The sequence below is a fragment of the Carex rostrata genome, chromosome 21, assembly GCF_964058835.1.
Source record: "Carex rostrata chromosome 21, lpCarRost1.2, whole genome shotgun sequence".
Classification (NCBI taxonomy): Eukaryota; Viridiplantae; Streptophyta; class Magnoliopsida; order Poales; family Cyperaceae; genus Carex; species Carex rostrata.
Genome location: NC_135938.1, coordinates 2,682,711 through 2,754,799, shown reverse-complemented (window position 1 = coordinate 2,754,799; position 72,089 = coordinate 2,682,711). Strand labels below are relative to the sequence as shown.

Genomic DNA, 72,089 nt, shown 5'->3' with positions numbered 1-72,089 from the left:
AGTGGCTCATGGCTCGCTTGCTTTGGCAACGAGCGAGCCGAGCCAGCTCGTGAAAGCTCGTGGGCCAAAAGCCCAAATGTTTTAGATAATATATTATAAAGTCAACTGTCATAAATTAATTTTGTAACTAAATACATACATATTAAATTACTAAATCTTCAAATTTATACAAACACAGTTCACAAAATAAATTAACGCATACTAAATTCACACAAATTTATACCAATGCACAAATTCATACTTGGACCGAGCTGGTTCGCCAGCTCGCGAGCCAGCTAGGCCCCAGCTCAAACTTGTTAATTTTGAGTCGAGTTAGTGATGAGTTGGCTCGTTAATTTTGAACGTATCAGTATTACCGACATAAGCATCTGCGAAAATACAGTCGGCAAAAAACACTTTTATTCTTGCATACAGTGACAATTTTGTAGTGAGTTACTATACTATTATGGTATCTAATTATGCGGTCTCACTGATTGAAGATAAGGGATGACTATCCAACTTCGTCAGTGACCTACCGCAACTGCTTCTATTCAAGAGTTCAGATCCAGTAAAGTAACTTAATCTTTGGGTTTTAAATTAGAACCGTCCAATTCAAATCCGTGATAATCTATCCAAAGTAGGCGCACACATTTTGAGATATGAATTCGAATCACGAAACAATCTTGAGCGACAGATTCAAATCAGACGGTCTCGATCCAAAACCCAACAATTGGGTTACTTTGGGGGATCCGGACCCCATTGAACAATGGATTGGGAGGTCCATCTGGCAATAGCATGCATCCGCAAGTTTTCTTGTGCTTTGATATCTATTAATTTCTACATGACAAAGGGGTCCGGTCAATTTATAACAAACTATTATATGGGGGATAAGGCTCCACCAAAAGTCAAAGCATATTTATAGTTAATGTTGCAAGATAGGATTCTCACTCCAAGAGGTTCTTGTCGGAAGAGGTGGTACGGTGACACAAGGATGCAAGCTGTGTAATATTGCTCCGTTAATGGAGTCATGGAATCACATTTTGTGAATCTGTTCATATACCCCACCTCATATGGGAAATACAATTGTAACGCTCTGGTGGGATGGGAATTAATTCACATCCTCTACATTAACTCAAAAGATAATCTTTTGAGTTAATGAATCCTGATCATCCAATCTGTTTTAAAATTTGTGCAGACTAGATCCACACTAATATTAAAGGGCCCCCTATATCTTAAGCACTGATCGGATTGGCTCCGTTTTAAATCAGACGGTTGAGATTCATTAACTCAAAATATTCCTTTTTGAGTTAATACAGAGGATACGCATTTGGTGGGACGGTCGTTTCATGATGAGATAAGTGCTAAGAGATTAGTGGATTCAACCTAGACATCTAGTGTATGGGTACTGTGGAAAGAGAAAAATTGACGAGCTTTCTCCGACCAAATAAAGCCGTTAGCTATACTAATCAATGACGCGGCGGAGAACGTACATTTCTGAGCTGGGTTGAGGCATCAATAGACTAGGGTCTAAAAAGTATCAATAGACAATGTAGCGATGACATGACCACAATGAGAACAAATTGCAAATAAAGTTGGACCCATATGTGTACATAGGTCCAGAGGCAGAGGGAGTAAGAGTCAATGGGGTCAATTGACCTCTATTTTTTTGTTTTTTCAAAAATTTCATATTTATACACAGTTTTCTATATAATCTAGAGTAAAATGCTACGAATATGATAAATTGATCCTCATTCACAGCATAAAAAATTTATATGATTGACCGTCATAATCAGAAAGTCTGGCTCTACCCCTGCACAGGACTGGAGCGTCAGCCATCTAGGTTTCTTTGTAAAAACCTTTTTTTTTTATCTATACAAATTTTTAGATCATTACCTCCAACTTGAAAAAAAAAATTCTCTCAGGAGGAATTTTTTTTTTTTTTTCCAAAATTATTGAGGTGCAACAAAAACCACACTGCACAAAATGTCACAAAAGAAGTGCTACAAAAGCACCGGACGCTCTGTAGGTCCAGAAATGATCAAATTTGTGCATTTTCTAAGCATCTGACATCAGACATAATTAAATTAAGTGATAATTGTCAAATCAGACAAAAGGCCATTTGGTCTTGATTTTTTTTTACTGCAAATTCCCGTAAAAGTGCAAAACATAATCGCACTAAAGCTGAATTTTCCTATACAAACATTAGAAAAATAAATTAAATAAATGATTCAACTTTACTTGAGTTTTACATAAGACATGCCTTTAATTCAGTGTAAATTGATGTATGGAATTATAATAGAACTAGAAAAGAAAAATGTATGGAGACCTTCTTACAAAATTACATTTTACTTTTCAAACAATAAATGAAAAAATAATACATTATTGAAACTAAAGAGTCTTTAAGAGTTCTAGCGATCAAATTTTTCTAAAATCAAATTGAAAATGACAAAAAAAAAATTATATGTTCAAAAGAAGAAGAAAAAATTACCAGGTAACACCAACTGCATAAGCTTTGATTAGAGCCTATTCGGCTGCTAGGCAGGAACGGGAATGAGCTTGGGTTCAGGTTTAATTTGAATGGCCGAAACATTGTGAGCGTGGGAAAAAAAAAATTCACTATGAGTCAATTTTTTTTTTCCCACGGACACATTGTCAGCCGAACAGGCCTTATTAAATCTTATAAACATTGAGTAGAACTTGGGTGCTTTTATATCCATCAGATCCAAATTTGTTTCTTACAGAGGAAAATATTGATTTTTTTAACGTCTATTCTTAAAAATTTGACAATGTTTGTATATATACATTAAGAATGAATTGTAAATACAAGATATCTGATAGGCCTAAATTATATACACATTCGATCTAATTTTTATCACGAAATAACATCAAATATCTTGTATTTTGATATAAATGAATAGAATACACATAGGATCAAGTTACTGCGTTTGTTTGATTTTAATTTGCAGAAAATGAAGAAAAACGAAGAAAAATGCCCACTGCGGACGCACTAAGTATTTAGATGGATTTCTGAACGCGCGCTAATTTAAAAAAAATATAATAAGCTATTCATCAAAATTCGTGCCGACGCATGGATATTGATGCAAACGCACTCTGATCATACACGAAAAACCGAGGCAAGTCCGGACGCACTGTAGCACCAGTGCGGTTGACCTGGCCGCACTGTAGCAGAACGCATAACTGAAGCCTGAACTTAAAATAGTCATAACTTTTGACTCGTAACTCCGTTTTGGGCATATGATCACTTTTTGGAAAGCTAACGAGAAGATCTATAACCTGAGAATCTAAAAAAAAGGAAATTTGGAGTCGGAGCATCCGCCTGGATCCTCAGACAGCCAGAAATACGCGTTTTCAACACGGTTTCTCTTTTTAGCGCACCAAGGACATGTTTTGAAAGCCAAATGTGGACAAGGCAACCTGAAAAACAATCCAAATATAGCACCCACTAACTCCACTTCCTAGCCTCTTAATTGGGCATAGCCCTTGGCTATAAAAGAGGAGGTTAATTTCCATAAAAAAGGACACATTCATTCTCATCTCTCTCTCCCTTAGTGCAGGTCCATTTCTATAAAATATAGCGTAAAAATTATGCAGTCAATGAAAGCTTTTCAAGGAATGAGAAGAAGAAGATCCGAGCAAGAAGTCGGCAAGATTGAGGGTTTTGATTCGATAAAGGGTGTAATCATTCCTTTATTTCATTCCTTATTTTTGCCAATTTTTGTAATGGATCTCTCCATGAGGGAGTAGATTTCTCTCTATGGGTTTAGGTCAATGAATGAACTTGTTTAATTCTATTTTATTCGGTTATTTATTTTTATTATGATTGTTTTATGGGATTTGATTGTTAATTTCTGTGATTTATAATTTGTATTGATTACATAGTTTAGTACTTGAAATCACAGTAGTCCCGCTTTGGAATCGCTTTGTTATGCAAATGATCCAAAGAAGTTAGGATGAGAGGAGAGTACCAAATTATGAACACAAATATCTTAGATTTTGGGTTAGAAGCGACTGTACTTTGATATCCATAACCGGAACTATAGAAATTAAGGGTTAGGGTTTGGTGAAGAACGACCGTGAAGTCAAACCCCTACTTAGGACACCTAGATTGATTAAGTATTGATACGTATTTTGTGTAAACGTGATTGTTAAATATTCCTTTAGGATGGTGACAGCACCTAAAATTCAAGGAACATTAACTCAACCTGCCAAAATACTTGTGACAATAATTAGTCAATATAGGCTAACAAGAGCTCAATGAGTCTAGATAACTAGGGAGAAGAACGACCGTGAAGTCCGAAATTATCTAGGCATGTTATTAATTCACGATCGTGATCCTTTTTAACACTTTAGGTTAGAAACCTCATCAAATCATACATGAATTTGAACAAATACCGAATAGATAGAATTAGCAAGGGATTGTAGACCGAATACCCCTAGATCTCCTTTACTTGAAAGCAAACCAATCTTTCTTTCCTTTCTTTACTTTTATTGTTTAAAACTCTCTTTTCGGGTATTGAACCCAAATTTAGATTTAATTAGAACAAAACCCCCCATTTACTTTATCGTACTTTATTTTCTGAAATTAATTGACAAAGTACAAAACCTAGCTTATTATCATACTCTCTGTGGATCGATACCCGATAATATACTACGCGATAGAATTGTATACTTGCAATCTGAATCAAAAGTGTATTTAGAAATAAAAAATACATCTTGTTGTACTGAAACTTTGTACTAGACTTTTTTGGTGTAACAATATCATGCATTCATAAACTAGACATAATATTGTGAAAATTTTAAAATCAAAGATTATTACTGTTATTTTTTTTTAAAAAGAAATCAGAATAGATAAATGAAAAGTTTAAGAATATACACTTTGTTTAATGGCAGCATGAAGCAAGCTTTATTTTTTTTTTGTCTGGAATAATTCAAGATGGTTTAAAGTATGACATTTTTTTTTATAATATTTATAAGTGTAACTAAGTGTAGATAACATATATGCCCCTATAAATTGGAATAATTACAAATGCATCCTCCAGCATTTCCATTTCCATTTTTACACTCATTTACTATAATTGTCCCTCAAGTTTATTATAATTAAGCAATTTAACATTCTGGTCGACATTTTACTTTTCCCGGTAATACTAAATAATTCCTTGGTGTCAAAATAAAAATAAAAATAAAAATAAAAAATTAAATTAAATTAACCCAACAAAATCTGGTTTCGATCAACTATGGACCTAGTTCATTTGTATAATTCGTTCCGATGCAAATTGATCATATAAAATAAGATTGAAGTCTTAGGTTAAATCCGAATATGTTTGATTGGATTTTTTTTTAACTATTGAAATATTGCAATTGTGCCCCTCTTCTGTTCCCACTAATAAGCAATCTATTCTTTTCTTCTTTTTATTTAAAAAATGAAGTGCTTTGATGTGATCCGTAAAATAATAATTTAATAGTATGAGTCCAAAGTTTACAGATATGAGTGAAAAGGATATGATTTTATCTTTCTAGTTTGATTGAATTGACAATTAATTAATTTCATATTTTTTTTTCAATTTTTTTGTATTAATTTAAAAAAAATTAAAAAATTAAAAAATCGTAGGTGACTAAGGTGAATTGTTAACTTTATATTTATTATGTTTTAACCTAAATATTTCTAAAAATTGTTGGAATGAATTGCAAATAAATTATTTCGACCAGAGTTTCCACCATTATGAATATTTTTGTAATTTTAAAGTTATTTGTCGAGACATGATCATACATGTGGAAATAATAAAATTTAAAGCAATTTATATTTTATTTCTCGTCAAATGATTTATAATGTATCACTATTATGTACTATCTTGTATTCTAGAACTATTGTTTCTCTTTCGCTCGAATCTGCACTGTAAATCTATAAATTTAAGGATCTCGAAGTAAATGGACGAACAAGCATTACAAATAAATTTATAAGGATCTAGTGTTGTAAATAACGGTATACGGTCATCGGACGGACGGGGTACCGCCAAGCGATTAATCGGTATGCGGTCAATTAATCACAATTATGCAGACAATTGAACATTTTTATTAAATTTATGTATATATATCATAATTTATTTAACTCATTAAACTTATTAAATAAACTTAATTTAACTTAGTTCCATTATTATAATATGACACTACGTTTATTTTTTTCTTAACGCATACACTTTACATGTGTAAGTAAGACAATTATTTAATGAAAAAATAAATTCAAGAATTAAACTTTTTCAAATACTAAATAACATATTATTTGAAAGAAATAAAATATTCCAACATAAAATGACTAAATTTAGTTTATGATAACAACTTAGTTTCATAAATAAACATATCGTACTAATTGAAAAAATTACATCAGTAATTATTAAGAAAAATATATGGTATACAAACAACAGAAAAATTAATAAATTTCAAAGTAAGTAAGAAGAAAAAACATATATAAAAAATATTGGATGTATATCCAAGCACAAATAAAACTACAATACATGATTTATAAAACTTATAATCATACATTATCACAGAAAAAAAGTCAATGTGAAAAATAAATATATATTCACTGAAAAAATTGGAATAAACAGAAATAAATGGAAATAAACTGAAATAAACTGATGATTAAAGGGTAAAACGGCTGATTAATCGTTTTCATCCGCGAACAGGCATCCATTAAGTGTATTCGTAACGGTTTGACCACCGTTAACGATTAAACAGCCGTTAAGACCGTTTTTTTACAACATTGGGCGAAAGTAGATGTAGGGAAAGAGGTGCTAATTATAATAAGCACCCTCTGTAAATTAAAATTAAAATTTTCTCCTTTACAAATTTTCTATTTTGTAAAAGAAATGCTATTGGCTCACTTATTTATTGTTCATATATACTCTCTGCCTCTATATATCTAAACACATTTGTTACGTACATAGCTAATTACCATATATAGCACAAAAAATAGCACCACCAACAAATCTTTCAACATATATATATATATAGAGAGAGAGAGAGAGAGAGATGGGCTATGGTGCATTGCAATGCATAGGCCATGGTGTGCATTGAACCATAAATCACCGATTCAAAGTCCAAATGACCGATCCAAACCGTTCATCTTGTTCTCCATATTAATATGTACTTGGAGACCAAATTTTATATTTTTTGGAATTTTTTTACTATTTATTAAGCCACTTTGGAAATTGCTGATCCAACGGTGGCTTCTGATTTTACTGTTCCAAACAGTCACCGTTGGATCAGCGATTTTCAAAGTGGCTTAATAAATAGTAAAAAAATTTCAAAAAATATAAAATTTGGTCTCCAAGCACATATTAATATGGAGAACAAGATGAACGGTTTGGATTGGTCATTTGGACTTTGAATCGGTGATTTATGGTCCAATCCACACCATAGCCTATGCATTGCAATGCACCATAGCCCATCTCTCTCTCTCTCTCTCTCTATATATATATATATGGCACATAAATACCAGTTAAACTAGATTGTATATTATATTTAAGAAAGGTATACTGAACAGTGGTTAATTTGACGATGCTTTTTTTTTTGTGGACAATTTTTTTTCCGTAATTACCAAATGTAGAACGACTTATATTATAAATATTGAAAACACCTAACTTAGTAATAATGACTGATTCTATTCAATAATAAGAATTTTTGGTGTGTGTGATACATTCACTGTAGAATTATAATAGTAGATGGTAAGATTTAAACCGAAAGCTAAGTTCATAATTTAAAAACCATGATGGCATGTTGGTGTGCTAGCTATATACAACTTGTGTGTGTGTGTATATATATATATATATATATATATGATTGCGATGGGCATAATTAGAATATATATATATGAAGGAGGAACGTCACCGTTTGCTTTTATCATTGACCTAAAAAATTCATGATTTGATAACAAGGTGGCTTATGATGCGTGTATGCATGACGGTATCTCAATGACTCGATCGCAATAGATTTACCTCTGGCCCCCACTTCTTTTTTTAATATATTATATGAATTAGAGATTTTTTTTAAAACATAGAACAAAATTTAATATTTTAATGAAACAGGCACCATTAATTTGAATTTTATAAAAAAATGACTCCACTGATTCTGTGGATTGGTGGAGTATACAATTTGACCACAAAAATATGACAGTATTACAAAATATTAATTGGAAGTTTAGGAGGATGTTCAACTATTAAACAAGAATTTCCGGAGATATATATGACAGTATTACAAAATTACTTGTAGTTGTATGTGTTTCACTTGATGTGGAAATGAGACTTTTAATTTGTATGAAAAGTAAATTAAGAAGAAATATAAAAAATTATGTTATCTATATATGTAACACTTGATGTGAGAAATGAAGAAGATAGAAATATGGATTGTTTATTTATAGATAGGGACTGATTTTATTGTAGGTCATAAAATTGATATAATATATATTGTTCCTTGAAATGAAGAAGATAGAAATATGGATTGTTTATTTATGGATATGAACTGATTTTATTATTGTAGATCATGAAATTGATATAATATATTATGTTGCTTGACATGATTTTTGTTTCTGTTTGATGGGTTTAATAAGTTGGATGTAATTGTGTTCTGCCTATGGTCAATGATGAGATTGAATAAAGGCTGAATCCTTGATACTACCTTCAATGTCTAGTTGATGATGCTGGGTGTGCTGCTGTGACCTATCATGGCACTGGGTTTTCGTTGGGTAGTTTTTCTTTTATGTCTTACTTTTTCTTTTATTTTCTAGTGGAAGGGCTTCTGTTTATTTTTTTTTCAAAAATTGGTATAATATATGCTAACATCTTATTAATTTTGTATTTTTAGGATGCCTTTCAAAACAAAATTAATGTCTAAAAAAGGACATCATAAAAAGTTCACATCTATATTTTGATTCAGAGATTACAAAACTCAGTTGATTATTTACATATAATCATTATCTCCGTTCTCCTCTTCTCTTCTCTTCTCTTTTCTCCTTAAATTTTTGTTATTCCAAAGTAAGTAAACAGATCCGATCAAGTTCAATCGTTACTCCTCCCCTTTTCTTATCCTTTTCTAACTTAATAATTAGTTTTTGCGAATTAAAAATTTCAATATATACTGTACTTAGTCGTCTTTGAAATTAAGTTATTGGTTTAAAATAACGTCTACTTCATAAAAAAAAAATTATATTATATAAGAAATAACATAAGAAAATTATTCAAAAAATGTTATACTAAATAAAAAATAAAATGAGGAAATTACTTTGCATACTCATGTCAAAGAAGAACATAAAAATTAAATAATGTACAACACTAGCGCTTTTTTTATTCCAAAATCTTCTTTTAGGTTGTGCTTCAGAATTGAGGGATAAACCTCTTCATTAAAGGAAAGGGAAGGGACAGATCGAAGATAGTCCAGGGGCGGAACCAGAATTCAAGCATAAGGGGGCTAAATAATAATTCAAATGCTCTAAGATATCTCAAACTTTGAGTGTTTGTTTAGAATATCTTAACCGTTCAAATATGTTCTGCACAAATCTCAAAGCACAAATAATACTGACCCGTGCTATCCCCGAAAGGCACCGTAGACGTCTGTCATGCAAAAGTTGAGATATCTCAAAGATTAGCTATTATTAATTTTTTAGTATGACCTTTTCAATTTGAAAATAATTATTTACTTCTTTTCCACTGCGCGCACAGAACCCAATTACTCAAATAGAAATGAAGCCAGACAGCTGGTATGTGATTTTTGTTTTTACAGTTTACTTTAAAACCCTTTAAATTTTTTATATTATTATAGGGGGGTTATACATATAAAAGGAACAGATTAGTAAGATTTTTAAATACTTAGTAATTAAATTTTAAAAACTTGAGGTGGCTTAGCACTCCCCAATCACTATTATGATCCGCCCCTGATGAGGACGGAACTAGAAAATTTGAATAGTGGGAATTGAATCCATGACCTTGCATATATTAATTAGAGCTCAAAACACTAGAGTACCATCACATATTTGTTATTTTATGAGGGGGGCTGAACTATATTAAAGTTCAAAAAACTCAAAAATTCAACTAAATTTTAATATACATAATTACTAATTTTAAAATTATAGTTGGCTTAGCACTCTCTACAATATACTTAAATCCGTCACTGGATAGGCTCACCTCATAACAATGTTTTTACACTCCGATTTGGGGGTGACATAAATTTTTAAAATTCAACGCTTCGCGGCTTCGCTCTACCCTCTGAAGTCTGAACAATAAGTCTTCCCTCTACTTCCTCTTTTATTCACCTCTTCTAGAGCAGAAAAAATTACCATGTACAGCTGCGGTTTGGAATGAGAATCTTCTCCGCACCTAGTATTTCTTTTCTTTTTTCATCCTCCGCATATCTCTAATTGAAGCACAGCCTTGTGAGATGCCTTTTGTTAGTTCAACTATATAATTATCGTCTGTGAAAAATTCTCACTCTTTATATAAAATTTATCATTTTTTACTAAAAAGTTGTGTATGATTTATGCTTCAAATGTGCATGGTTTATCTTTTCATACGTCAAAATCGTATCTGAACAATTTGTTTCCGACGAAACAATATCATTATTCCTTTTCTTTTCTTTTTAAATCAAAGCATGTTACTCCGCATGCAGCAGGTGCAACCTAGAGGCTAGATCTAGGGATGCAGACGGATCGGATTTATCCGACTATATCCGCATCCGAAAATTAGATATGGATATCCGATATCCGAATATCCGTGTGGATACAGATACAAAAATGATTTTGAATTTTAATTATCCGTATTCGAATAATATATACATACTGTATAGTTTATCATAAATTATAAAAATATTTATGTATATATCTATGGATATTTGATACCTGATCTGTATCTATATCTGAAAATTAAAAACGGATACAGATATGATTTTACCACTATCTGATCCGTTTGCACCCCTAGCTAGATCTGATCGTACTTTAATTAATTATGCCTGATGGCAAAGTGATGTGCCTTAAATTTGAAGCACGCTTAATTTTCTTCTTTGCATGTAATTATTACATTTTATCAGTACAAGGGTAAAGATGCATTGGGCCAAAAAGATTTGGATTCTCTTGTTTGTCATTATATTGTGCAAGAAACACAATAATTATAACTTCTTAATTAGCCTCATAACTTTAGTTGTAACCAACAAAAATAATTTAATTATTGTGCAAGAGACACAATAATTATAACTTCTTAATTAGCCTCATAACTTTAGTTGTAACCAGCAAAAATAATTTAATTAATGTGCAAGAGACACAATAATTATAACTTCTTAATTAGCCTCATAACTTTAGTTGTAACCAGCAAAAATAATTTAATTACTTTTTACCGTGCCCATTTTTGCATTTACTTTATTATTATTATTTTTTCTTTTTGGTGTGTGTGTGTGTGTGTGTGTGGGGGGGGGGGGGGGGGGGGGGGGGGGGCTTTATAATTATAAATTTGTATCCTCAGCATTAACTCAAAAAGGAATCTTTTGAGTTAATGTATCTGAACCGTCTGATCAATTTTAAAATTTGTACAAAATAGATGGGGGTCAGATGAGCTCCGTTTACAATCAGACAGCCGAAATACATTAACTCAAAAGATACTCTTTTGAGTTAGTACAGACGATGCAGACTCGCGCTTTAGGTACTGCCATTGTGAAGTCAATAGCAGTATTTTGTTGCCAATTTGGGAAGCCTTACGATCAGAGGAATTCGTATTCTCTGCATTAACTCAAAACATAATCTTTTGAGTTAATGCATCTCAACCATTAGATATGTTTTAAGATTCGTACGGACTAGATTTGCACTAATATTAAAGAGCCCCTATGTTATAAATAGGAGTCAGATTAATTATGTTTAATATCAGACGGTTGAAATTCATTAACTCAAAAGATTTCCTTTTGAGTTAATGCAGAGGATACACATTCACCATCAGAGTGCCTTCATAATAACCGAAATAACCAAGTACAAATCAAGGGCATTTAAATATTTTATTTCTCATAGATTAATTTTATATTAAATTAGTATATTGCCAGAGCATTTAAAATATTTTATTCATAATTTGTGAGGGTAATATTTTAGCTCGCTTCCGAGATGGTAGGTTCGTTAGACAATATCAAAAATGGAGAGTAAAAAAATAAAATAAGCATCAACCCTTGTAAGACGGTTCAAGTACAGTTCAGATCTATAAACATAATTTTAGGTAGTTACAACTTAGAAATTTATACAATAAATGCTAATCAGACTTGTGAAGTATCAATCGTATACTAACAAGTGTCGAGAAAATTGCCATAAAGTGCAAACTATATATAAAAAATAAGAAAGAAATATTTAAATATTAATCACGAAGAAATGTCTTTAGGTGAGCCTAGTCATGAACAGCAATTAACAAATTTAATTTATCATGAAGTATTTTTCATAGGATGAGCATTCAGATAAAAGTTGTATAAATGGTTTATGGGCTTTTAATATTGTTGGAATTGGGCTCGTCTTCAATTCAGATGGGCCGAATTGGATTTTGGACCATGTAATAGAAAACTCAAAAGCACGTCAAGTCAGGCTTCTGAAATCAGAGACTAAGAGCATTGTTTTTTGAGTGAGTCTATGGTACTATGCATATTACGATTTGGCACCGTGCTACGGTTCTATATTCGAGTTTTCGAATCCTAACGGTCGATCCGAACCGTTCATCTTGTTCTCCATATTAATATGAGTTTGGAGACCAAATTTTACATTTTTTGAAATTTTTTTTACTATTTTTTTAGATTTATTGAAAATCACTGTTTTTGGATGGTCCAGAATTTTCAGATCAAGTGATTTTCTAAATATCTAAAAAAATAGTAAAAAAATTTCAAAAAATGTAAAATTTGGTCTCCAAACACATATTAATATGGAGAACAAGATGAACGGTTTAGATTGACCGTTAGGATTTGAAAACTCGAATATAGAGTCATAGCACGGTAACAACCCGTGATATGCATAGTACCATAGACTCACTCTTGTTTTTTTTATCTAATATCTGATTAGCTAATGGATTTGAATCAGATTAACTATTTAAATCCAATTTCTTATTTTATTTGCTCCTCTCTGACAAAAATTATGGATCCGCTCCTGTCATACTTAACACAACAAATAGCATATCAAAGAAATAGTATAGAAAACTGTCTCTTATCTTACCCTGAGCAATCTTATTCATAGTTGCTAACCACTGTTTGAAACCTTCTTATATGCTGCCAGAATTTTCTCCATCTGTTAAAAGAAAAAATAAATAAATAAACACACACACAGGGCTTCTTTTTTCAAAATTTTGCGCATAGGTCAAGGAAACAGAGCAAAAGAGAATGAGGTGCATTACCAGCTTGCCAAAATGTGGTTTTGGGAGTGCATTACATTTTATTCTTTCTTTTGTATACCTTAGAATGAAACCTTTTGGTACATTTTATTCTAATAACATCATCAGTTCCACAATTGATAAACAATTCACTATTGGCCGTTGATTCCGCCTTCCTCAAGCTTAAATTTCAGGGTACAAAATTATTTCATGGGAAATGAGAAAAAGGAGAAGGAAGAGAAAATGAAAAAGAGAAGCAACCAAAATAAGAAAAATAGAAACGGAAAGAAAATTAATAATATACCGTGTCCCCACAGGAAGAATGCATAGAAAGAAAGAAGAGCCTCTCCTACATACTACATAGAGATCCACTGCTTTATCCTTTGGTAGAGTGAATATAAAGCTCAGTCCAAAATCAATCAACACCTGCACCATCACTCAATTGGAATAATTATTAGATAGTACTAAGAAGACTAATTCTAACTCCCCCTGTGTAATTTGTACACAGCCTGTCCGAAGTCAGGAAAAAAAAGGAGGGTTGGTGGTAGGCTTGGCGAGCCAGCGGTAAAAAACAATCTCTTTATGGAAATGAAACCCTACGAATTGGGGCAGTAGTAGTACAATGATGGGTGATCTCCTGAGAAGTCCTTGTGTTGCTGATTCTGATTGGGTTTCATTTCTAACATGCCGCAACTTGTTTGGGAATAAAGGATTTGGAGAAAAAGACTAAGAAGCTTAATTCTCATATTGCCCTGCAAATAATGCAATGTTTGCTAACACCATCGAATATTCCCATGTGAGCAACTGACACTAATTTGCAAATAACACAAGAAATTATAACAATTTAATAAGTCATTTTGTCTAAATCCAATTCAACACAAAGCAACAAAACAAGATCTCTCTTCAGACTTGATCCTGTATAGTATCATGGAACCACCATGAGCTATCTCTATAACAATAGCAATAGTAATATATACTCCTCATTAGGTGTCTTTTGCAAATTACACCCATTATTTTACTGTGGTCACAAATTAGGATCTGGTAATGTGCAAGATATATGAAAATAACACCCGAAATTAAACACTAACAACTTAATCCATGCTCTGGTTGAAAGGTTTTGGATAGATTATCGTGCAACAATTCGGTTTAGTTCATCAGTTTGTTCACTATTCAAAAACCAGAATTCATGTAGAAAACTAATTTCAAGATTAATATAGAGTTTACCAATAGACGCGCACGGATATCTTCGTCTAGTCGTTCCAGCTGTTGCCCTCTTTTGCTTCTTCTCCGTGTCAGATATACGCACCAGCAACAGCAGTTGCATCTCTATTAGTATCCACACAAACAAGTTGATAAACTACTGTAATTCGGTATGCTAGTACCGAACTGACAACTGATTTTTTTCTCTTTTTCTCTCTCTTGTTTATAAAATGAAGTGAACAGAATGGCTAGCGGAAAATGGACAGATCACTATATATTTATAGAACATATGCACACCTGTTCAATCGCACCACTTCAGATAGACTTATTCAGAGATTATAACATATCACTAGTCCAAGAATATATCTAGCCCAATATCTTAATATATTAATTCGGCCCAAATCATTTGGCCCGTACAACATTTCTTACACTGATATGCACCCAAATTAAGTTAAGCGCATCAACTTGTGGAAATGAGCACATGTGGGGCTATGTTTCTGACACTTGAGTGCCATTTTCAAGCAGTCGAGAAAATGTTCATGTGCTACTCCCAAATAGAATTAATGTTTAGCATGAATTGCAATATTAGAAAATAATTAAACGAAATTTGCAAAAAATCTCATTTCCATTTGTTATGGAAAAAAGATGGGAAATATTGTGCCTTTTAGCATCAGCTTATTAGTACAATTACAGATTGCAAATAATTGCTTCCACTAATAGGAGAAATTTAAATTGAATTGATAAATGTCCTACTGAAATTTAAAACAAAATTTTACATATAATTCTAATTAAACAAAAAATCAATCAATACATTCCGCATTTAGGCGCTTGAGATTGAGCTTTGTATCCAAAATCGGACCCCTGTACTTGTTAGCATAGTGACAAGATTCGTGTATATACTCGAATAATTTGTTTTTTTGGTGATGCCAAACCGAACGCCGAATTATTTGGTTGACCGAATTAAACCCGAATAATTCGCGAATTTTACGAACTTTTCCCGAATTTTTCACAGAATATATCTTTTTTTGTTTTTTTTCTCTCTTGCAGGACTGAGATCTCTGGTCCGAATAATTTCCGAATTATATCCGAATTATTTCTTAATCACGAATTTTTGACCTTGCCGAACCTAACCCCCGAATAATTCATTTGTTACTATGCTTGTTAGAGAATCTTTACAATTTGTTTTTTTTTTTTGTTGATGGTATTGCCATCAACAGATATACTGATTAAAAATAAAAATCATAAAAGGAACCATTTTTACATAACATAGTACACAGAGCTATCCTATGCCAACCATCACTTATGAATACATTCAATTCTAACTATTGTCTAATCATCTGATAATCTCTAGAGTAGTGTCATTGATTAAGATAGACACCATTTTGCGCTTATTAGAGAGCAACCTTCTGTTCCTCTCTCTTCACAGTGCCCATGCACCCGCTACCCAAATCACGTTCCACCGTATCTTTACAATTTGTTGTATCGCATCAACAGAAGCTGGGTTTAATTGTTTTTGCCATATCAACTTGAATTTAACAATTATTTCATCGCAATATACTGAAAAGGCAACCAAATACAATGCTATATGTTAAAATGTTTATTTTTCTCTATTATTCCCCCCCGCAACAGTCACCCTCAATAAAAGAAATTTCTTATTGCAGAAGCAGAAACTATGTCAAAAGCTTATATTGGTCTTGTGATGTTTTTTTCTTTGGATCAAAGCCAATTCTATGTGGTTCAAAATCTCTATTAGTTCTCTATTAAATGTTTTATTTGGATCAAAGCGAAATATGCACGCGGTGGGAGCCGTATCAATTGATTAGGTGGCAGTCTGAATTTGGATTAAATATAAACAAAATGACTCTTTTAGTTTGTGGTAAATTTGTACAAATATTCATACGTGTAAAGGGAAGGGGAGAAAAAAAGTATACAACGTATGAATTGAATTTGAAATAATAATATTGTTTGAACGAAACCCGGTTGAATTTGCCCGCCATTTATATATTGCTATCTAATTGAAGCATCACCGTTGATTATTTAATAGAGAGAAACCATCTTACAAATATATAACTAAGATTTAAAATTAGACTGATTCTTCGTCAAATGGAACACTTGGTAAACCATACTAACGCTAATATTCTCCACTATCCAACTATTCATATTTAACAAATTCAATGATTAATACATGGGAAAAAACCAAGGTTCTAAATATAACACTTCAAAATTAATTTAAGGGGAACCAGAGTTCTCGATATGATGAAATACATACTAGTAGCTGAAGCTCTGTATTATACACTTTTTAAAAGTGTTCTTTAGAAGTGGCATATCATATCACAATATTCCGGAAAGAATAAAGTCCAGAAAATTTTAAGATTATTGAACAGTATTTCGCAAAAATATTAGACAAATGAATCAGTAGCAGAAGCATGTTCTTTATCCATAGTGCAAAATAACTTCAAGACCGAGCGACAGAAGTACACAATTGCTTCAGAAAAACACAGAAAATGGATTGATAATCTCTTAAAACTTTAAGCCTTGCTTGGCAAAAACAAAATAAAAAACGAACATACTTGCCTTCTAAATTTATAAATTTTAACAATAAAAACATTACCTTCCTGTGGAACTTTTTACGGCTAGAAAGTACCTCTAAAATGGCCTTAATAAGCTAAAAAAAAGTGTTCCAATATGAATTGCGGCTCCAAACCCCTAAAACTAAAATAAAATTAACAACACTATTCAAAATTGCTTCAGATGGACAGGTAAAAATTTCCGCATATTAGAAGAAGATCTTCCAATAGAATTTTATTACTTGTTCATTTTAGTTTAAATTTCGGAATTCTAATTGCTCAGTTATGCCCCAGGAACTTCTCAATTACAACAGAAAATGCTGCAAAACCAGCACATCCGGCACATGCTGCTCTTGGTCCAGCTGAAAACAACAAAATAAGAAATTAACAGAAGGGCAATAAACAGATAATAAAAATTGATCGAACATCATCGAATACTTAACTTTCTGGAACAAAACAATTGAAATCTCAAACTCCAATGAAGTATCCAAATTGAGTATAATAACGTTGCAGCTATGTATCGGTACCAGATTAGCATGTGGTCTCCTAAACCAGAATACTATTTTATTTTAATTATCAATAATGTTCCTGTTCAGTTTGACTAAGTGTACAATTAGGGATTTCTAGTTCACCAAAATGCATAAGAATCTTTCACCCAAACAATACTATATAGTTTGTAGTAAAAAGCTACTGATATGTACCAGTACAAGATCAGCATCAGGTCATATAAACCAGACTATTAATTTCTTTTATTACCAGTAATGTTGAATGCAGTTTGACTTCTGTTTCACATTGGGATTTGTGCTTTCACCAAAATGAATGAGCAACATTCACTTAAACAATACTACATAATTTGAAATTTTAAGACAAGAAAAATATACCTTTTGCAGATAATACACCTCCTGTAGCACATCCAGCTGCCACCGTGTTTGTCATGTCATGCTTGGCTCGTGCCTAGACTCCCCAAGAAAAAAGAGCACAATTTTCAGTTAAAAACTAAGGAAAGAAAAGAAAAGGCAAGCTTTCATACCATAGCACCAGTCCTAGTAGAATAACAGCCAGTATTACTAATAAATTGTGGTTGTTTTTTTTATAGCAATCTCAAATAGGATTTTAGGGTTTCCGATTTCAGGGTTGAAGGTTTTCAGGGTCAAATGCAGAATCCACAACAGATAAATTCAAATTTATCATCCCCTTCCCTCTATAATATACCTTCTCGACCACACATTCGACAGCAGAGAAAATTAGTCCCATAACAGCAAATGCTTTAGCAGAATTAACACTTCTCCTGCCCATTTGCTTTGCCTGGAATGTCAACTGTTGCCTTCCCGTCATTTCGTCTTTATTTAATGGGTTATCCAATGACCCAATAAATAGGCCCATGACAAGGCCCAATCCACCACCTAAAAATTTCCAATAAGAAAAAGAAACAAAAGATGGACATTATCAGCTTATAGTTCTCAACTTTAAATGCAACAAGGATTGGATGGTACGATTTCCATATAGGTCCCTACAAAAAGATTTCAAATGTATCATACATACTCCTGCAAGACTATACTCCTGAATACATTTTCAAGAAAAAAAAAAAATGAAATATGTGTGCTCGTATCTCTTCATGTCCTTATTACTTCTGAAACTTGTAAAGCAACCCTCACCATGACCTCCCTCCCCAAAGGAAAAAAAAAATAAGTATGTACAAATAATCAGTGAACAGATAGGGGTATTAGGAGCATGTCAAATTAAAAAAGAAAGGGGAGTACACATAGGATGTTTTTTGTACCTCTCATGAATACATGGGATATTGTCTATGCTTGCTAGGGTATGCATGATATTTCACTATTTTCAACTGGCATACATGATACTTTTGCAGGATTTATGTAAATTTCCCCTAAAACAAAAGCAATCCTTAGAAAACATAATGCATGTTCACTTCTTCTATTTACACTTTCAGCAGAATTATCTAACAAAGTATGGTTGCAATTAGAAGATTAGAGATTGTAATCTCCAATAGTCTTAATTGGTTAAACACAAATTGCAGCAATTAGGACATTGAATTGGATTATTTTACAACAGAATGAAGAATTGATCTACATTCGCGACCAGCCAGTAGCCAACAACATGAGCAGCTCATTTCAGCTCAAAGTTTCAAAAGTATAAAAACTTGCTAGATTCAAGTTCAAATTGCAATTTGTGTTTAACCAATGTAGATGTTTTGACAGCTATATAACTTGACAATCTTCATAATAGTCATCATAAATAAAGGTTAAATTGCAATCTATAAAAAATGATGAGATTTGTTGATTGTATTATTTCAACTTTAAAACAATCTGAATATAAGGACTCTTTGTGCTTTATCAAATGTTACTCAAATTGCACAAAATTAGATAGATAGGGAAGCTGTATATCCAACAACACAACTAAAGGAACATTTTTGTTTTGTTTCTTTTTACGCCTTGATGGATTGATTTGAGAAATAAGTCAAGATTGCCAATAAATCCCATGCTTCTTCCTTCCACAGCACCCAGATAAATTAGAAGGAAATTCAGGTTCCTAATCAAATGGAAACCTAACTTGGCTTACAAACTGAAGCTCTACTATAACTAGTTAAAGACTTTAAATAAAGAGAGAAATAGCACAAACCCATAACGCCACTAACGACACTTCGCGTCACACAATTATTCCATATATCCTGGCCTCGGATCTCCTCTACAGTCGGAAGCCTTAGCGGTTCCACTACATTTTCTTTCTTCTCCACCTCATTAATGGAACCATTTTGCAATTCCGAACCCGAATCCGAAGAAGCCATGGAAGAAGAGTTGGCGCCGTTTTCAAGCGGCTCTTGTCGAGCCAAACCTCGCAACTTTCTCTTTCTCCTTTCTCTTTCTCTTTCTATTTTCGTTTATTTATTTAATAATTTTTTAAATTTCTTGTTGCTTACTATAGTTTTACTTGGGGAAGGGGGTGGTGAGATGGGCTTTTACAATAAAGGCCTAGGCCCAGTTTTGTTGATGGTTAAATATGGGCTAATTCGAGGCTACATACGGCCCAATCAAACTAAACCGATAATTAGAAATACGCAACAATGGGTCTTGAGCCGAGACTACCTGGCCTCTGTTGTAAAAGTACGTATACTTTTTGCGTAGACTTATCCAAATGGGTTCTCTTATGGATTTATTTTTTTATGCTTTGACCCAACAGTTTGGTTGAAGAGTTGACTTTGACCGAGTGAAATGGGGAATTGTGAGACCATTTTATTTTGTCAAGTTCGTGAAAAATGTTACAAACAAATAGAGCAATTAATATCGAAAACCCAATTTGAATTTTTTAAATGAATCATAAGTAGAACAAAATGCTAAATATCATTTATTAGAATATTACGTAGTTAAAAGAAATGTCTTTCATATTTTAATGAGTAGTTATTTAATTATCATGAGAGAGACTATGGTAATATGCATATTATACGGATTGGCTCATGCTATTGATCTATATCTCTATTTTTAAAATTCAAACATTTGATCTAAACGGTTAAACAAGATTTTCATATGAAAAAAAATACTGCGAGACCAAATTTTAATATTTTTAGAATTATTTTACTATTTTTGTAGATAGGTAAAAAAACACTATTTTCCTTTTCAAATGGTTCAGAATTTTTAAATCAAGTAATTTTCTACTTATCTAAAAATAAATAAATAAATCTAAAAGATGTAAAATTGAGACTCCAAATATATTTTATATGAAAATCATATTTAACGACTCAAATCAGCTTTTTTATCTTTAAAAATAGAAATATTGATCCATAACACGTCCTTGAAAATTGAGATATATATAATTTGACAAATTGATAAGCCAGAGTTTGTAATTCTGGCCTAATTAATATTGTGCAAAATGTATGCATCAACTTTGAAACTCTGTGCTTCAATTAAAGTTGAATTCAAATTACTAAAATATGTCAAAAATGTCCTTGTTTAAAAATCAAGCCTTATTTAATATTACAGTCAAAAATTTAAAGTCTGGCACTTCGACTTTAACAACAACTTCAATTTAAAGTATTGCTTGTTAATTCGGTAAAAAAATTTCTTCTCAAAGACAATGCATGTTTAATCAATCACATCTCTTTTAAATTAAAAGTTTTGATGAGACTTCACTCAAAGCACTTCATTTATGTTATGTCTCACTGATGTCGTCAATCTTCCCAGTACAACATCATCATTATATAATTAATCTCAAGAAAAAAATTTATAAACCATAATTAAAAAAAAATTATGAAACCAACATGATTACTTCTTTTTTTTTGTACAAAAATCATAAGAACGGAAATGCTATTTTGGTCCGAATTTTTTTTTTCAGGGCCGAAATGGCAATTCGGTCGAAGATATTTTCACAATTTTTTAGGATATTTTTTTCTCGAAATATGTGAAAACGACTGGGACCGAATTGCTATTTCGGTCCAAAAAAAAGGGACCGAAATGGCATCTCGGTTCTTATGATTTTTGTAAAAAAAACAAAGCAATCAAGTTGGTTTGGTAAAATCTATTTTTTTGATTTATGGCTTCTAAAAATAATTCTAATCTCAACATTTCATAACCAGACTTTAGAGTCAAATGTAAATAGAGTTAATTATATAAAATGTTCATGTTACAAATGAAAATTAATTTCATAGTATTCATAGTATTTTATTCTAAAGTCTAAACTATATAGAAAATTTTGAGGGAAAAAAAAAATAGAGATCAATTCAACCAATTCAATAAGAGTAAGATTCGGATGTTGGGTGCCTAGATTAGTAGATTCTGGTAATATCAGATTATTTGTTTGCTTTTAAGTTTGGGGCCAATATTAGACTTTAATTTCACAATTTTAACCATGAATTTATTTTCAAAATTAGATTTTAACAGGTGGCAAAAGTATTAGAGGAAAAAAAAAATTGAGCTGAAAAAAGAATAATAGAAAAAAAAATTGGATTTTGTCCAAAGGGATTTATACAGAATCTCATCCAAAGTTGGACCTTACCGTTTAATTTACTTTAAAATTTGTATCAACATATTTAAAACTTAATAACTTTAAATGGCTCTGTAAATCTAAACTAAACGTGTAACTTTTAACATAAATCGGATGGTTTACGATTTTTGATGAGATTTTGTCCAAAGCCCTTTCGACAAAAACTCCACCCATAAAAAAAAACCATTTAATTTGACAAGTTTCAACGTTTATTTTTTAATTATTTCTGGCAATCCGCATCTTGTGATGTATAAAACAATTGATGTATATATAGCTTTGATATCTCAATTGAAATATTTATAAACTATTGAAAGTTGAGAAACAAAATAAAAGCAATCTCATGATAACCATTGTCATATGTCACTCTCACAATTACTTTTTTTTTCCTTTTGCTCTTCCCTTTTTTTGTCGGTTGTATAATTGAAGTGAAATACCAATATTGCCCTTAGTCTTCTTGTTTATTTATATATAAAAGCATCTTAAACTTAAAATAAATAAATAAATAAAATGAAGATGAAAGTTGTGTGCACAAAGGAGAACCTTCTATTGCTCCTGAGAGAAAGCATCATCATCCCAACAAAGCGCGCCATTAATAGAATATCTTCAATAGTTCAGCACAGGAAGAAACGAGGTTTGTATTCTTAATTTTCTTTTGTAATTCAATGATCCTTAAGTTTAATGAATTTCATTTGCCTTCAACCTTTTCTCTTTGGCATCATCATCATCATTACAAGAGATAAAAAAAAAAAAGAATAAGAAATTAAGAAATCTCCAACATGCATTACACACATTAATTACTTTTTTCTAATTAGAAGTTTTCAATATATATATATATAGAGAGGGGGATTGACTACTCTACTTCCATAAGCATATGATGGCATATGCTTATAAGTATTTTTTTTCATTTTTAATGTCCAAATGACCGATCTGAAGCACTCAACGTGTTTTTCATACTATAATGTGCTTGGAGACCAAATTTTATATTTTTTGAAATTTTTTTACTATATTTTTAGAATTTTTCAAAAGTTGATGATTATTTTGTGCATTGTTGGCAGGTAGAAGTGAAGGATATGTAGTTTTTTGTAGAGAAGTAGAGAGGTGGAAGGATTCATACAAAGATATCCAAGTCATGTGGGATATCATTAACACTAACAGTAATGTTGATAACAAAGAATTAGACAATAAACAAGGCTCATCTAGCTATAGCTCAGTCGGTAGAGCGCGCGCGTAAGCCTCTTAATTAATTAAATAACCTAATTTTTTATGTCATGGACATAATTAATTTTTGATCTTTTTTTGTTCTTCCTTTTCCTAATTTTTTTTTAATTTCTTTCTGTCTCTGAGTCGGTGAGTTGCTATGGTGGAACTGCTGCTGTACATTTTTCTCCTGGTATATATATATATTCCTGTTACCAGAACAACTGGTAAATTAATATGATATAACATATATATATATACATCCGGTTAGCAAATGTTTTGTTTATAAAGTAAGATTGTCTGAGCGAGGTATATATATATATATATATATATATACAGAGAAATGTCAAGGTAAGATCTGAATACTATTTGTTTGTAATTAACTTCTGTTTAAATTATACACTACTCTAAATATGAGTAAATATATTGACAAAACTATTTTAACTTCATGCAGCGCACGATTTACAGAGACAATAAAAAGTATATGATTGGTGCGCTGTGTGAAATAAAAATAGCTCTGTCAATATACTAGCCCCCATAATATATGGACTAACCATTTGCAAGGGGAGGTGGGAATTTTACATGACAATTATTATTTTCATTTTTTTTTCCGTATATGTCTGTCATAACCCAAATTATTATTATGGATATAATTAATTATATTTTGCAATAATTTGACTATTTTTTGCCATTTAAATTTGATTATTTTTTGCCAAATTATTATGGATGTCAACCGTTCTTCATTAAAATTAAATCTTCAATAAATACATTTCAAAGTTTTAAATATAAACGGATACGAATTACACATCATTTTTACTTTTTTTGTTATTAATTATGAGCAAATTATATGATTAAATTTTAGGAATTTAACCTCTTCTCTTAATGACAACTTAAATAAGGTCAAAATCTTATAACTTATTTGTAACTGAGATAAGAAAAAACAAATATAATAATCAACATGTGCTAATTTAAGTAAAAATACCGAAATTGATAGCGTTTTAAACGAATTAAATTTGAAAGACTCGAGACTTTGGTGGTAAAAAATAAATGACTATTGTTAGAAAAATTGTCATGCTACAAAAAATTACTTGAGTGCAAAAAATAACTATTATTGAGGATAAGTTTATCGACAGGAGTGTTCGCAAGAATACTAATAATGTTAAGTAATTTTAATCGAGAGATAAAATAGATTTTTGTAGTATTGTTTTTTAAAGATAAAAAAAGTAAATGAAACATTTCAAATTAAAAAGGATGAAAAAGACACTGATTTGACCCAATTAAATTACGCACCTTGTCTACTATATTGAGCGGTTTGATGGGTATTGGATCAAATTTAATTTTATGCACGATGGAAATCATTCAATCTGTGTCAAAATTTATGTACACTTGATCAGTATTAATTTTGAAATTATCTATACAAATCTTGATGAATCAGATTGAACAACTCTGATCTAACATGAGACCATATATAGTATGATTCTCATCGTACCGTCCCCAATTCTCAAAGATTAACTACTATTCTCAAATTTGAAATTAGCTATATATATTCCTTGTTTTGGAAGACATATCAGGTCACTAAATTATACTGGCGTAGAAAAAAAATAAAAAATAAATAAAAGATCTGCAGAGTTCAGATTAAGTGAATCTAAACTCTTGATCAGGCCCATAAAATAAAATTACTGTGCTTATGTTCCGGGCCCATATCTTACAAACCCAATAATGAGCTCAAATGTATAACTTTATTAATTAGCTTTGAGACCCACCTTTACCTACTATTATCCGTTTAAATTAATAGATAGTTATTATTATATAAATTGATAACTTATAGAATCTAACATAAAAATATAGTAAACAATTAAACAAATGAATATATTACCTTAAGCACATCATATACAAAGTATCATAAAAATATAACAATAATTATATATTTATTGCTCTCAGAGCAAGGCTACCATGCTTTACAAATTAAAGTAGGTGTTTTAATTTGCGCTCATATCTCTAGTTTCAAAACTCAAAACGACAATCCGAACCGTTCAAGTTGATATCCATATTAAATTGTGCTTGGAGACCAAATTTTATATTTTTTGGAAATTTTTTACTATTTTTTTAGAATTTTTCAAAGTCAGTGATGTGGTTTTGAAAAATTCTAAAAAAATAGTAAAAAATTTCCAAAAAATATAAAATTTGGTCTCCAAGCACAATTTAATATGGATATCAACTTGAACGGTTCGGATCAACGTTTTGAACTTTGAAACTAGAGATATAAGTGTAAATTAAAACACTCACTTTAATTTGCAAAGCATGGTAGCCTTACTCCTGCTCTCATTATTTTTGAAACAATATAAATCACTAATTAATAATAGTATATCAATCTCTCCATAATTAATACTGAATATTTTATAAACTTCTGTATATATTTGTATCAATTAATCTATAACGTAACGGATTTAAAATATTTAATAAATGTTCTTACTTGATAAATATTGATTTATTTTTACTAATACTCTTACCATATATATAAGCTAATGAGAACATGGTTATTCATATTCGCCGTTTTAAAACCAATACAATATGATAATAAAAAATCACCCCTATACCAATAATTTCGATCTAGAAAAATAAAATTTAGGAAAATAAGGAAAAACATGAAAGAGACAAAGCCAACGTCAAACCCATGTTTTAAAATTGGAAAATACAGAAAAATGACAGATTTAATTAGTTTTTTCAATCCAAAAGGAATCTACAATCAACGACCCCTCATGGATGCATTTAATGTTGCATTGGAGGTTGTATGGTGTTTTTCCATCTCTAAGCAAGCGCAAGATGTCTGTTTTTTAGTTAGTGATTTTCAAATTACAACCTCTCTCTCTCTCTCTCTCTCTCTCTCTCTCTCCCTCCCTCGTGTTTTGAGCTACGTTTCCATGGACTAGCATTGGAAGCAAACATATGATTTGTTTTTTTGTACATGTAGAGTTTAATACTTTAATGTTAGTCCTTCAAATTAAATATTTTCAAATCAGATCCTTCTGTTTATTTAAGTAAGATATGTCTTATACTAATGATATAATGTTTTTTTCTTATTTATTATGAATCGTCTGTCTACAGATATTGATTTTTATATGAAAAAAAGTGCAAGTTTAATTTACACAAAGAGACACTAAAATAAATATATATAATAATTAACTGAAGTTCGGAGAACTAGCATTTTATTTAGTGGCAAAGATAATATTTTCTATGCGGAAGGTCGTATGTTCGAAATTCGAATGAAAGAATCTGTTATGGATATTAAATAGTTAGGTGACTTAACCTCCAACCTTTATTTTAAGTCTTTAAGATAGAATCAACATTTGATCTAGTGACAAAAACATTGCTCTTTGTGTGTGAGGTCGCAAGTTCAAAATCTGAAGAGAAAAATCCCTTGTGGATATTATATAGTACAACTTGACCTCCAAGCTTTTACTAAAAAATGTCCTTATTTAGAAAAAATAATAATTAATTGTTCATGAAATTAAATTATGTTATTGTTTTTTCTGTTTATGTGTTTGACATTAATAAAATATATAATAGAGAATTGATTTTGATGATTAAGTTGCACATTCTCAATATCTCAAGTTGGATCAGCGATTTTCAAAGTGACTTAATAATAGTAAAAATATTCAGAAAAATGTAAAATTTGGTCTCCAAGCATATTTTAATATAGAGATTGACTTGAACGGTTCGGATTGACGTTTTGAACTTTGAAAATTAAAAAAAAAATTGGTAGCACCAAAGCTCAGGAACTACCACTTTGATCTTAGCCAACCTCTATATATATATATAATTTTATTTTTTAAATTATTTTGTTCACAAGATAATTTTACACTACCTACTCAATCATCCAGACAAAAAAAATATTTAAAACATTAACTCTTTAATTATATTTTATTATTATTATTATTATTATTATATATACTTTTCTATTTTTTATTACATAATAATTATAATTATTGTGAAGTCCACTCAACAACAACAACAACAACGAATATTGCAACATATACACTTCATATTTAAGTACAGTAATAATTAAAAATTGATGGGCTTTAAAGTAAAATTTTAATTCCTTTCTGTACTTTGTTGTTTTTGGTCAACCCAAGACAAAAGGTTGAGAAAAAAGAAATAGAGAAGAAGCGTGTCATGTGGGCAGCTTAAATGCATGGATTACAATTCAGTGATTGAATCCGAATTATCCCCTGTGACTTATACAGAGATCAGGTGTGCAAAGTTAATTTTTGTTGGTTTTATTTGATTTCTAAGCAGTCACCAAATTTGTGAATTATTTGTGAATTAAATTCAAATAATTCATTTTTTTGGTGATGCCGAACCGAATGCCGAATTTTTCAGTTGACTGAACTTTGACCGAATTAAACCCGAATAATTCGTGAATTTTACGAATTTTTTCATAATTTTTTTTTTTGCTCTCTTGCAGGGCTAAGATCTTTGATCTGAATAATTCCGAATCATTTCTGAATTATATCCGAATTATTTTCGAATCACAAACTTTTGACCTCGCCGAACTGAACATGAATAATTCATTTGTCACTATGCTGATTTTAGGGTTTTTGCTTCTAGTTCGTTTGTCAGTAGGATGCCACACAATCTAACATGTTATGATGGTTTAATTGAATCCAGATTTATGGGTTGGACATGGGAATTTGGGAGCGTAAACTTGCGGTTTCAACCATGCAATTTTTATTGTTTGTAGCTCTCTCCTGCCGTCCTTGATTTTATAAAAAATGTTAATGATTTAAGTTTGGTGTCAGAATGTCATTAATAGACCCTTCTATTTGATTCTCTTTGCTGAGTTGTTAATCAAACCCTAGGCAAGGTATAGCTTCAGCCTTCAGGGGTGTAAACGGATCGGATATTATCCGATTTCATCCGGATCTGAATTCGAAAAATTATCTAAATTATCCGATCTGTATCTGTATCCGAGACTATCCGTGTCTATATCTGTATCCGAAAAATTATAACAGATAAGGATACGGTAAGACTTTTAACTATCCATATCCGACCGTTTACACTCTTAAACCACAACAAATTTACTATATATGACGTAATTAGTGACTAATATTTTAATAATATAATAGATGTTTTGTAACCAACAAACTAATTATGAAAAATATTCGTATTCGATCGATATCGATCCGTATTCAAAAATTATAACATATAAAGATACGGTAAGACCACTATCCGATCCGTAACCGACCGTTTACACCCCTATCTTGCATCTTTTTCTTTTCTAATCGTCATTTCTTAATATTTTTTTTCTTGATAAGTTACATATTTTTGTGGCTGGGGATACAATGACAAATTTACTGTCATTAAATTAATGCATGATAATATTATTTTGTAAATTTATACAAATTACAAAATAAGAAAATTCATGTAAACTTTTGTGGTTTCATTCATTCTATCTTTTCTTATTTCTCTCCATTGCAAATTAAGTCACTTTCTTTTCAAAACATTATTCCAAATCGTTTGTAACATTTTCAGAACAAATCCTTTTTTATGTTACTGACGATTGGGTCCCGCGTTCATAATGAACGATACTATAATTGATATGGTTTTGTTAGGCCAACTAACATTGACTTGAAACAAGCACTACAATACAAACTTGCAACAGAAAATCCCATACTCCTCAACTTGCTTAACTATTTGAAAACTAGTATCATGTTGCAGCAGAGATATAAAATAAAAGAACAGAAGAAATTTCATAAAAAAAATACATATTTTCATAAAAAATTTAGACTAAATAACAAATAATATTTTTATAAAGATATTTACATGTAAATAATATTTCTTAAATGACATATTAAATAATATATTAAATGATATATTTTTTTTAATCTTTGTGACATGTTTTCATAAAAAAAAATCTCAAACAAAATGACAAATAATATTCTTTAAATAATATAAAAATACAAAGAAATGAAGACATAATTAACTAGTCAATTATCAATCAATTCAAAAGTTCTTTAAATGATATTTAGGAAACATAAAGAAATCATAACCAATCAGAAAGATGATACAATTTGTATTTGTAGAGTACTTGTTTGCGATGTGTCTAAATAAATTTAGTCTTGTACAGTAAAAATATATTATAAAAATGCATAGAATAAGAATATTTAATCGGATGACTGATATTCAATCCGAAATTTTATCTTTTTAGTCAAAGACGTTAGCGGCTCTATGTGCTTAATATAATATTGGAGATATCAAACATTTTCTTACACATATTTTATTTTTTTAATAAAGCTAATAAATTTTAAATGAGTTTTAATAAAAAAAAGACAATAAATTGAATAAATTTGTGATTTTTTTAAAATTTAGAAGGATAAATACATAATTTGAAATTTTTTGAGGGATATACATGAAAATCCTACTCTTTTTGTGATTTTGTCCGTCTTGTTTTTTGAAAGTGTCACCTTGGTTTCAAAAATTGAGGAAGAGAAATATAGGAAGCGTAGTGCCCACGTGAATGTCTGCCAAACAAACATTCACTTGAATATCGAGTTCTCTCTCTCTCTCTATAAAGTTATTGATAGGGTTTGGTTTTGCATTATTTTACAGAACACAAAACAGCCTCTCATTAATTAGCCCTTCTCCCCATGCTATATGTCACAATTTTGGAGATTGATAGGATTAGGAGGGAATCATTTCAGGACTTGGTCAATGTGACAATTTAATTTGTTGATGCTTTGCTCTCATAGAATTTAATACACTCAATTTGACGTAGAACATAATACTTGATGTTCCATAAAGATAATTGAGATTTAAAGTAAAAAATTATTATACATTTTTAATCATTAGAATAACTATTAATAATTATAAATTTAATCAATTGTGGGGTTGAGCTTCAAGATTTGCAAGACATATCAAGTTATTAATTATTTTCATTGAAGGGGCAGATTCAGGATTTTTGTGGGGTTGGGGGAGCAAAATAATATTGAATCGGATTTAAATAGCTAATTGGATTTAAACCCATTAACTAATTGGGTACTCGATAAAAAGTAATGCTTTGACTTATATTTTTCAATGTCCTGACTTGTAATTTCTGATGCTTTAACTTATAATTCTAATTACCAATCATAATTCAAGAAATTTATTTTGATTTTTAACACTAAATTTAACCCGAATTACAAATCAAACATCCAGAGGGACAAAAAAAATTTCAGGGAGCCAAAGTCGATCAGTATCGATAAATCACCATTAAACTCAAAATCCAGAAGGAGACGGCTGCCCCTCTTGTTACATGCTAGGTCCGCCCCTTATTTTCAATGAATGGACTGTCCAACACTTAATTATTATCAAATTTAATCAATGTGTGAGTATACTTAATTTAATGTAAAATATTAATTATTTTATTATGAAATCATCTATTGAAATTTATATATATTTGTCGTTGTTGTATTTTATTTAATAGTATTTTTTTGTTTAAAATTTTTTCTTTTCAAATAATTTTTTTTATTTTTTTAGCGAAGTTCAGAATATAATTTACATGTAAAGTAGTATTATACTCATTGTTCAGGAGTCAGGATGGCGTCCCTGAGTGACAATCACAATAAATATTGCATACATTAAAAAAAAAATCTCAAAATTCAACTATCTATATTTATAATTTAATATTTATCTTTCCTTCAAAAGAACTTAATGATTTATTATAGTTCAGTTGGCTGATGATGATGCAATTGTACATAAAGTTGATTACAGCTGAAAGCAATTCCAATGTGTATAAACTTTGATTTTCTCCTCCGTGCATGTGCCATGATTATATTATTTGTCATAATTAATTTTAATTTTACACTGCTACACTGTTATCTCCACAGAAAATTCATGCACCATGCATGCCACCTTTACGTGACTTGCTATTTTTTTTTTAAAGGTGGGGATGAGTCAGAAAATATTATAGCATGGGCTAACTTTATCGCAAGACAATAATAATAAAATTTAGAAAATTGTTTTGGCTTTCCGAACCATCATATCCAAACGCATCCTTCAACTAATTTAACGGAAAAATTATTCTAATTTTGTCTAATTTTCATTTTTAGTATTCATATTCAATCTTTTAAAGTTTTGTTTATAATATTTTACAATACAACTTGTAAGCATTTAAACATCTATCTGAAAGTATTTAAATTCTAAATCGGTGTAATTTTAACTCCTAAAAAGAATATATTCATTTACCCACTTTTTTTTTTATTTTTCTCTGATCATTCTCGTCTATTTTCCCGACGATTCGTGATGAATTTTACGATTCTAAAAATACAAATATTTTCTACTCAATTTTCACATTCAAATGAGATCCATAAAGAAATACCCTTGAGTTATTTTTAAGTTTTTTTTAAAAAAGTAAAGCCCATGAGCGTTTTAAATTTTCAAATTTTTAAACCTCAGTCTACAATCATTTAAACTACTATATTCAAGTGTTTAAACCTCTAATGTCGATCATATAGTATCACGCATTTAAACCTCTATATACAACCGTTAAAAGTAGTTGTGTCAAACATTTAAATAGTTTCTATGTCAGGTTTAAAAGGTCGTAGACTGAGGTTTAAAAGCTTGACAATTTAAAGTGCTCATGGGTTTTACTTTAAAAAAAAACGACTTGAAAAAAAAACTTAAAAGTATTCCTTCATGGATATCATTTGAAAAAGAAAATCGAGAAAAAATATTTGTATTTTTGGATTTGCAAACTTTATCACGAATCGTCGGAAAAATGGACGGGAATGATTAGAGAAAAAAAAAAGAGTGGGGGAAATAATCTTTCCTTTTTTTGGCTTGAAGACAAGTAGTAAAGAGTTAAAACCAACTAGATTTAGAATTTAAATTTTGCATATATATAGAAGTTTAAGCGCTTACGAGTAGCATTGTAAAAAGTTATAAACAGTGGATGTGTGCACTGAAAATAAAAGTTAGACATTAAATACTACTTCAGGGGCGTGCTCGGAGATTTATTTGGAGGGCAATTATCATGTTCCTAAAATTTATTAAATTAAGTAAATAAAATATAATTTTAAATTAAGTTTAAAATTGGATGAAAATCTAAAAAAAAAATAATGTTAAGGAACTACAATTAATATAGCAAGAACTAAACGCGACATGTATAAAAATTAAAAGGATTTATTTTTTTACTTTGTCATTTTGTGAAATGATTGTATGTATGTAATTTTTTTTTTTTTTTCAATTTCTATAACATGTCTATGTGTGATTTGTTGAGAGGATTTAATAATCTGTATTGGAAAAAAAAAAGCTTCGTATGATATATAGAAATGGCTGCCTACTGATATATAACTCCTACCTTTATATACTCATGCACTTCACTATTTATTGACATATATACACATCATATATATCCTACTTTCTAATTCTTGTAATATTCAATTGTAAATATTGGGTGTACAAAATCAGTGATTTTATTTATTAAAATTTATAGAACCTTTTTGCAAATGAGGGGAGGGGTAAAAATACCCACAATACAATTTTGACTTTATGAAGCACACTAATTAAATGCAATATTATTTTGACTCTATTATTTATTATTTGTGTGTTGTACGAAGGAAAAACAATGCTATCAGTATTTTTTATCTGTCATGCAGGGGGAATAGCTCCCCTGCTATATACTCTGGTTCTATGGCTTTTTCAGTGCATGAGATTTTAATTTTCTATGCTCTGTCTTATGTAAAAAGATAGGAAAAAAATATTTTCAAGGGTAAGCTCATGCAGAAAATTCAAAACTGAGCATTTCCATGAAAGGTAGTAACAAGGGTAGTATTTATATGCATGGCGCATGTTGGCTTTTTTAGACTTGTTATAAGTGTAAATCAATGCAAAAAAAAAAAAAAAAAATCTTGCTCATGAAAAAAACTCAGATTCTAGTAGTGTTAACTACAAATTTTGTCAAAACCTCAATTGTTCCTGATTTTTCTTTACAAATTAAAAAGTTAATACTTCTTTATTAATGATTGATACTTAAATCATGTTTAATTCACGAAAGTTGAACAAGAATGGAAATGAAAAGTACGAGGGGATAGAAATTAATGAAAATGAAAGTTATTATATTTTTCATTCTCTTCTTGTTGGTTGACCTTGTTTCCTTCCGTTGCATCATAATTTGTGAAATAACGTACAAAAAATGAGTGAGTCTATGGTACTATGCATAACACGATTTGGTTTATAATACAGATTAATATTTTCATTTTCAAAATTATAATGGTCAATCTGAACCGTTCAACATGATTTTCATATGAATACATATTTGCAGACCGAATTTTACATTTTTTAGATTTTTTTTTACTATTTTTAAAGATAGGTAGAAAATCACTGTTTTGGATGGTCCATAATTTTCAAATCAATTAATTTTTACCTATCTTAAAAAATAATAAAAGTTTTCTAAAAAATATAAAATTCGGTTTGCAAGTCCATATTTATATGGGGATCATGTTGAACGGTTTGAATCAATAATTAGGATTTTGAAAACGAAAACATTGATCTGTATTACGGACTAACCCGTGATATGCATAGTACCATAGACTCACTCACAAAAAATATATTTAAGCTTTATAAAATTATTATAACATCCGATAATCTTATGCTCCTAATAAATATACAACAAATTAAAAAAAATGAATTTAGGAAGGTTTCTTTAATTTCCTGATCATTCCACCTCTTTCTCTATTCAAATAATAAAATAATAAAATGCACATTTTTTTGGGTGAAAATCCGTAAGCAATTTCAATAATAGAGAGTTACAAAGTAGCGGTCACATAAAATTAGACAACCAGTGTCTGTGAAAATCACACAGCTAATTAAAACAAAAAACGCACAGGGGTAAGTGCATCCAGGATGCAAATTGATTAGTCCTGCTTGATGAGAGTGATAGGAGCCTAGCGATAGTTCCTCTGTACGCATAGCACAGCCGAGAAAGCACTGAATCCAAACCAGACCGGGAACTGACTCGACCGGACCAAGACAGTCACCCATCAGCTGAGAATGCACTGAATCAAACCAGACTGTGAACTGAATCAACCAGTCTAGGGCAATCACCTTGAAACAGAAGGCACTGAATCAAACCAGACTGGGAACTGAATCAACCAATCTAGGACAGTCATCTTGAAACAGAAAGAGAAGAAGAAGAAGCCAAAATAGCACTAAACAACACATAACATCATCATAACAAAAACTAACATTTATTCTACTATATAGTACGTAAAGATATGCATAACTCATTCCACCCACTCTTCCATTGTCAAAGAGGAGAAGAAGAGCTCAAGAAAACGGAAGAAAAAGTGAACTGCTGATAGTAGAGCAGAAACCCCTAGCGATGAGCAGTGACCAGATTCATTAATCGGAAGCAAAATCGATAAATAGATCCACCAGATAGAAACACTTGTTCGGATGGATAGAAAGATGGATATAGAGAAGTGGAGGACAGAGAGAGAATCCGGCGGAAGGGTTTCGCCCAAGGCGAAATTTTATCACCGCTTAAGCGGCACCGCTTTTTAATAAAATGCACATTGACATGCATCTAGTTACATCACTATTTTATTGTGCAACAAAATTTATTAACATATTTCTGCAATTTCTATTTTGAAAATATTTACATTTTTATTTTCAGATGTAGAGGAGGATTTGGTGCTTTTATCATTTTGCACTTTTAATTAGGGTTACTAATTAACTGCTTCTTTGGATGAGTTGGTTATTTTGGGCTTGCTTATTGCTCAATGGTTCCACATGTCACAGCACAAATAAATGGTTTAAAATTCTAGTTCTTCCATGCTATATTTGTTTTTCTCAAAAAAAATATATTAATATATACCACAATCATTACATACCAAGAACTAGTCTTTAATCTTTTAGTCTAGTGACAAAGACAATATTTTCCTTGTGAAAGATCGCTTATTTCAAAACCTAAATGAGGGATCCCTTATGAATATTAATTAATTCAGTTGGTTGACTTGACCCCAACTTTACATTAAAAAAAAAAAAATCATCACATGCCTTCAGATAACTTGTTTCTATTTATCTTTTTTACCTGGCCTGAATTTAGTACATGATTTACATTTTACATAAAATTGATTGGAACTTGGAATATTGTTAATAGCTGGTTTAGTACTGACAAGGATTGTTAGATCTGATAGGTACACTGTGTTGATGTCCACCAACACAGTAAACCAATTATTTTGTTTGTTTGTTTTGAAGTAGTTTTTAGACTGATTTGAGATATATAGTCAGGATTGTCTAATAATTTTGTCGTCAAGGATCTAGTTAGAAATCCTATCTTATATATATAGCCAGAGAGAGTTGAGCTACGGTACATGTTAGATCTGAAAAACAGTGATTTTTAAAATTAAAAAAAAAATAGTAAAAAAAATTTTCAAAAATTATAAAATTTGATATCCAAGCACAATTTAATATGAATATCAACTTGAACAGTTCGGATTGACGTTTTGAACTTTGAAATTGATGATATAGACGTGAAGTAAAACACTCGCTTTACTTCACGAAGTACCATAGGACAACTCTCTCTCTCTCTCTCTCTCTATATATATATATATATATAAGATAGAGTGAGTCTATGGTACTATGCATATTACGATTTGTTACCGTGCTACGGCTCTATATTCGAGTTTTCAAATCCTAACAGTCGATCCGAACCGTTCATCTTGTTCTCCATATTAATATGTGTTTGGAGACCAAATTTTACATTTTTTGAAATTTTTTTACTATTTTTGTAGATTTATTGAAAATCACTGTTTTTGGATGGTCCAGAATTTTCAGATCAAGTGATTTTCTAAATATCTAAAAAAATAGTAAAAAATTTTCAAAAAATGTAAAATTTGGTCTCCAAACACATATTAATATGGAGAACAAGATGAACGGTTCGGATCGACCGTTAGGATTTGAAAACTCGAATATAAAGCCGTAGCACGGTAACAACCCGTAATATGCATAGTACCATAGACTCACTCTATAAGATATATATAAGATAGGATTTCTAGCTAGGTCCTTGAGGACAAAAATATTAGACAATCTTGACAATATATCTAAAATGTCGTTGTGTACACAAATGATTTCCTATAGCAATAGTATGTAACAGATAAAAGAAGCATAATAGGACTTCTTGCGTGAATAGTAGTCAATGTATACTTAGTCCTTATTAATTAACTCCTCCAACACTGTTGCCTTGTTGCTAGATTGCTAATTATTAAGATTTTTAAGAAAAAAATTCCAATTATCAATGTGAAAATGTCGTTAGACAAAGCAATAAGTGGCCTTGTCTTTTTAGGTTTTCACTTCGGTTATACTCTTAAATCTCGTGCACCTCACATGAGAGATATATTAAACAACAACAAGAAGGAATCTGCTTGTACACATACATTATTTGCTCATTAAATGCTCTTCTAGGATCAGTACCGGTTTGATACCAATGTCTGTTCTCAATTTGACTTTACAAGAAAAAGATTGGAAGATTGCATCTAGAGAAAAAAAAAACAAATCTTAAAAGTAGGTGCATGCAGTTCTGATAACTATGTATATATTATTTTGCAAGTTTAAATGAGCGGTGCATTTATTATTGGTCTTTTAGGATGAGTGCAATTTATGCTTTTCTTTTCAATAAATAATGCCAGAGATTCAATTCTTGGTCTGATTTGAATTTAGTGCATTCTCAGCTGTGATATACGTACAGAGGAAATTATTGCTAAGCTTCTTTATATCTCTGTGCGTTTTTTGTTTTTTTTAGCTATATGTTTTTTACAGACACTGGTTATCTAATTTTATGTAACAACTACTCCGTCACTTTTTATATCAATGAAACTGCCTACGGGTTTTCAGCCAAAAATAAAAATAAAAATAAATAACGCCAGAGATTAATAATAACTAGGTGTGGTCATGTAAGCTGTAGTTAATCAAACATATAAAGGCATTCTGGTGATTTCTTCATCATAAATCCTAGAGCTCAATATGATAATTTACCAGTAGTACTACGTACTTCAAAGAAATTAAGTTATGATTTAATTACCAGTAAAATTTTGTATTGTAATACATGTTGTAAAGTCAAAATTTGCACAATAAGGTAGTTGTAATATTTTATCAGTAACAACTTGAACAAGCAGATTATTATTCTCCCGAGCTTACTGGTACCATTTCGTTATAAACAGGTACAGTATTGGCCATGTATGGTGCACGACAATAGATTGCAACCCTCAGTTAAGAGTAACAGTTATTTTCAAATTATATTTCAGTTAATAGGTTACATTAATGTTTGTGATATTCTGACAACATATATATATGGTTGGTCAAAATAGTAGGCATGCACATAGCTTATAAAATTATAATTACTTCTTTTTTTGACAAGAATAGCTGTTAATAAAAGCCATATTACTACTGGTTGTCAAGATTTAAAGCAACCCACAATGGTCCACAAAGTAAAAAATTAAACACATAATATTTAGAGTCTAGAGAGAGAATTAGCTTTCAAATTTCAAATGTGATATCTCTTTTGTTTGTGCAAAAAAGCACACAAAAATTGACTCAGGCTTAATGCATGAATAACAAAAACGAAAAGAAATGAATATCTTTAGTGCATGAAGTGGCAAATCAGATTTGACTTATGAAAGCCAGCCCGGCAACCTAATTAAGGTCTAATAATTTATTTTATTAAATAAGATCTAAGAAATTAACAAAATATATATTCTGGGATGATTCCACTGAATGTACCAGAAAGTCTAGAATTCTTGTAATTAGATCTATGGTTGTACAAATATCATAATTAATTAAGGAAAGCATTCTTATCATAATCTTTATTTAATTAAGCTAGCTCTGGACTGATCTTCACTGATGCAAGCAATTATGTAGCGTGTGCATTTAGTGTGCGTAGAGCGCACGAGTTGTCACATGGGAGGGACACATGCCAGAAGACACACGCACACTGTAGCATATTCCCAATTTCTAACATTTAATTGCACCTTGACTCATATTGGTTGAGTTGGAACTAAGATTCCTTTTGTTTTTATATATGTTCTCTTTTAATTTGGGTATTTACTGTCGCTCTCTTCTCTCTTGGTAGCTACGTACGGTTTTTATTGTAATATATAGTTAGGTATCCCTTGAAAAACTCAGTTGCATTTGCTAATTAATTCAAGGACAAATTAATTAAGGACTTATTATATTAAAAAGGGCGGATTCGAACGTTCGCAATGACGGGACCAAAACCCGTTACCTTACTGCTTGGCGACGCCCCATTTTTTATATTCAAAATTAATAGAAATTTGATATTAAATTATTTTATCATATTATTGTTTGTTTGCATATTAAATTAGAAAAGATGTCACCTAATTAAAAAAATAAGCAGGTAAATGTCTCATATCTTTTACACCTCAATCATGTCTCACATTTTTATCTTTATTTTCAAATCTAAACAGTAATCTCCATATTCAAATGTATTTACTATTTAGAGAGACCTAATTTCATATTATTTTTTTTTAAATTGTTTTACTATATTTTTAGATAGTACAAAATCACTATTTTTGGATGGTTTAGAATCTTCTGAAAAAAGAATTGATTCTGTGCCTGTTTAAAAATCTAGTAAACAATTTAAAAAATATATATAAAATTTGATCTCGAAGGGCACATTTTAATATGGAAATTATATTGAACAGTTCGAATTAACTATTTGAATTTTAAAAACAAAGATAAGAATGTGAAACGCGACTGAGACATAAAAAACAAAGAGCATTGGAACCTACTATTAAAATATATAGTTTATAGAGCGAATTATCATTTTGAGCTATTGTATATTATTTATATGTGGTAGTCTGATGAATTATCATGCATTTATGCATAGTTGACTTGCTGTCTTGTCCGAACAAACTATGGGGAACAAGTCGGAGAATCCAAACAAGACACTTGAATTATTATATATCATAGATATATAATTCCGGCATCACATGCAACTACTTGCTATAAATATGCCACATAAGCCTCATTTCAACCCCACCTTCTCCTAGTGAAGTAAAATTCAAACACACACACACACACACACAAAATCAAAAGATATCTCTGCTATCCTTTCTTCTCTTCTTCTCCTAAACAACAAGAATATATATCTAGCTAGCTATCATCATGGGGGGAACCTCGCCATGCGCCTCGTGTAAACTTCTTAGGCGAAGGTGCACGAAAGATTGCATTTTTGCTCCATTCTTTCCTTCCGACGACCCGCACAAGTTCGCAATAGTACACAAGGTTTTCGGCGCAAGCAATGTTAGCAAAATGCTTCAGGTTTGAGTCAATCTCTTGTCTGAGTGCAATTCAAATTTGTTTTTCCAATTGTAATTTATTTTTTGAATTAGTACCTCACTTTCATGATGTGTTTAATTCCAAGGTTCCGTTGTAATATATGCGATACTTTCACGGAGAACATTTTTTTAAGCATAGCCGAAATATGAAATTTAATTTAAAAATGTTGCAAATTTGAAAATCAGAGGAGCTTTTTAAGTTAAAAAATTAATGAAAGGAGTTTATATTGGCTTTAGCACTAGTGCCTTCACTTTCATAACATCAACAGCATAATAAGGGTTTTCATTTCTCCTAATATTTTTCCTTTTATTGTAAAGCGGGACATATATATCATTCCATATCAAATTATCAACCAAAATTAATGTGTTATTTCCACTTCACATATAGAAAGTTTTGCACAAATAATGGTCAAGCCCTAAGGAACATATATATTGGCTTGAAAAGCATCATCTTTTTTTAGTAAAGCTTTTAAATGCTTATAGGAACTACCTGTTCAACAAAGAGCAGATGCAGTAAGCAGCCTGGTCTATGAAGCAAACGCTAGAATGCGGGACCCAGTTTACGGGTGTGTAGGGGCCATTTCTTTCCTACAAAACCAAGTGTCGCAACTCCAGATGCAACTCGCAGTAGCACAAGCCGAGATACTGTGCATTCAGATGCAGCAAGAGCCGCAGATGCCTGAGCCACAGCAGATTGAGGTGTCGGAAGCCGAGAGATCTTACCTGATGCAAAATAATCTTATCGGAGGGATGCCACAACTCATGAGCTTTGCTTCTCCTAGCAATAATGTAGGTCAAGAGCCTCTCAAGAGAGAGTCTCTTTGGACATAATAATATTATTAAAGTTTAATTAGGCAGGATGTGTACTTCTTTGTACTTCTCTTTTATAATTAGAGATCTAGTTTTAGTTTAGTTTTCACCATGTTCTGTTTTGTAGTGTAGAAGACATTAGTAGGTTGTTAGATCAACCAGATGTTTTAAACGCATGTTGCCTTAGTTTCATTTGTACATAGTATTTCTGATTATCCATGATCACTGCATTAATTTTACTTAATTAATTTGTACTCAATTTTCCTTTAATTGGTACAAAATAAATCAATACTTTTAACCTGAGGAGATATTAATTAACACCATCATTCATTAGAAAAAAAACAACTCTATTAATTAATTTGGTACTTAAAATTGGTGTGATCAATTAATTAATATAGCGCTTAAACCTCTCTTTGTTAATTTGTTCTGATGGGTTATTGTGTAATTTTCTTTCTTAATTTGGTTCAATGACTATCTGACACGTTGATTTGCTTTAAAAGAAGTGATACATAATAGTTGATTAGGGAGATCTAGAATCAATTAAGTGTGTGATGAGCTTGGGTCCCTTGTGAATCGTGACACAAACGAATATTAGATTAATCTACTAATTATAATTAATTATGGACCAGAGATTGCATGGGGATATGTTAATATAATTAGAGTGATAAAAAGAGATAGAGTAAACGAGGGATTATGCATTGCTTCTAACATAAATAATTGTCAGTTTATTTTGGTTCTAATGACCTCCAAATGGGTCAGTGCTGCTATTTATATATATATAGCTTTATTTATAATAAAAACGGGTGTACACTAGTGGAAAAACTGGAATTAGTATCGACCTATCTGGATCGGCTATATGAAACAGCCGATACTAATAATTATCTGGATCGGTTTTTTTAAAAAAAAACTGATCCTAAAAACTATTCAGATCGGCTTTTTAAGTGATTGGTTCTTTGTAAAAACCGATCCTAATAGTATTAGGATCGGTTCTTTATAATAACCGATCCTAATACTATTAGGATCGGTTTTTACCAAGAATGGATCCTAATTCTGCAAAAAAAATGTTGGTTCTGCAAAAAAAAAAAAAGGAATTAGGACCGATTCTTTATAATAACCGATACTAATACTATTATGATCGGTTCTTTATAATAACCGATCCTAATACTATTAGGATCGGTTTTTTTCTAATTAACCGATCCTAATTTTGCAAAAAAATGTTGGTTCTGCAAAAAAAAAAAAAGGAATTAGGATCAGTTCTTTATAATAACTGATCCTAATACTATTAGGAACGGTTTTTTCGAATTAACCGATCCTAATTTTGCAAAAAAATGTTGGTTTTGCAAAAAAAAAAAAAAAAATTAGGATCGGTTCTTTATAATAACCGATCCTAATACTATTTTGTAAATAATTTAATACTATTTTTTTAGAGATCTTAATATTTTTATTTAAATAATTTTGTGAAGAAAAAATTTTCTTGTATGCCAAAAACAAAGTTCTAAATAGCGTGCAATAGCACCGCAAAAGTGTGACAAAGCACCCTAGACTGACCTCTGGTATGGTACCAAGTCCAAACTCAGTAGCCAAGCACTAAGCAAAGGCCACTGGTATAGTGCAATGCACTAAAAATATCAAATTTGACCTCTTCTGGTAAATTAGAAATTCTGGACTGATACAAGGACCAAACTGAAAAAATGATTATATCAGCATGTAAAGCATTCAAAAATACGCGGAATTGACACAAATTTCAATTTATTTGGATTTTTTTACAATTAGTTATGAATTTTCAAAGTTCAGCTATCGAAAAAACTTTAAACAGTCATAACTTTTGCTAGGAAAATCAAATTTTCGCGTATGACCACTTTTCGGAAAGGGGAGGACGAGATGAATCCAACTATCACCTCAGGGGAAACCCTCAGGTGTCCTAAGCATCATAATTTAAAAAAAAACGTCGTTTAGGGCCTCAAAAATCCAGTTTAAGTTTTCGTTCGACGGTAGATACAACGATCGGTATTTTGTTTAGTCAAAAGCCTAAGAGATTATTCAAGAATTATTCATATAATTATTTTAAAATGTATTTACTATTTATTATGTTCGTTTGCCTATCTCCGAGCAAATGATATATGTCGACAATAATCAAATAATCCAATTATTCTCTCTCTCTCTCTCTCTTGCTCTCCAATTATTCTCTAAAAAAAATAGAAGTTGACATCATTGAGACAATCTAACTATATTTTCTTTTGTATATTTGAATAAAATAAATTATTAAGAATCAATGCCAAGTCCTTAATTAGTGTTATATATAGACTTGTGATATCCAACTGAGAAATCAAATCAAAGTTATAAAGAGTTACGGCATCACTTCATAAATAATGGAGATGATTGCTTTAGCCAAGGATTTATTGTTTCAAATGTTTCTGGGCACCTGTTCCAGGAGGAAAGGTTGCACCACTCTCCACATATAATGGAGATGATTACTTTGTTCTATTTTTATTTATTTATTTATATTTTATTTTTTCGAATTAATCAATCCTAATTCTGCAAAAAAAAAAAGAATTAGGATTGGTTTTTTGAAACACCGATTCTAATTCTTTTTTTTTGCAGAACCAACATTAAAAAAAATAATTAGGATCGGTTGTTTCAAACAACCGATCCTAATTCTAATTTGGCGCTAGGGTTTATTTTTATTTCGCGCCTCTATACTTAGCCAAAAATTTTGAGTCTCAATACTATTAGGATCGGTTCAATAAATAACCAATCCTGATAACTCCTTATATAACCTGCTTAGGGTTCTTATTTTCATTTTGCGCCTCTCATTTTCAACTTAGCGTCTCTCTCTATCTGTCTTCGTCTCTCCCTCTCAAAGCCTTGGACATCTCGGCTCAAGTTTGTCTCCGTCTTTTAATTTTTTATTGTTTCAAAAATTAATTAATGGTGTTTGTATATTGTTTTACAGTCTTGAGGACATCTTGCTCAAGTTACTTAATCATCCGGCTGATCAACTATCACGATATTAGCTTTATCTAATTTTCTCATTATTATACTTTTAAAACATTTTTTTTTGTATTTTTCATTGGAAAACATTTTTCCATCTAATTGTTTCCTTTGTTTTTCTTTTTCAGGTCTTTTCTAATCTCAAGTGACGTGATTGCAACCGATCCTAATTCTTTTTTTAATGGTTCTGCAAAAAAAAAAGCATTAGGATCGGTTGTTTCAAATAACCGATCCTAATAGTACTATTAGGATCGGTTTTTTGAAATAATCGATCCTAATTCCTTTTTTTCGGCATAAACTCGAATTAGGATGGGTTGTTTCAAATAACTGATCCTAATTAGTACTATTAGGATCGGTTATTTGAAACAACCGATCCTAATTCAAACCATAAGGATCGGTTGTTTAACCGATCCAGATTAGTGTAGTATTAGTATCGCCTTGATCAGGATCAGTTAAAATCCGATACTAATGTGCGTAAATAACCGATCCTAATTCCAATTTTTCTAGTGGTAGGCATTCGGCTTTAATCCATAACAACACTTTCTCTTTGTTTATTGAAAGATTTATGTAAAACACAAGATCCATAACAAAAATATAAGAAGATAAAATTAAACATATATAATACTCTATTTTTAAAATAGTAATTAATATTTTACCGTTGTAAGTTACACCATTTTTACAATTTGAATCATTTTTTTTATCTTTATTTGATATATGATCCTAGTAAATTTAATGTTAATATAAATAAGAAAATTTGAATAGACATATTGTGAAAACAAAAATTGATATTTTTCACCATTATTCTTATGATGCTAAATATTTATTTTAGCACATTTCCATAATCATTTAGACACATACTCGTTAATTTGGATTTTCATAATTTGCGGATTCTCGTATTCGTAAAATCACATTATGCATAATCACGTGACAACCAACCATGCAATTGTGTGTAATTACACAAAGATAAAAATGATATTTACTCAATGAGGAGGATTCAAATGCATCATGTCTTTCATACCTCACATGTATATCTCTATTTTTAAAGTCCAAAAAATCGATCTGAACCGCTCAACATGATATCCATATTAAAATATTCTTAGAAACCATATTTAATATTTTTTTTTGAATTTTTTTTTACTTTATTTTAGATAGTACAATAACATTATTTTTTATGATCCAAAAACAGTGATTTTGTATCTATCTAAAAAACTAGTAAAAAAATTTCAAAATATATAAAATTTGGTTTCCAAATACATTTCAATATGGATATTATGTTGAGCTGTTTGAATCGACTCTTTCAATTTTGAAAACAGTGATATAAAATGTAAGCCATGATTAAACATGAAAGACATGAAAAGACCTACGTGGAATTTTGCAATAATAAATACAAATAATGATTTTTTTTTTTTTTTTACTTCCAATAAAAATCACAGTTTCAATAAACCAAGTTCCTTTCAGCTCTCATTTCCAAATGAAAAGGCCTAAAGCAATACCACATTAATTTTTAATTCCATCAGTGTCAAATTTAATTGACAAGAGGTGTGGTGTTCGTGCAAATTATATATTAATGTAACAATTAAATTAAATTAGTTCTTCCTTTCAATTTTGACTATTCAATTATGAACACGATTGGCCCCGTGGATTTAGCAACTAGCAAATTTACTAAGAGAAGTTTTTTTTTTTTTTTCTTTGTAATTTCTTTCATGATCTGGCACTTCATTTTTTTTTTTTTTTTTTATTATGTTTGCCCCTTTGGATTCTGACAGTAGACTTTGATACTACTTCCTGACAGACAACCAAGAACAGCTTGTTTGTATCTCAAATTGATTGCAATTTGAACAGCAAATAATAATTTAGAATTTCAGATAATGTTTTTCTACTGTAATTGAACCTAAAAGATGTTTTTGCACGTGTAAGGAGTAACACGTGTCACATGAAATCGGATTTGGTACAGAAATTTGTTTTATTTTATCTGACGAAATTAAATAAATGGCTGTACTATTTGTTATATAAAATGCTCAAGTACATTTTTTTTTATACGAAGCATATTCAACTGTCAATCTTATTGGGTTGGATCCCGGACAATAACGGGTCCATTTTATATTGTAGAAGTCTAGGGGTGGCCAAAAAACTCGTAGCTCGTGGCTTGATTGTGACTCGCACCTGACTCGCTCGTTACTGGACGAGCTGTTAATAAGCCAGCTCGTCATGAGCTTGGTCCAGAATTAACGAGTTCAAGCTGGGACCTAGCTTGTTCGCCAGCTCGCAAGCTAGCTCGGCTGGCATTAATTTGTGAGTTTGTATGAATTTGTGTGCATTTTATAATGTCTAGCTCGGTCCAGCTCGATCCAAAAAGTTTGTATAATTTATTTTTTTTTAAAATAAGATCCAGACAGACTCAGGGAGCCGGCTTGTCAGCTCGCGAGCTAGTTCGGACTGATTTGTCATGATTTCATACTGAAATTTTAGCTCGGATATCCTAGGTTCAGTTCACTCGATTGTAGCTTGATCCAGAACTAACAATCTGAGTTAGAGCCTAGTTCGAACCGAGTCAACTCGTTAACACCCAAATGCAGAGTACCAAATTCCTCACTAAATCCAAACCCAATTAGTATTTCCTTGTTCAGTATCTTTTACTTCTAAATCACCAAATCAGTATTTCTTTGAATAGGTCAGTTCTCGACTGAATGAATTTCATAAATTGATACAACTATATTCGACCCGTTATTACTGGATCCGATTATGACACGGATAGAGACGAGCCGCAGATAGCTAGGTGCAAAGGATTGTGTTAGGGAGAAAGATGCCAACAAAAAAATGAACACACAATTAAAGAATTTGTCTTTGGTCTAGTGGTAAATGCACATGACTCTCATGTGGGAAGTCATGAGCTCAAAACCCACAAGTGGAGAAATCTTCTATAATATACATAGAAGTTTGAAAATGTGTTGGATGACTTGATCTCCAACCCATCATTTAAAAAAAAAACAATTAAATTGAAACCGAACAATTAGCATTATCCATCTTTTGATGGCTCTAGGTAATATCCACCGAATATTTGACTAATAGCAGGGCGGACCCAGCATGTAACAAGGGACGAATCTAGTATGTAATCGTATTTTGAGTTTTAGCAGTAATGTATCAGTATCGATCAAATTTTGTCTTTTTTTAGAAATTGTTTTGCTCATCTCTGGATTTTTGATTTGTAATTTGAATTAAATTTAGTGTTAAAATCAAAATAAATTTCATGAATTATGATTTGTAATTAGAATGATAAGTTAAAACATCAGAAATTACAAGTCAGAGCATTATAAAATACAAGTCAAACTATTGTTTTCTTATCGAGTACCCAATTAGTTAATGAGTTTAAATTTAATTAGCTATTTAAACCCGATTAAATTTTTTTTTGCCCTCCCTTACAAAAATTCTGGATCTGCCCTTGACTAACATAATATTTTTTTTCATTCTCTACTACAAAATTCTTTGGTTATTTTTGGAGAGTATCTGAATGTGTATGAATTTGTTCACACACACTCCAAACAAAAATAATAAAGAATATTAAAATGAGAAGGATAGCATGAAGACTAGGGCTGTAAACGAGATGGGCCTTAGCTCAGCTCGTTTATTTTGGCCCGAGTCTAGATCGAGCGAGCTGGACCTAGGTCACCTGAGCCAAAACTCCTGACTCAGCTTGTGACAAGCCAGCCCGAGCTAGCTCGCGAGCTGACGAGCTGGCTCGCTGGGCTTTATTGGGCTGCTATTATACAAATTCAAAAATAAAAAATAAGAAATCTCATTTAAAAAATTTAAGAAATTGTCCAGCAGGCACATATTCAAGCAACTAAAGCCATATCATTTCTTCCCAAACCGAAAATACATCAATTTTGCATAATTGCGCCTTTGAAAATGAGACTAGACTTAAAATTATACGGGACTAAACCCTAAATTCACTGTAGCTTAACGAGCCGAGCTGACCCCTGGCTCAGCTCGTTTATTTTGACCCGAGCCCGAGCCGAGCTGGCTCGTTAACAGCTCGGTCCACTACCGAGCGAGCTAGAGGCGAGCCGCGAGCTTTTTTGACAGCCCTAATGAAGACATCAAATAGTACGTATTCGTATTTTGTGACTACAACCTTAATGTAACCCAAAACCCCACAAAATGGGCCTAATTTGAAGTCCTTTTCACATTCCAATGAATCCGTTACAAATAAGCCCAAATCCATTCAGAAATACAGCCCAGTAATTTCCTTCTCCCCTCTCACTATTGCGGTAGTAATCCGCAAATGGACAACGAGGCTTAGCAATCTCAACCGTTGATTTCAACCCTTCATCTATTCTCATTCTTGCCTTGAACAGAGGAACAGTTGAACAGTCAGCAAGCCGCAATTCCGAATTATTTTGCATCCACTCCACGCAAACGGGAAATAAATCTGCTGTTATTCTAATGGAATAACAGGATCCTGTTATTCCGATATAAGCGTTGATCTTCGTTGTTCGTGTATAAAAAAAAAAAATTCTTCATTGAGATGCGCGCATAGATAATATTGAACGGTTGAGATCGTAATAACAGATTCCTGTTATTCCATCGGAATAGCAGCAGATTTATTTCCACACAAAAGACTGTGAGCCTAAGCAATCACAATCGTTAAAGTCAACCCTTCATCTGTTCTCATTCTTCATTCAGTCTTCACTTCAGTCTGCATTGTTGGATTACTTTGCAATTACCATTTCTCACAGTCATCGTCGAATTCAGTGATCAGCTAAGTTCAAGCTCAGATTTAAAGCTTCTTTCTAGTTTACGAATCCGAATTGCCCAAATCAATTCATGTTTATCTCCTGCAAATCGATGGCATCCCTGATTAAATCCATAATGAATTGCTTCAAATCTCTCATCCAATGCTTAACAATGTCCAACTCCGTCACAGATCCTCGTCCATGGGAGGCCCCCTTCGACCCGATCCAACCCGCTACCCCCATATCCTACCCTATAACCAACCTCGAAACCCTAGAATCGGGGTCCTACTTCAATTCCTTCCATTACCCATTCAACATTGCCTCAGTTAAACTCCCCTCTGATTCGATCGATCTCCCATGTCGGCCGAGGATGCTTGTCTGCCATGACATGAAAGGAGGTTACACTGATGATTTATGGGTGCAAGGCGGCAATAATCAGGATGCATATGCCATATGGCATTGGCAGTTGATGGATGTTTTTGTGTATTTCTCGCATGATTTGATCGCCCTGCCGCCTCCGTGCTGGACCAATGCTGCACATACACATGGTGTCAAGGTGTGATAATACTTGCTACAAAGCTCTTCCATATTATTTGGTCATTTTTACCCCTTTTCTAAATTAGGATAAAGTAGTAAGGATATTTGCTCTGACTTGTATTGAAAGGGTAATAGGAGAAGGCTTACAGCTCCAGTTGCATACATATAATTGGAGAGCTCCACGGTAGTTTGTTTTAAATTATACTGCCAATGCTTTGCAGCATTGAACCGATTACCAACTCGCCCAATAATATTTAAGATTTCTAAATTTTTTTTTCCTCCGTGCACAAAAAGGTCCTTGGGACCTTTATCACAGAATGGGAGGAAGGTGTGAAAATATGTAAGACACTTCTTGCAACAAAGGAGTCTGCTCAGATGTATGCCCAGAAGTTGGCAGAGTTGGCCGAGAAGTTGGGTTTTGATGGTTGGCTAGTAAGTTATGTCATTATTGTTTTCCAAAAATGAATAAAGAAAGAGATTAAAGTATCACTTTGATGATTCTTGAACAGAAGTGTTAATGGATATGGATAAGTTCGGCAAACAATTTGGCATGAATTCTCATTTGTTTTCTTATAAGGTTTCAAAATACCTATTTAATCCCTCAGAGTGCTGACTTTAACCATTTCCTCATGGGTCAACCATGTGGTGATATTAAAAAAAGCAACTTGCCTTTCTAATGGAAATCATTGATTCTTCGAAGGCACTTTTCAAAATAATAAATAAATAAAGAAGTGACTTGCCTTGTAAGCTTGACTATGAGTTCTGTCATTTTTTCACTGCTGGTCGGGACCAAAATTATTCATACTGGAATGTTAAGGAGGCACCAACTTTGGAACTTTAAACGGAAACTCTTATTAAGGACCAGTTGTGTCATTTACTTGAGAACAAGAACCAGTAGCAATAAAACCCAAAGAAAAATTTGAAAGACAGCATTGTTGGGCTATTTCTTTTGACAATAACCAGATATTTGTTCAGTCAGGACTGCTTCAGCAGTAATAGCTTCTTCTTCTTCTTTTTTCCTCCTGGAAACTTTGGCCATGTCACGTGATTATGTGAAAAATGCTGAAATTTTCTTTTCAGCTCAATTTTGAGGTTAAGCTGGATATTGATCTGATCAATAATCTGAAAGAATTTGTCAATCATTTAACGAAGAGTATGCACTCATCTGTTCCTGGCTCTTTGGTTCTCTGGTAGATTCTCAATTCATTTTCTTTTTCTGCTCTTAACTTTTAATCATTTTCCCAAATTATAATAAGTTTTCTGCATAACTGCAATATACAGGTATGATGGCACAACTATAGAAGGTAAGCTTGACTGGCAAGATCAGCTGAACAATAAAAACAAACCTTTTTTCGACCTTTGTGATGGTATTTTTGTCAATTACACTTGGAAGGTTAGTGAATTGTCTTCTTAGAAGCCTCATGGATTCTCTCCTTCCATCTAGAAACTTAATCTGTTTGAACTATTGTGAGGAAATTTGTATTTTATGATTGTAGAAAGAGTACCCAAAAAAATCAATTGAAGTAGCTGGTGAGAGAAAATATGATGTGTACATGGGAATTGATGTTTTTGGCAGGAATACCTACGGCGGTGGTCAATGGAATGTAAGTAGAAATTAATATTCATACTGTCTTAATTAATTTATTTCTTTATTTATTTGTTGTTGTTGTTGTTGTTGCTGCTGCTGATGTTATTGTTCATATTTTGCAATGGCAGACAAATATGGCACTTGATTTGCTAAAGAAAGAAAGTGTTTCCGCTGCCATATTTGCCCCAGGATGGATTTATGAGACTGAACAAGGACCTGATTTTCAGACTGCACAAAACCGGTAATGTACCTGTCCAACCAGATCCAGTACAGTGATGTTTCATTCAGTTGCTTTTATGTTAAGATAAAAATATGAGACTTGTGGGTTATTTTGAAAACTCTATCTGTTGGGAAAGAATGTAAGCATGGTTAGTTTCATGACTTGAGCAGGTGGTGGGGCCTTGTTGAGAAATCCTGGGGTGTCCTTCAGAGCTACCCAAAACAATTACCTTTTTACTCAAATTTTGACCAGGTACCTCTCTCACTCTCCCTCCCTCCTGCCTAATACAATTATGATTTACTAACAAATTTCAATCTTCAAATAAAATTAGGGTCATGGTTGTCATATTTCTGTTGAGGGTTCACAAGTATATAATAATCCTTGGAATAACATTTCTGCTCAAGGTTTTCAGGTATGCCAATCTCTTTCTTTTTTAATTTCTCCTTCTTGGTTTACAAAATTCTGTAAAAGATTGAAAATTTGTTCCGTGTAATCCCCTTTCCATGATTTTTTATATTTTTTATAATTACTTTTTCTTGGTTATAGCCTCTCCTGATTTCTTTGGAAGATGAAAACACTATGCAAGCTTCCATCAAGTAGGTTTTGTCCATTTGTATGATTACCTTTGGCACCTAATGTATGTTCAGTATAATTACATCTTCTTCTTTCTTTCTTTTTTGTAGTTTTAAGGATGTACCTTACAATGGAGGAGGAAGCGTCATGATTAAAGGAAATCTTGAGCAAGGTTCATCTTTTTCGACCCAGCTTTTTAGTGGAAATGTTCCTTTAAGAGATCAATCTCTGTTCATTTCATATTCTGTAAGTACTCTTTTGTTATGGCCCCTGAGTTAGTTTTGCTTTAATCCCCAAATTTTGTAGAACCTACTTTTAACCCTGAACATTTGAATTTATACCATTTGGATCCCTACCATTATTTTTTTATGCTAATGTATGTAACAAGTTCCTTTGGTGAAGGTTTGGTAGAAGATGATGCAAATTAGAATTTTTAGGGATCAAATAGGAACACTGAAACTTTACAGACCAAGATGGGTAATGCGTGATACTTAAAAGAACCTTTCTTCAACATATTTGTTTTCCGTGAGAGAGTTTTGTTTTACTTTTACACCATTTATTTGCGCCTTTTCTATAGGTAAAATTTGAAGGAGAATCTGCTCTTGGGATATGTCTTGAATTATTGTTGCCATCAAAGGCAGCAGTGCATGCTCTTATTACAAATGATGAATTCCCCTTCCATGCAAATCGTTCAAAGTTTGTCTACGATATTATCATCAAATCTGAGGAAATAAATGCAAATGCTTCTTCTGCCACTGATGTCAAGTGGGTCCTGTATGCAGCCACCATGAACTCAGACGTCATCAACTCCAATGGTCAGACGTTAACTGGCATATATTTAGTTAGCGCTTTGAAGGATAGTTCAGGCATGTACTCTACATCACTGGGTCATTTAACAGTGTCGACCACAAAAGAAGGAATACAATTCCCTTCTGCGAAAGACTGGAAAGTTGAAGGACAGCACTTGTCTTGTCCTCTGCCTCATGTTGAGACTAAAAGTGTAAGCCTTAAGATAATTTGGTTGCTTGATGAGAAGGAATATAGAACTAGCTTGTTTACTAAGTATAATATCTATGTTGAGAAGTTGGGGTTTGGCATGAGTTATCTTGGATTTGCCAAAGTTCAAGCATTCTATGTGTCAGATTTAGTTGTACCAAGCGAAGTTTCCATGATCAAATTTGTTATTCAACCTTGTGGGAATGATGGGAGTTGTCAGGAACTCAACAAATGTCCCACATATGTTTTGAATGTCTGATTTGATTTTCAAGTGGGGGAATTTGGGCTGTTTCTATTATTTCACACATGTTTATATTCAATAAAAATTGGTAAAACGTGATTATTGTGTAGTTTGTTCTTCAATAATAATAATAATAAATTTGTAGCCCATGGTGGTTCTGTTCTTTTGAAGTAATTTGTATTTGTTATGTAGTTTTAACTAAAAAAAATAGAAGAAACAAATTACTTCTATTACGTTGGGTTACTTGTTTAGCTGAATTGAGCATGTCGGATGGAGAAATTCGTGTCTTCGGGGTGCTTAGCATAGTCACAAGATTTACGAATTAAATCCGAATTAAATTTAAATAATTTATTTTTTTGGTGATGCTTAACCGAACGCCGAATTATTCCGTTGACCGAACATTGACCGAATTAAACCCGAATAATTCGCAAATTTTATGAATTTTTTCAGAATTTTACAAATTATTCGAGAATTTTTTCCAGAACATTACATTTTTTTTTGCTCTCTTGCAGGAACTAGATCTCTGATCTGGATAATTTTGAATCATTCCCGTATTATACTCGAATTATTCCCGAGTCACGAATTTTTAACCTCATCGAACCGAACCGAACCGAACCGAACCGAACCGAATAATTCATTTGTCACTATAGTGCTTAGTGTTTAAAGACTTGAAAATTATTGCTAACCAAACTCGCTTAAAAGGTGATTAAACTATTTACCTAACTATTGTTTATATCAAATGGTTTACTACTTTACTTACAAATTATATCACCCACAGCAATAACAAGATTTTTTTTTTTTTAATTCTTTATCATCTCAATCTGCGTACGCTTGTAGCTTTTCATCCAATTTATTATGGGCTTGGATCAAAGTCCAATAGCCCATTTAACCAAATGACAAAAATGCCCTCCTATTTGAACCCTCAATTGACCCCTCTCTCTCTCTTTTGTTCTTCCCCGGCAAATTGCGATCAACGCTCCTCCCATCATGTCTATCTCTTCCAATGGTCACCTCCAAGGTAACAACATTTTCGATCCGATAAGAAAATTTTCTCTCTTTTTTTCCTCTCCTTGTCTACTCCTTAACAATATGGCGGTTACCTTCCACAGATGACAACGTCGGTGGCGAGGACTCCGATATAGAATCCGATTTCGCCACCGCTGCGGCCGAATCCGGCAACGAATACTACCACCCGATATCGGCTGATAACGGATCCTTCTCGGAATCCGAATCCGACCCTGATGATCTCAACCCTAGCTCCACCTACCTCAATATATCTGAAGCCAATGGAAACGGCATCTCTTCTCTCGATCTAAACACAGATGAAGAAGAAGAAGAGGAAGAGGAAGAGGAAGACGATGTTGTGAGCGAAAGTGAGGCCTCTATTTCAAGAGCATTTAGAGAAGATGAGCAGAGGAGAAGCACGCCGCTGTCACAGGAGGCCAGTGAGAGGATTATGAACTTGATGAGAGGGGTTGAGTTCAGAGGCACGCCACCGGCATGGATGGATAGAGTGTCAGAGGAGCATTTGGTTGATCAGATCCGTCAGATTAGAGAGGAGACTGCTGCTGGTTCTTCTAGCTGAGTGTGAATCAAGGTGTTGTTTCACTGATTGATTTTGCAACATAATTTCAATTTTATATGGGAAGATCTCAGTTGATTCAGCAGTAGTGGTTTCTAATTGATTTAAATTGTTCTAAGAAATATTTATTTCCTGTTAATTGGATCTCCTTCTGTTGATTAAACTTGTTCTTGATATAAAACATTTTGTCATTTGTTGTGTTTGCTTTACTTCCATCGATGTATGTATTCATTCATTCGGTTGAAGTTAAAAACTCAATACTTGCATGTTACAATGCGGACTTAGCTTAGGTTAATTGAATTTGGATTTAATTGAAATCAATCGGAAATCACTTATGAATTGAAAAAGGATTGCCAGTAAATATCCACATGATGGATTGATGTGTGTACCTGTGTGTGTTGCGTGTCTTCTGAAAATAATAGTGTGTCTGTCTTGAACTTTTGAAGCTAATCTAATTCCCATGAGGTGTTTGTTACTGGTAACTTGCATTTGTATACTGTTTTAGTCCAAAAATATTCAACCACTGTTGGTTGTCACGTAAATTTTGTAGGTGTGACAGATCACACACACACACACACCAGAAGGGCGGTCCAGATTAATCCCGCGCCAAACTCAATCCAGTGCGTATGGAAACTATAGGGGGTCCATTTGAAGATTCGTGCCAAGTTAAAAGAACGGCTCAGATTTACTAATTGCACCTCAGGTACCAGGGATCCCAATCCCCCACACATACCTTTTTCTGTGTAGATAATCGCTATTCTTTCCTATAATTCTTGCATGTCTGTCTGCTCATAAATTTGTATTCATATAAAATTACACTTTGCAATTCCAAATTCATACATTTCTGTACTACTGAATTCCGTTTTGTTGAACATAAAGGAAACGATCGTTTAATTTTGAACAAAAAAAAAAAAAAAACCTGATATGTTTACAGTGAATATTATTTAATTTGTTAATGCAAGACTTCTATCATTTGTCTACTGGTACTTTTAGTACAATTACTTTTGCAATTTCAATTAATAAAGATGTCGCACGCATTTTGCTAGTCATGCTACTAGTTATGAAAACTTGGCTTGAATATAAGGATTTCAAAATTATTCACAAGTTTTCTAAATTTTTTAAAATTTGTGAATTATTATTAAATTAATTTTCCAAATTATTAAGCATATGTGAAGTTTCGTCTCAATATATAAAACCAATTTATGTGAGAGTGAAAATAGACATATTTGTTTTATACCCACGTGTCAATATTTAAATTTGTCAAAAAAGAGTTATTAATGTAAACGTCCAAAAGAACAAGGAAACAAATTATGTGAGTAAGAAGATAGACATATTTGTTTGGGAGGTGCTATATTAAGATCAATAATTTCAATAATGAGTGCTGAAAGAAACTTTTTTATACTAATACCTAACTTGCCCTTCTCTCTTAATACCATATAAGTACGTAATTAATTAATGGCTAATAAGGAAATGATTCAAATATCAAACTGAGCAGTGAGCATTACGTTTAAAATAAAATAAATCAACCAAACCAACCAATCAAACACAATAAACCAAACAATACCCAAACCTGCCAAATAAATCAAAACAAACCAAGTTAACCAAACAACACTCAGAAATAAACCAAAATAATCCAAATAAACCAAACAATACCCAAACATATCAAATAAACCAAAATAAACCAAGTAACCTAAACAACACTCAAACATACCAAATAAACCAAACGAACAAAGCAAACCCAATAAACCAAACATCTTGTTTAATGGTATGAAAACTAGTTATAAACTTTATAATACATTATTAAGAATATTTCATCGTAAGTCTCAAAGTATAAACCAAATATGTATATATAACACTCATGACAAAGTTCATCGTAAGTCTCAAAGTTTAAGCCAATCAATTAGAACATTTTCATGCTCTATATCATTAGTGAATATTGACCGACTCATTAAAAAATTTCAGTAAATAAAATACAAAATATGTTCAGATTATACAGTACAATATACATTAAGTTTAGATAAGTTGTTATTTACAACATATGGATATCATTGATTTTGTTTGGATATATGCACTCTAAAGTGAAGTTATATTTTAATTTATTTAACATGAAGTATAGGAGTTAGATTTCAAACATTAAAAAAAATAGATAAACTTCTATGCAATGCAACATTTTATGGGCACAAGATTGCATCGCCACCTTATGACCAAAAAAAAGTATATTTATAATGAAGTGGTTATAAAATAAAATTTTCATTTAATTGGTTTTCATTCGTACAAGACAGATGAAAGATTTTTGAGATTTGAATAATTTCTATATTAGCTATCCATTGATTACGTATTCAGATATAGTATTAAAAGAGAAGGACAAATTGGGTATTAGTATAAAAAAATTTCTCTCGGCTCTCATTATTGAAATTATTGCCCTTAGAATAGCACCTCCCTATTTGTTTTATATTTACTTGTCATTGTTTAAATGATGTATGATCATAAAAGAATTATTTATGTAAATGTCCATAAAACGAGGAAACATGAAAACCGTTCTATTGTGGCATGTGCCACATAAATGAAAAATAGATATATTCGAACGAATCAATTTATATTTTGCTAATTTTACAAAATCTTTCCGAGTAAATTATTCAACAGTATTTATGTGACCTAACTGTTTTTCATCTTTGGGAAATAGATGTCTATCACAATATCTTAAAATACAGGGTATATGACTGCTTCAACCTCTCTCTAACAATACTGCATGCATTAAAAGCTTACTTATAATAATTAGTTTAATTAAATTATGTATACTTATTAATAACAGGGAATAATGTGTTAGCATAGCATTATTTATTTTGTCATATAGTATATTTGTGTGAGACTAAACACATATGTAATGCGCAGATAATTGCTTGTAACTAATAAAAAAAAAAGAATGGCCACAATAGCTAAACAATATAAATAATGAAACAGACTATGAAAACCTAGCTAACAACTAAACAATATAAGTAATGAAACATACTTTGGAAACCTAACTAGTAGAATACATATTGTTTTGTTGGAGATAGGAAATTTCTAATCACTCAAAAGCCCATTGATTTTCACGGCGAATCTCCTCTTCCTCCTCTGGAGTGAAATCATTTTCAATGTTGAAGATCTGACGAATCTCCTCAGGACTCTTTCCCATTATCATGTTGGCCACTTTTTGGCATGCCAAATTCAGTAGCTCGTTGATGTCTAGAAAATTAGCGGCCATGATGATTTCGTAAAGTCTATCCAGATCAATATCAATGAAGTTCTCATCCCACTTCTTGAGCTCCTCCTTTGATATATTAGGATTGCTTTCATCTCCGGTGACATGTTTCTTGCAATACTCAATCACAATCGAGAGGATCTTAGCATTGACGTTGGGTACTGGGATAATGCCCTCCATGCCATTGTCTTCTATAATGTGGCGGATTGATTGCGACATAAGAGCTACTGCCTCAGAAACCATAAAGTATTCTCCGTCGGTGCTCCTTAGCGTGATCATCTTCTCAGCTTCATTCTTTGCCATTTTTTATTAGATTCAAATGGGCAAATCAAACAAAGGGTCAAAATATGAGCTTGAGAAAGAAGAGGGAGAGAGATCTTGGTTTTGAAAGCAACAGGTGCCTTTCGACGTCAAACTATTATGGTCTTAAATAGGAAGAGAGAATGTAATCACATGTTCTTTATTTAAACATATTATTTTTATATTCACGAGTCATGTCTATATTTGAATTTGTTCTTTAATAAGCAACACTTAATATAACCTTTGGTTTTTTTTAAACTTTTTTTTTTGGCAATAATTTGTTTTCAGAGAGCTATTTTGAGCGCATGTATTATAATTTCTATCAAATTTCCAACAATAAATAATGCCCCTTTTAAATAGATCTATACTTATAATACAATTATCAACCGAAACATATACCACACTGGATAAAGATAGTACAATTCCTTGATTATATAACATGAAATCTATATAATTAGAATTATTGTGGCTGTGATGTACTCATATATACGAAATTGACCAAAAAAAGTTCACAATCCTTTTATATTAGACAAGTTTTACTATCATTATGCAATTAATTTATATGTCACAATATAGACAGCATTAACAATTCAACATGTTAATTAAAAAAATATTGGTCATGGGATTATCATTTTTATTAGTATAAAAATATGAATTACTGTGTACAGTTATATTATATGGATTACGTATCCATATATGCTAATGAGTTTATATAACAAAAAAAATCATCCAAAGCTCCGTAACAAGTTTGTCTTGAGCAAAAGGTAGATTAGAACTTGTTGGACGGATATTTTTTTGCTAATTAATATTATTTGTTACTAAAACATGGATAATAGAGTTTGAAATTAAAGTTTATAATACCTCTTTTGAATAAATTGTAACTATTATGCATATTCGACCCAATCCTTGATTTCTGGCTTTGTTGATCCTGATTCGACATTAGAAGTATACAAGGTCTTCAAGTTCTTCCTCGTGTAAGAACGAAATAACTAAAAATTAGAAATTGAAATAAATAATATTTTCAAATTGTCAGAACTTTTTCGATATTTCCTTTTTCTTTTCTATTTTTGATGGAATTTTCTTAATATAAAAAAATAAGTTTGAATTTTTCTATATTTTTCTACCTAACCTAAAAATTAAGAAGAATACCGAGGGTTATATATCAGGTATAACTAAAAAATAAATCATTTTGTCCTTAAAATTTACTTTGAGCATTTAAAAGAACACACTCCTTTATTTCAAAAAAATTTGTTCTTCCTACATGACATACCCTTAATTTCACACCCCAACTCTCCTTGTAAGAGTAGTACCAGAGACAACCCATAATGTTTGCCTACATAAATCTATCAATTCCATAATACTCCTATTTGTTGCTTTGTTAGTAATATTTTTTTGAAAAATCAACAAACTACTCGTACTCCAATAATAGCCCGGTGCACAAGTGCTTAATCATGACTTCAAATTTCGACTAATTATAGAATCTCTTCAGTAACACATTTTACATGAAATTAGATGTCATTTTAATTTCATTAGTCAAATATAGACCGGATAAAATCACACGTACTTATCCACGTTATGTTATAAAAATGTATGAAATGTTGTCATATTTTAGTACATGTTATACATCTAACATTTATAATGACTGAATATCAGTGTTCTAAATAGCATGCTATAGCGCCGCTATAGTATTTTTGGATCATAAACGCTAAGCTGTGGCATAATAACGCACTATTTGAACTACGGACACTATAGCAGTAATAGCGGTCAGCTATAGCGCATAGCATGTAGCGCACGCTATGCAACATGAGCTTTTTTTTTTCTTCTTCTTTTCAATTTAGATGGGCTTTAAATAAAGGCTCAGATTGAATTTTAACCGTGATTTTTTTTTTTTTGCAATTGACGTACTAAGTTTTATATTAAACTATTAAATATTTAATGAGAGATCCATCAAACAAAATCAAAATAAGGAAGCTACAACATGCTATGCAATATGAATTTTTTTTTTTCAATTTATATGGACTTTAAATAAAGACTCAGATTGAATATATTAAGATATTTCTTGAAGTAACAAAATGATACTTACTATATAGTAATTTGAATATTTTGAATAGATTAAGATAGTTAATTATGCCATAATGTCTATGTTATTTTGAAATTAAAAAAAAATAGAGATTATGTCATGATACTGAATATATTTTGAATAGAAAAAGATCGATAGTTTATGATATTAGTATTGCTATGGACTTTGTATTAGTTCAATATGAATATTATAATTTTTTAATCAATTTGATGTTATTTATTGTTTTATGAGAGTTAGATAATGTTGATATTTAGTACAAATATATGATATATTTTTTATAAAAATAAAAAAGACTATGTAACATAGCTTGCGCTATAGTTTTTTTTGTAAGCTTTCCGCTATAATGCGATAAACGTTATTTAGAACCTTGGTTTAGACCAACATATACTTGGATCAGCATCTGCTACTTTTTTCAAAGAAAAAGCAGGATCATGCTGTCCACTTTACTCTCTATCTCTCACTTTAAAGAGGAGGAGAGAAAAATAGGAGAGAGAGACAAAGGAGAGAGATAAAGAGAAGAGCATAGAATAACAGAGATTTGAAGAGCATCTGATCCCACTCCAATATACCTGGAGGCGGAGCACATTGGGGCAGCCAAGCAGGGTCTCGATTTTGAAAATTAAGTTCCTGGTATTGAAAATATGTCTAGGCCCATACGTATGTGGGTTTTTGTCCATCTCAGAATTCAAGCACAAACTTTCAATTTTTGCCTACACCTGAACCAATTCCTGGTCCCAACTGACAGTCTGACATGGCTCACACATGCTCTAAATATAAATTAAGAAAGATAATTTACAAAATCAAGCTGAAATAGTTACATTAATAAAGGCAGCAGACAATCCTATTTCAATTTGATAGTCTCATATTCTCTAATGCCCCCTCATAGAAAATCTCATATAATTCAGATAGGCATGATCCGATATAACCTCAGACTGTCGTTTTACCAGAGTACAACAAACAACATATCTTCTCAAACACTTTTAAAACAAGAAAGAGGAAAACTTATTCTAGCAACATTTCATGATTATGTATACGTCAATCCAACATTTGCATAATTAACACCAATCCCAGAGACCACATACACAGCTGATTACAAAGAACAATACAATTTTTTCTTCCCATATCATCACTTGCATACCTAGAATTTATCGACACTGATACCATCTCTAAGTACTTCGTATGCATCTCGGCTTCGGGTAGTCTTCTTCACACTAGTAGTAAAATTAAGTTTCGACCCCTCAGTTTTGACAGCAGTGACCTTGCCCCAGATCAAAGTCTTGGTTTTCACGCCTTCTATGTCAGCAAACTTTCCCTTCTCTAGGTAGCCAGTAACAGTGGTGGAAAACCTGAGAACAGAGGAATCCTTGTAGCCAACCTCACAAATGGAAGGGATGTAAACAATTAATTTTCCAGTTTCTTCATTGAACTCATAGTTTGTCGCATCTCTCGGGAAGATGCCGGCGGGCATGTCATATTCTTTGAGTAGATCTGGCAGGGGCTTTTGCATCTTTCCTGAGGAAGTTATATTTAGAGTGAGTGGGATTAGTTATTGACTTCTAGCAATAGAAGGTGAGGGATGATGTTTAGTGAACAGCTAAGATTTTGGGCACCAGCTCAAGTTCAAAAATTAAATTTGGACTTTGAAGGTATTTGCTCCACAGAATAATATTCCAAGTTTTTTTTCTACCATTTACTTGTGTTATCTATTGGTAACACATTTTTCAATTTTACAAGTAAAACAGTATTAAACTATCGATTATTGCTCTCTGAGTAATCAACACAAAAAAGGTTAATACGTGATGACCAAAAGAGAGTGTCAGTTCACTCCTTCAAGCTATTTCTCTTTTATGTGAGGGTTGGTATTGCCAGTCATTTTGTCATGTCAATCTAATTTTTAATTAAATTTGCATACCATGAAAGTGTGGTTTAAATTGTATATATCTGCTTCTAAGATGGAAAAGGTTATGGTTCTATTTTAAAAGCCAACAAATAGAAATGATAGAAGTACACCTTTTACTTTGTTGACCAGCCATTTAGCTCCTCCACCAATGCTGCTAGAGATTGACTGAAACATATTTAGACAAACATTTTTGTGAGTATAATTAACAAGGAAAACACTATGGTAGAAATAAAACAACAAAAGGTGCACTGCAATCATTTAACAAGAACAGTTATATCAGTTAACTCTTTTGATTTAAGCTTGCAATATATATATAATTTTTTAAAAGTCAACCGTTCTAGTCAAAAGAAGGCAGAAGATTATTTAAGGAAAAAGGGGGCAAAACAGTTGAAACTTAGAAAGCAACGAGTTACCGCAAATGATCATAAAAGGAAACATGAACAGCAGTAAACAATGCAACAAAGAGAACTTATAAAAATTAATTGCATAGAAACCTAGACAGTAGTTATGTCTTGCATTTTTATAAAACAATAACAAATTACCAAAGGTGTCTGGTGACTGCATAAAGATTAAAGGGTGGAAATAGTGCAATTTTGCCAGAAATAAATACTTTAGTTAAGACTTCTCTACAACAATTTTAGCTCTTTTCAATGATTGAACATTGAATTTAAAATCAAAACAAACTAAATTGCAGCCTGGATATATTGCATTGTGTCTCTAATGAACGATTTCAACTTCAAACTGTGTACGGTGAGACTATACAAGCTTTCAATGCAGATAGAGGGAAAATATTTAAGCAAATCCTAGAAATTACGGGGGAATCGGAAAGAAAACAAGGGAACAAAAATTGAGCTCACATTGAGGTCATCTCCAATTGAATCGATCTCTTTGGTGGCTTTCTGGCCGAACCAGTAGCTCCCGGCCTTGTTCAATATCTGATCCATTCTCTTTCTCTCTCTCTCTCTCTCCCCCCCTCAATTTGACCTAAAATGTCGCTTTCCTCAATTGAGAGAGGAGCAGCTGCAAAGACAGACCTGTTCGTGTATTTGCTTTTTCTTTTCTTGTTAGGGGGAATTTTTATTTGTAGCCTGTAGCCTGGGATCGAATTCGTATCCTTTGCATTAACTCAAAAATGAATCTTTTGAATTAATGTATCTGAACCATCCGAATAGATTGAAGATTCGTGCAGATTAGATCCACACTAATATTAAAAACCATGTAGGGGACGGATGGGCTCCATTTATAATCACACGGTCGAGATGCATTAACTCAAAAGATGCTCTTTTGAGTTAATGCAGAGTTGCAGACGATGCGGGCTCAGGGACTGTGCTGTGGGAATTCGCATCCTCTGAGATATCTCATATTTTGCGTGACTTTGTGGAATATCTCAACTGTTCAAAGATGTTCTGCGCGAATCTCAAAGCTAAAACAATACTGGTCCCTGCGCTATCCCCGAATAGGCACCGGACACGTAGGTCACGCAAAATATGAGATATCTCAGGGGATGCGCACCCGTGCTGTGGGTGGAAACTTTTCAGAGATAGGCCTCATAAATTTCAATTTTTAAAATAAAAATAATTCTAATATGGTCCTGTGACTTTCTAAAAGTTAGAAAATTACCTGTTTCATGCACGTACGAATAATCGTCAAAATGAAAAAAATATACAACTTGTTTACCCTACAAGTTATCCGGAGTGAGAAAATCTTGTTTTCTCGTCCTTCAAACAAGAAAATATTGGTCAATGTCAAAGTCGGACGATGTTTCATTTTCGGAAAACCACAAGTCACGTCATTTTATATTTGAAATTAGTCATGGACCCAGGTCACGAACGGCTTAATATAGATTTGGGCTTTAGTAGAGATTTGGGCTACGGGCTTTTTCCTCAAAAAAAATATTTGGGCTTTAGTAGAGCCCAAATCCGAATCCGAACAACAAATAGCTATAAAATTGTAAAACCTTCGTATAAAACCCTAGCCGCCAGTTCATTGCGAGCTTTCTCCCTATTCGGACTAATCCTCCTCTTTATCTCCGACTCCGAGGTACTATTCGTTCCTTTTCGTTTCTCATAATAATTAAGACTATGTAAAACTACAATTATTTCTAGTGTCGCGTGTTTATTATTGTTGACTTAATTCGCAAATATTTGGAATTTTAGATTGTGCCTGTTTTGTTGAGGTTTACTGATGAAAGGATATATTAACAATATATCCAAGAAGCCTGAAATTCAAGAGAGAGAAAAATATATATATTTGATGTGTAATACCAGGGCTACATACAAAATGGTTTTTCTTGTGAAACTCAGTTATCTAGAATGCCATTACCTGGGACATGGTTTCAAGTGCCAGACCTACGCTGTACCTGAAAATGCTACTGGTACCAATTGGTGTTAAGAAGTTCTATCAGATTCCTTATATAGCTCAATAGCCCTAGCTAAGATGTAAAGTCCCCTTTACATGTACTACTGTAAGCGCATTTGGTTATTGAATGAATGTCTACGGGCCTTTAAATAAAAACAAAATCATGCCCAAAATATCTCTTTTCCTTGCATGCTAGTATGTACCGCAATTGCTATGACCAAAATCTGAAACCTCTGTTGTGGTGTCGGTATTCAGATGAGAACTGTAGAGCTAGAACCAATGAGACAATGTCGTTGCATTCTTTTCTTTCTCACAACTATAATATACTGTTTATATCACATACATTCCATGTGGATATTGAGCCTTGTCTTGTATGTCTGACATCTATATGTAGGGTAATCTTGCAACTCATACACAAGATGTACACTGCAAGGCAGAAAATTCACAAGGACAAAGACCTTGAGCCGAGTGAGTTTGAAGACTCAGTTGCTCAGGTTTGTTTTTATATATCTTTAATGCGAGTTAAAAGAGTAATTTACATACGTAGTTTGCATGAAAAGTTGCACGAATTCCTTGAGTTGCTCTGTAGACTCTATGACTTCTAATTTAGTGCTCAAGCATTATGATGTTTACCCATTTGGTCCTTCATAACATTTCAAAAGAACAAGGAAAAAGGTAACTTTTGGGACTACCCGAGAAAGTGAACATTCATTTATTATAAATGCTAAATCCGTGTTCATTTTCTGATGAAAGATTTTTCTCCCATTTTGGATGTGATTTGGCATTTGTACGACACACATTACAAATTTTGAATACAACTGGAAACTCCTTTTAACCCTTGGACTGAATACAGGTTTTGTAATTCACTTTTTTTTTATGTTTGAGTTTAGTCTAATTTTATTATGTTGTCAGGCTTTGTTTGATTTGGAGCAAAGTAATCAGGAGCTGAAGAGTGATCTTAAAGACCTCTACATCAACTCTGCTGTGTAAGATTAGTTCAATTTCGACAATTGATGTTATAACTATGGCGAATTATTGTGAACTAGCAAGTAATTTTTGTATTACTTGTATAGTCAGGTGGATATTTCTGGCAATAGAAAAGCCGTTGTTATTCATGTGCCCTACCGGCTTCGCAAGGGCTTCAAGAAAATTCATGTGAGGCTTGTTAGAGAGCTTGAGAAGAAGTTTAGCGGCAAGGTTAGTTGGTTTTCTTTCAAAAAAAGAAAAAGAAAAAAAAAATCTCTCCTGTTTGTCTTTGTTGAGAAGACATACTTTTAACATCTGCAAAGACGATCTTAATGCTAAAACTGACATGGAACACTGTACCAGGATTTTCTTTCACTATACAATTGTATTTTTCTTGGATAAATTTGCCCCTATCGTTGTGTTGCAGAAAACTATTGTATATTTCAATTTATTTTGTTGTAAAAGAACTAGGATGGGATGAATACTGTGTTGAGTTAGAATAAGTGAAATTATATGGTCAAATGGGATGAAAATTCTGTTAGGATTATGGTGGGTCAATTTTATTATGACAGTTGTCTTTTTTTTTCCTTCTGTGAAAATCACAAAATTATGTTTGCTCTTCTTTTTTGGTACAAATATTCGCAGTAATGTTTTTCTTTATGCAATGGTGGGAATTTTAAGACCTGAGCTTCATTTCTTTAGCATCTTATAACATATGCAGGAGTCTGACTTGATTTCTCCACATATTCCATAACTTGATAGTGGCTTTTGTATCATTCAACCAATTGATTTTGTTTGATAGGATGTGGTTGTAGTGACAACAAGGAGGATAGTGAAGCCGCCAAAGAAGGGATCTGCTGTGATCAGGCCCCGAACCCGCACTCTGACAGCAGTGCACGATGGCATGTTGGAGGATGTGGTTTACCCAGCTGAGATTGTCGGCAAGCGCGTTAGGTACCGTCTTGATGGATCTAAGATCATCAAGGTACACTGCTTGTGATTTTATATTTATTTATGTTGTTTACTTAATTAGTTTTCTATATTTCTGGGACTAGAACGACATCTTACTGTTACTTGTATGAATGTACCTGTTCAGTGGTAGACATTGACTTTTCTTTGTGTAGAGCGTTTGACCAAAATGTACCAGTATGCACAGATTGATACATTACAATTGGTGCTTTCTGTCAGTAGGATAGCGGAGCCTGTTTAAGCATTTTTTTTAAGCAACAGTATTTTTTGCCTTGAATTTGCAGATATTTTTGGACCCCAAAGAGCGCAACAACACTGAATACAAGTTGGAGACCTTTAGCGGGGTTTACCGCAAGCTTTGCGGGAAGGATGTTGTGTTTGAGTACCCTGTCAGTGAGAGTGCATAGGTGTATTTTGTATTCAACGTCTTCACTTTTTTTGAATTTTATTTAAATAGTGAGGTCATGACTTGTGTTTTTCTAGAGAGAATGCAACTTTCGATATATGTGTAGAAGCTTTTGTTTTTCTATTTATTGTTAAAGAAGTATCTTCAAGGTGTTGCAAATTTTCTGTTGTTTCCTTTATCTTAAATGTGATTTTTAAAAATACTTATTGTTAATTTACATAAAAAATGATAAATTGGTTTGTAACTTTGTATACGTAATTTTTGTTTTTTCTTTGATGTTGGACATGACATCTAATAAATGTTACAGAAAACATCATTTTATGTCTTCCTATCCAATCTTTTCTATTTAAATTATCTTTGGTTAATATTTTTCAAGAGCATTACAATCCGACAATAGTTAATAGAAATTGTGTACAAAATCAAGAGCATTACAATCCGACTGTTATATAAATATATCTTTATATTATTCCTCTTCATCTTCTTTATTGTGGGGCTGCCAGCTGATAAAGTTAATAGAAATAACATACAAGATATCATTAAAATCTCTGAAAATATAATTAAAATTGAATGTCAAATGCATTTATAATTATCAGTGCACGTAGTTGAATTGAAACAGAAGAAAACAAAATAAATTAGAGATTGCAAGTCAGCGAGCAATTATGTATATAAAAATTATTTAATGCATGTTAATATTTATACTGTACAGGTTTTAGGAGTCAAAATTATTGATGTAGCTAACTTTTGAATTACGAATTAAAAATCTAATCTTACATCTCAACTTAATTTAATCTTATCTTCTGATTTGAAGGACCTTATAGGTTCCACTACGGTTTCTATGGAAGTTATACAGGATTCAACTCATATGCATGGACCAGGGACAGCTTTAGTGCCTGATGCAGCCAACTCCAGCTCCTCCATATTCCATGCCAATTTATAGACGTACATGATCTTTTTTTACTATTGGTATGTACATGGAGTTTTTGATGTTGTTATAGCATGTTATGTTTTTCTTTATTGATTACTTGTTATGATTATGCTATGATGTAGTAGGTTTATACATATTGTCTTATTTTGTTGAAGTATCGGTATCAGCCGATTGGTACTAGTTGAATATTGTATGATTTTCTGTTATATGAAAATCGGTGGTTATGTGACTTCTTTAAAAAAAGAAATGTATAAAAAAAAAATTATGTCACGAGCTTTTATTGATACAAAGAGACCCGTTAAGCTTTTATTGATAAGTTAATTTTAAGAAATTAAAAAGACGGTGTCAAGATCCCGGTTTTTTTATTAATATCAAACATTAAATAGATACTTACAAAAATGCCCACATTTTTTAGTATTTTTAAAAATATCCAAACCGCTGAGATTCCTAACTGTTCTGACTTTTTATGATTTTTTATTTGATTTCTGATTCTGTAAATAGAAGATCTTATAATTTTTTTATTTTTCTTTATTGAAAAATTAGTAATAATTTTATATATTTTTTTAAAATAGATGGAATACTATAGAAATGAATTTACTAAAAAGATTGCGACAAATAGCTTGGATCAACATTTTTCTGTCAAGATTTTTTGTAGCTGTAAAAAAAATAAAAATATTTATTTATGTGTTATTGAAAAAAACATACGAATGTTTTGAATCTGAGTTATTGATCCCGGTTAAAAAGTCACTTCTAAATAAATAAAAAAAATCTCGTGGTCCTACATTCAAATTCTAAGTTACTCCATCTATTTTCGAAAATTAACAAAGGAATAAAAATTCGGCTGTGCCGAATGAGTACATCTCTTTAATCTTAGAGACTGTTTTTAAATGTTAGAAAATAAAAGGTGGAGGAAAATAGTAAAATTTTCTGAATAATTTTTGTTGATTTGTAAGAAATTGAAGTGAAGTAGTCCATTAATTTATGTTTCATATTATTTTCTCCAATTTATTTTTGAGGAGGGTTCAAATGCCTCTATTTTTTGTGCCTCCATCATATCTTTATTTTTAAAAACGTTAATAAATCAAAATAAAACCGTTAGATGTGATCTATGTTATTTCCTCTCTGTTGTTATAAAAAAATATCACATTTCAATTTTGTTTTCATGTGAATTACTCATTTGAAAAATCAACGTCAAAAAATTATTCACATAAGTACGTTTTTACAAACTCTTGATGACAACTAAAATAAAGTTAAAATGTTATAATTTTTTACACATGCATAGATATAATAGAGTAGAACTAGGGTGCTCTTAAGCTCACCAAAGTTTTAGTGAGCTTAACTCTAAACTCATCAAATCGATTTCAAACGACGAATCCGAACCGTTGAAACCCGCCTACCTTACGTGTGATGCATCTACATGTGAAATTTTTAAACATTCGAATTAATTTAGTATAAAGTCAAGCGGTCAAAATTAGAAGGTTAATAAATTAATTTTAGTGCATTCATTTTTTGAACGTTTTTGACCGCTTGACTTTATACTAAATTAATTCGAATGTTTAAAAATTTCACATGTAGATACATCACACGTAAGGTAGGTGGGTTTCAACGGTTCAGATTTATCATTTGAAATCGATTTGATGAGTTTTAGAGTTAAGCTCACCAAAACTTTGGTAAGCTTAAGAGCACCCTAGTTCTACTCGATATAATAACATAAATCACATCTAATGGTTTTATTTTCATGTTTATAATTTTAATTTTAATTTATTAATGTTTTTAAAAATGCAGGCATGATGGAAACACAAAAAATAAAGGTATTTGAACCCACCTCATTATTTTTACCGGAAAATACATAAAATATAGATACTAAGGTATTTCTCACGAAAAACAGCATTCATCACATTTTGCGGTTTTTGTAAAAGCATTGCTTCGAATCTGACAGGGTGGGACCCAAGTGTCATTGAATCATGGATTAGACAACCCGTTCTCTACACATTCATATATATGTGCTTATAATGGTAGTGCTAGAGGACCAGACAGATAGTCTTTGCGTGCTTATCATGCTAAATTATATATAGGAGATGGTGAATGGTGATCTGTAAAGTAAGAGCTCTTTATTATTTCACATTCATATTTTCAAATTTTAAAGTTCAAACTGTTGATTGAAACCCTCAGTATAATCTTCATATGAAAATGTTTTTGGAGACTAAGAGCATCTGCATCCCTAAAACTCAAGAGGGTTTCTAAATAACTGTTAACTACTTTTTAGAAATTATGGTCTCTAAAGTTTCTAACTCTCACATCCCTGAAACTCATTTTAGAGTTTCTATTAAGCCACATCAGCAACAAATTAAAAAGGAGAAACAATTTGAGCCAATCATTTAGCCAACATAGAGTTTATAAACAGTTTCTTAATAAGAAACTTTCCTGCATAGTTTCTAAATAAGAAACTCTCTCCCATCCCTGAAACTGGATTAGAAACTGCCACATCAGATTAGAAACTCTAATAGTTTTAGGGATGTAGATGCTCTAAATTTAATTTTTTTAGAATGGTTTTATTATTATTTCATATAGCTAAAAAATTATTGTTTTTAGATAGTCCAAAATCTTCTAAAACCAACAATTTTCTACCTATCTAAGAAATTTGTAAAAAATTCTAAAAATGTTAAATTTGATATGCGAGAATATTTTTATACGGAGATTGTATTGAGCAGTTCAGATCCGCTATTAAACTTTGATATAGAAAATATGAATGTGAAATAAGAAAAAGCTCTTACTTCGTAACTCGTTGTAACCCGTCTCATTATATATATATAGTTTTTTTTGTTTTAAGGAAAAAAAAAATAATGTAGATGAGTAGATCTTTCTTTGAAACAAAAGAAATCTGCACATTCCAATCAACTTCAATGGTTTACATTTGCATAGCAATCTGAACATTTCATTGCATGGAAAAGATGTAAATTACTCATACAAAGCACGATGATGTCCAATTGAACAGGATTGGTATAATGGTATGCTAACAACTGAACAGCGAGCTACTATGTTGATTATGCAATTTATAATATGGCGAGAGAGATGCGCAAGGATCCGGATGAACTGCTACAAGAGATCACATGGCAGCTTAAATTTTTTGAAAAGGCGCGACAAATACGATACACCAGTGACTTGATGCAGGACCATGCTGCAGAAGCAGCAGCAGCTCCACTGTAACAGCAACAAGGAGACATGAGTGTGGTTGATCTGTGAAAAGGAGAGAAATGGACTGGTACATAGGGAGTGGTACACTGACAAGAGGGTATGACAGTCCCGAACAGTCCCGAACAGTACCGAACCGGTACTGGTACAATCTGGTACGAGCTGGAGCAGGATTAGACCTGCACCAGAGACTGGTACGGATATGTTCTGGTATGAGGGGGAGACAACCCAGAGACCTAGCTACCGCTTCCAATTTTAAATTTTGTTTTTGAGATTTTTTTCATTCAACGACTTCATCTTGTTTTGATTTTGCATTTAGCAATTGTTTTGAGCACATTGTATTTTTGTAAACCGTGACTACAAATTTTAAAGCCGCAATCATCAATTAAATGTGGGCAATATCCATATTTTTTTCTCAAAAAAAATGATGTCAAATTGGTAATTTTAACTGGGCCCGCATATACATAATATATAGTCCCTTTTGTAGATAGAATGATAGAAAATATCTAACATAATATACATAATATATAGTCCCTTTTGTAGATAGAATGATAGAAAATATCTAAAAATATCTAACATAATATATAATCCTTTGTAGATAGAATGACTGGATATGCATAATTTTTTATAGGGTAAATTTCGCTTTAGATCACTAAACTTTGTTATTTGTCACGAATTGGTCATTCAGGTTTGATTTGTCTCTTTTTAGTCACTCAACTTTGTTATTTGTCCCAATCAAGTTCCTCGACATTTTTCCATCCAAAATTTTAACGGAATATACTAATTCCGTTAGTATTTTGGATGGAATATGCTCATTCCGTTAATATTTTGGATGGATTGAGTATATTCCGTTAATTTTTTGGACGGAATAGGAATATTCCGTTAAAATTTTGGATAGAAAAATATAGTGAGACTTGATTGGAACAAATAACAAAGTTGAGTAACTCAAACGGGACAAATCAAATTTGAGTGACCAATTTGTGACAAATAACAACGTTTAGTGACCTACAGCGAAATTTACCCTTTTTTATAATTAGAAATATATAATATATATATAAATGTTCTGTCGGAGAAAAAAAATATAAAAATTGTAATGTACTAGAAGACGAATAACTGATTGGGTTCCTTAAAATTTTGATAGAGATCACAATCCTCAGCTATAATAAAAAAATAAAAATAAAAATAAAAAAAGTCTAATGTGCATACAAATTTTAAAGATAGAAAATGTCTAAAAGGAATTGGTTCCTTCCAAGATTCTAAATAGCGCGTTATAACATTTTCAGATTATTAAATTTATTGCGCTATCGGCGCTATATGGACATAGCGTCATTTTTTATTTGTTCTGCTATGACACGATAAACGTTATTTAAACTTTTGTCACTTCCTTCTATGACGTATCATTTTTTAGATTCCCACAAAATGTAGTATATCTCTAAGAATAAAAATTATGGGATATGAGATCTAGCACCATGTTGGTTGTGGCCTAAAGGGTGGAATAAGGAGTTTAGACCTCGTTATTCCATCAAACGTGCCTTAATTGAGCCGGACTAAGATGGCATAAGCCAATCTTTAGGCCAGCCTAAATGAAACCATCTTATATATTCCACCTCGTGGCCTAATTTGAATTATTATAATAATATTTTATTTGTATATAATTAGTATATTATTATTAGTATATAATTAATATCTTATATTGTTAATATATTAAATAATTATTATAATAATATTATATAATTAATATCCTTTTATTAATAATTATTATATAATATTATAGAGCTGGGTTACGGTGAGTTGCGAAGTAAAGCGACTATTTTAATTCACGTTCAT

General features: G+C 31.8%; 6 protein-coding genes and 1 pseudogene across 6 annotated transcripts; 4 read left to right on the top strand and 3 right to left on the bottom strand.

The window, feature by feature from the left end:
- Positions 1–16,975: 16,975 nt before the first annotated feature.
- LOC144573426 (mitochondrial import inner membrane translocase subunit TIM22-4-like) lies at positions 16,976–20,023 on the bottom strand. The gene is made up of 4 exons (XM_078323216.1): positions 19,769–20,023; positions 18,341–18,531; positions 18,010–18,082; positions 16,976–17,490 (listed from the first exon to the last, which is right to left on the bottom strand). The coding sequence occupies exons 1-4, from the start codon at positions 19,932–19,934 to the stop codon at positions 17,408–17,410; spliced, it is 513 nt and encodes a 170-aa protein (XP_078179342.1). The 5' UTR covers positions 19,935–20,023; the 3' UTR covers positions 16,976–17,407.
- A 19,398-nt stretch (positions 20,024–39,421) lies between these two features.
- ASL5 (Lateral organ boundaries (LOB) domain family protein) lies at positions 39,422–40,566 on the top strand. Its single transcript, XM_078323232.1, has 2 exons — positions 39,422–39,637; positions 40,138–40,566. The coding sequence occupies exons 1-2, from the start codon at positions 39,482–39,484 to the stop codon at positions 40,483–40,485; spliced, it is 504 nt and encodes a 167-aa protein (XP_078179358.1). The 5' UTR covers positions 39,422–39,481; the 3' UTR covers positions 40,486–40,566.
- A 7,395-nt stretch (positions 40,567–47,961) lies between these two features.
- ENGASE85A (Glycosyl hydrolase family 85) lies at positions 47,962–52,490 on the top strand. Its single transcript, XM_078322874.1, has 11 exons — positions 47,962–48,744; positions 49,020–49,157; positions 49,806–49,915; positions 50,007–50,118; positions 50,222–50,329; positions 50,442–50,554; positions 50,704–50,785; positions 50,865–50,945; positions 51,080–51,129; positions 51,217–51,352; positions 51,684–52,490. Exons 1-11 carry the CDS (start codon positions 48,280–48,282, stop codon positions 52,359–52,361), a joined length of 2,073 nt encoding a protein of 690 aa, XP_078179000.1. The 5' UTR covers positions 47,962–48,279; the 3' UTR covers positions 52,362–52,490.
- Positions 52,491–53,250: 760 nt separating this feature from the next.
- LOC144573585 (uncharacterized) lies at positions 53,251–54,118 on the top strand. Its single transcript, XM_078323367.1, has 2 exons — positions 53,251–53,361; positions 53,453–54,118. The coding sequence occupies exons 1-2, from the start codon at positions 53,331–53,333 to the stop codon at positions 53,926–53,928; spliced, it is 507 nt and encodes a 168-aa protein (XP_078179493.1). The 5' UTR covers positions 53,251–53,330; the 3' UTR covers positions 53,929–54,118.
- A 2,874-nt stretch (positions 54,119–56,992) lies between these two features.
- LOC144573438 (SKP1-like protein 11 pseudogene) lies at positions 56,993–57,469 on the bottom strand (annotated as a pseudogene).
- A 3,028-nt stretch (positions 57,470–60,497) lies between these two features.
- LOC144572989 (uncharacterized protein At5g01610-like) lies at positions 60,498–62,506 on the bottom strand. The gene is made up of 3 exons (XM_078322639.1): positions 62,304–62,506; positions 61,557–61,611; positions 60,498–61,058 (listed from the first exon to the last, which is right to left on the bottom strand). The coding sequence occupies exons 1-3, from the start codon at positions 62,388–62,390 to the stop codon at positions 60,685–60,687; spliced, it is 516 nt and encodes a 171-aa protein (XP_078178765.1). The 5' UTR covers positions 62,391–62,506; the 3' UTR covers positions 60,498–60,684.
- A 1,691-nt stretch (positions 62,507–64,197) lies between these two features.
- On the top strand, positions 64,198–66,289 carry LOC144572988 (small ribosomal subunit protein eS7-like). Its single transcript, XM_078322637.1, has 5 exons — positions 64,198–64,298; positions 64,717–64,790; positions 64,878–65,001; positions 65,573–65,755; positions 66,024–66,289. Exons 1-5 carry the CDS (start codon positions 64,224–64,226, stop codon positions 66,144–66,146), a joined length of 579 nt encoding a protein of 192 aa, XP_078178763.1. The 5' UTR covers positions 64,198–64,223; the 3' UTR covers positions 66,147–66,289.
- Positions 66,290–72,089: the final 5,800 nt, after the last annotated feature.

What these genes read in the sequence shown, in the direction of transcription:
- LOC144573426 (XM_078323216.1), bottom strand. Translation starts at nt 19,934, where the DNA reads ATGGCTTCTTCGGATTCGGGTTCGGAATTGCAAAATGGTTCCATTAAT. An exon ending in TGTCGTTAGTGGCGTTATGG is followed by an intron (nt 18,532 to 19,768) that starts GTTTGTGCTATT and finishes GGAAATTTTTAG; the next exon opens with GTGGTGGATTGGGCCTTGTC. An exon ending in AGGTGTATTATCTGCAAAAG is followed by an intron (nt 17,491 to 18,009) that starts GTATATTTTTCT and finishes TGTTGTTTTCAG; the next exon opens with CTGGACCAAGAGCAGCATGT.
- ASL5 (XM_078323232.1), top strand. Translation starts at nt 39,482, where the DNA reads ATGGGGGGAACCTCGCCATGCGCCTCGTGTAAACTTCTTAGGCGAAGG. An exon ending in ATGTTAGCAAAATGCTTCAG is followed by an intron (nt 39,638 to 40,137) that starts GTTTGAGTCAAT and finishes AAATGCTTATAG; the next exon opens with GAACTACCTGTTCAACAAAG.
- ENGASE85A (XM_078322874.1), top strand. Translation starts at nt 48,280, where the DNA reads ATGTTTATCTCCTGCAAATCGATGGCATCCCTGATTAAATCCATAATG. An exon ending in TTTCAGACTGCACAAAACCG is followed by an intron (nt 50,555 to 50,703) that starts GTAATGTACCTG and finishes TGACTTGAGCAG; the next exon opens with GTGGTGGGGCCTTGTTGAGA. An exon ending in TTTCTGCTCAAGGTTTTCAG is followed by an intron (nt 50,946 to 51,079) that starts GTATGCCAATCT and finishes TCTTGGTTATAG; the next exon opens with CCTCTCCTGATTTCTTTGGA.
- LOC144573585 (XM_078323367.1), top strand. Translation starts at nt 53,331, where the DNA reads ATGTCTATCTCTTCCAATGGTCACCTCCAAG. An exon ending in TTCCAATGGTCACCTCCAAG is followed by an intron (nt 53,362 to 53,452) that starts GTAACAACATTT and finishes TACCTTCCACAG; the next exon opens with ATGACAACGTCGGTGGCGAG.
- LOC144572989 (XM_078322639.1), bottom strand. Translation starts at nt 62,390, where the DNA reads ATGGATCAGATATTGAACAAGGCCGGGAGCTACTGGTTCGGCCAGAAA. An exon ending in CAATTGGAGATGACCTCAAT is followed by an intron (nt 61,612 to 62,303) that starts GTGAGCTCAATT and finishes AATATGTTTCAG; the next exon opens with TCAATCTCTAGCAGCATTGG. An exon ending in GCTGGTCAACAAAGTAAAAG is followed by an intron (nt 61,059 to 61,556) that starts GTGTACTTCTAT and finishes TAACTTCCTCAG; the next exon opens with GAAAGATGCAAAAGCCCCTG.
- LOC144572988 (XM_078322637.1), top strand. Translation starts at nt 64,224, where the DNA reads ATGTACACTGCAAGGCAGAAAATTCACAAGGACAAAGACCTTGAGCCG. An exon ending in AGAAGAAGTTTAGCGGCAAG is followed by an intron (nt 65,002 to 65,572) that starts GTTAGTTGGTTT and finishes TTTGTTTGATAG; the next exon opens with GATGTGGTTGTAGTGACAAC. An exon ending in ATGGATCTAAGATCATCAAG is followed by an intron (nt 65,756 to 66,023) that starts GTACACTGCTTG and finishes TTGAATTTGCAG; the next exon opens with ATATTTTTGGACCCCAAAGA.